This window comes from Callospermophilus lateralis, chromosome 4 (assembly GCF_048772815.1).
Source record: "Callospermophilus lateralis isolate mCalLat2 chromosome 4, mCalLat2.hap1, whole genome shotgun sequence".
Classification (NCBI taxonomy): Eukaryota; Metazoa; Chordata; class Mammalia; order Rodentia; family Sciuridae; genus Callospermophilus; species Callospermophilus lateralis.
In genome coordinates, this window is record NC_135308.1 from 44805394 (window position 1) to 44877482 (window position 72089).

Here is a 72089-nt window from a genome sequence, read left to right on the forward strand (position 1 = left end):
CTTGGGGGTAGTAAACTGTGAAAACTATAATTATTTTGCTTGTTTAGGAAACTTTTCTCGATTTCACAATTCCAGAAATATTGCCCAGCCACCATGGACGTAGGCATAAGCATGTCTTCCAGATGTGGCCCAAATCATTATAACCCATCCTCCTGACAACAATGATTGATCCAAACAGGACCTTGCCAAGGTCTGAAATTAGCACCATAGTTTCTAAACAGGAGGTTGGAATTTGGGGCTCTTGGCTACCAAGTTATTACCTGGCACATGGAGACTTGGAAGGAAGCCAAGAGACAGGCAGGTGGCAGAGAGGAAAGTTGGATACGTGCGTGAGGACTTGTGGGGAGAAAGGGCCCTGGTGGTGTAGGGTCAACCACAACTCTGCTCTCTCCTTGAACCCCATGTGGAAGCCATCAATGAGTCCTTTCATCTCCACCTTTGAAACAGAACCAGAGTCTGATGACGTGATGACATCTCACCAGCTCCACTACGACAACCTTAAGCTGACAATCAAATGGCAGAGTATCTGTCCTGCAAAATTACTGCAGTGTTTGACTTCCTCTCCTGGCTCCCTCCTTTGCCCCAACACAGTCTATTTTCAGTCTAGCAAAGATGTTATTTGATGGTTGTTTACTTGGCCGGAGCATTTTTAAACATTAGTTTCATCCTGTTACTCCGCTGGTCAAACTTCCAAAGGATTCCCACCTTACTCCGAGTAAAAGCCATTGGTCTACAACTCCCTAGCAACCTGCTGTTCACTTTCTCCTCAGAGCTCGGTGACCTCTTGGCTGTTCACTGAACAGCACATGCACATTCCCAGCTCAAAACCTTGGAGCTGGTGGTTATATCTGGACTAGGGGCAGCTTGCCCCCTCACTTCCTGCAGGGCTCTATTCCATGTTGCCTTCTTGGAGATTCCTTTCCTGACCCTGCCTTGCCCCTCAACTCCACCATCCAAATCTCTACCTTTTGACCTGGCTATATATATTTTTTTTTGCACACTCTTTGTCTCTGTTACCATTTTTAGTTGTTTTCATTGCTATATTCCACAATTGAGTGGACCCTGAAACATAGATGAGCACCGTGAATCCCAAGATGGTGGGCTGGTTCCCACATCCCAGGGCCAGCTGCTGCTTTCTGGGGCTGGTTCCTAGAGTGCTTCCTTGCATTTTTCCAGTGATGCCTCAGGCTGTCCCTCTGCCTGAGTCTACAAATTCCCTTTTTTGCTGAGGGTACTTTGAGTTGTGGTGGAGGGATGCTATTTTTTAAACCTGAAAATTTGGGGCAGAACTACTAAAGATGAAATAAATTGATTCCTCCCAGCAAGCCTCTGATAGAGGTTCGACCTAAACACTCTAAAGGTGCCAATAGTGGAACCCAAGAAAAATTTAGAGCTTATTCAAATTTGTTCATAATGTTTTTTATTCTTAAATTGTGTGCTCTCTAAATATTTTTTGCTGTTTTCTTTTTCTTTTTTTTGGTACAGGGAATTGAACCCAAGGGCACTTAACCACTGAGCCATATCCCCAGTCCTTCCTATTTTTTGTTTTGAGACAGGATCTCTCTAAATTGCTTAGGACCTCACTAAATTGCTGAGTCTGTCTTTAAACTTGCGATCCTCCTGCCACAGCTCCTTGAGCTGCCGGGATTACGGGGTGTGCGCCACCGCGCCCTGCTGAAGTGACGTTCTTTAAGCAGTGAGCAAGGCCAAAGGTTTAGCTAACTGGAAACACGAACACTCCTCACTGACCCAGAAATCCTTGTAACTCATAGCTTAAGGATATACATTGTAAACATGATCTGTGCTGCTGAACTTTGAAAATAAAAGGAACTGGGAAAGTCTGACTAACATTCATACCTGTGGTTGCCTTGCCCAGAACATCAGCAAGATCCAGCTTTCTGGCCTACGACAAAAAGAAATGCAAACAGTACAGCGAATGGATTGGGCTTGATAAGATGCACGCAGAAAACCACCTTCTTTCCTCTGGCTCTGGTGTTTTATTATCCATTCTGTAATTCTTAAAGGCTGGTTCAGTCCCCAGTGTTGGGAGAATACTCAGGTAGGCCCAAGGACATCCTCACCGTTAGTCATAAAATAAGTCCTAAGATAAGTTTCACTGCAGAAATTAAGAATTTCAAAGATGAAAATGGCCCAAATTAAGTGTTTCAGTAATGAAAATGGCCCTCCCATGTAGGCATTCAAACTGAAAACATTATCCAAAGGTCAAGTTTTTCTCCTGTTTTGGTCCTACCTGGGGCTCAAGAGCTGACACTGGGGTTTTCCTCCTCCCCCTGCCTCCTGACACTGACACTGACTTCTCTGGGGGGGAGGGAGTGGTGGGAAAGGACCAGAAGCTTTTCTGATGGGCACAGTAAAATCAGACGTTGGATCAGATACCAGGTGTGACAGATGATCCCTTCAGCGTCCCTCCCTTTGGGTCACTTTCTGATTGTGGAATATATATATATTTTTTCCTCCCCAATGGACCTTTGTTTTATTTATTTATATGTGATGCTGAGAATTGAACCCAGGGCCTCACATATGCCAGGCAAGCACTCTACCACTGACTCCATAAACCCAGCCCCAGATTGTGGACCTTTTGATGAGAGCAGTTCTGTTGGTCTGGCTGGATCCTGATGATGATTCCTGCCTCAGTCTTGGGTCCTCTTGGTGTTGGAGCACAGTGTCCTACCCCAGGCAGCCGTCTCTGTCATTTGGGTCTTGTGGCCCACTCAATACAGTCTCTCTCTCTCTCTCTCTCCCTCCCTCCCTCCCTCCCTCTCTCAATTCTTCTTGCTCTGGCCAAGGTCACAGCCTCTGCCATTGGTTTTTTGCTAGAAGGAATGAGGACTGGGTGTGTGCTCTGCACATTCTGGGGGATGCAAGCTAAGTTACAAGCTCCGTCGTCACCCTCCACTCTGTTCCTGCAGCAACTTACCGGACCTGATGGGAAAGGTCCGCTCTTCAGGAGGGGTGGGAGGAAACTGGTCCCGAAGACTCTCCGCACACTCTCCTCCTGGCCTCTTCAGCATCCGCTGCTCTGTATGTAGGTGGTGCTGGCACTGGATCTTTCTTAGACCCCTTTGAGACTTCTGAGCCTTGTGTTGACTTGGCACCGAGTGATTTCTTCTGGGCTATTGGGAGTGTGTGGGCTCTCTGTTGTCCAGCGAGGAGGTCCATGGAACAGGGTAGAGGAGAGTGTGTCTGCGGAGTCACTAATCAAGACCTCCGGAGACCAAGCAGGAAGCAGGTCTGATTTTATTGCACAGTTACCATGTATGTATACTCAGGCAGTAGCTAAGCAGATTACAGGCAGCCACCAATGCAATGTCTGCTGACTGTCCTTGCAGCGACCAATCGCAGAGTGCTGTGGAGCAAGCACAGGGAGTGAAACACATGGCCTCACGCCCTGGGCTGTGCCTATGGGGTAAGCAGTTTGCAGCTCACACGCCTTGCAGGGGTTGATTGGCCTGCCACCCAGACGCCCTTAATGTATGCCATGTATCCATGCACTTGTCCCCACATGGGAGATGTAGTTGTTCAAAACATATCCGCCATGATAAAAGGCCCTAATCCCCATAACCTAATCCCTAATGTTATCTTTTATGGCAAAAGGTGTGGTTAAATCAAGGCTCTTGAGATGACATTATCCAGGATAATGGGGGTGAGTTCACAATACAATTATATATATCTCCCTATAGGAGGATGGCGGAGGGAGGCTTGAAACACATCAGACAAGGAGGCAGTGTGATCCCAGGCTAAGGACCCTGGGCAGCCATCAGAAGCTTAAAGAGCAGGCTCTGCCCTAACCCCTTAGGAGGGCACATGGCCCTACAGGCACCTTGAGTGCAGCCCAGTATATTTCACTTGGGACTTCTGGTCTCCAGAACAGTGAGAAAATAATTTTTTTTATAGTTTTAAATCACCCAATTTGAGGTAATTTGTTACAGCAACCACAGGAAATTAATACAAGAACCCTAGCCAAATAGAAAGGCCAAATGAATTTCATTTTAGATACTGTGTTTAAAAGAAACAATTTTTCAAATTATTTCTATGTCCCTTTGAAGCACAAGTTATCTTTCTTAAGGATTATCATTGATACATTTAGCTTCTTAATGCATAGAGATCAGCTTGAGGACCAGGATTTGACTGTGGGATCTCCACATTGGTGACTTCCCCTGACAAACAGCGGGTCATCCTGACCCTAGGGGCTTAGTAACTTTTTGGCCTGTGTAATTCTTTCTTTGAAATTGTCTCTGCACACACAGCTTTCCTAAGGGTCTTATTCTCATGTGGCATTCTTAATCAGATATGCTTCAAAATATCTATTTTTTTTCCCTTAGGAAGTTTGATATTACTTTTCCTGCAGGGAGCTCCCAGAGAGATCATGGAACAACCTGCCCTGTGTACTCCCTGCAGAAAGAAAAGGATCCCTCTGCTATACATAAGAGATAAGGATGTGATTGGCAGCTTTGATGTTGAACCAGCTCTCAGTTCTGGCATCCTTTCTGTTGACTCATGGAAGCAGAGAGTTGTATTAGATCTTGAGGTTTGTTATCAGCCTCTGGAGTTTGCAGATGAAGCCTCCAAGATCTACTGAGTTCGCTGGATGGGTGCCATGCTCCGAACTGTGCCACTCTGTCATGCGCTTCTCCTCCCTGTGTTCATTTCCTCATCTCCAAAAAGGAAGGGAAGATGTGGGTGGGAACATTATCCTCTCACTCATCCAGCAGATGTTAGACAGCCACCACATGCTGGACCACCTGCAATGTGCTAGCGTTACGGACACCAACCAAACAATTCCTGACTAATGGAACACAGTCAGCTGAGCTCCATCCTTCCTGGAGCAGAAGCCTAGGGTGGTGGGTGGAGATCACGAAACTGGATGCTCCACCAACTTGGTAACTTCTACCCTCTGACACTCCCCAAGGTCTCAAGAACCCTAAGGCTCCTCAGTTTGAAAAATGTTACGTTAGAGCCCAGCGTAGTGTGGGATCTATCGATCCTGGCTCTGGGGACATTCTATTTGGTTTTTGATGTTCACACTGTTGCTTCCAAGTTTTGGGCTTTGGCACCAATTACTTCATCTCTGTATGCCTCAATATCCTCATCAATAAAATGAGACTAATTCCTAATTCTAATACTACCTAACTACTTGGTAGTTAAAAAAGATGAAATGAACTCATTCATGTAAAACACCACAGCTCCTGACACAGAGTTAAAGCACCCTAGAAATGTCAGGTGGTGTAATCTATGTGTTTGTGAATTGCCTTTCAACTCTACAATCCAACTGAGCTATCCTCATTCTTCAATCAGGGTAGAAGATGGCAATGGAACGTGCCTGAAAGTTTAGGAAAATTCCACTTGACTTCAAAGCTCTTTGATGAATGATCATGCCTGCCTTCAAATATTCAGGACTGAACTTCCACAAACTCCAGACACTGATTGAAGCAAAACCCAGTCAAGAGGAACAGAAGGGAGGCCATCCAGGGCTTCATCTCACTCTGCCAGGGATCTAACTTCTCTTTGCAAGTTAATGACCAAGGAGTTAAAGGGAAATTAGGAGAGTATCAGGAAGTTGTGGCTTTGCCACTAGAAAAGAGGTTTCCACCAGAGGCAGTGGCGCCACGGCTATAATCCCAGGGATCGGGGAGGCTGAGGCAGGAGGATAGCAAGTTCCAGGCCTGCCTCACAAACGAGGTGAGACCCTGTCTCTAAATAAATTTTAAAAAGGGGAAGCTCAGTGGTAAAGCACCTGTGGGTTCAAACGCATGAAAGAGAGAGAGAAAAGAAAAAAAAAGAACAGAAAGAGGTTTTCCTCTTTCACCAAGTCTTTTAGACAATGAATACAACAGCCTACAGGGGTTACCTGTAGGGGTAGCCTACACTCTTAACTTTTGAGAAGGGGTAGGATTTGGGGAAGAGGAGTCAGGAGGAGAAAGGGAGGGGATAACACTTAGCTTGAGCTAAGTGTTGAGGAGGGAATGGGAGGAGGTGAGAAGGCTGAGTAGGTTGATTCCTAAGGACAGCTCATCTTCCTGTAGAGTTGCTGCTCAGGGCCCTGGGGGTCTGCAAACAGATGGGGGCTGGAGAGCCTGCAGAGGGCTCTGGGGAAGACTCAGCTGGTGGCAGATGCTGCTCAGAAGGCAGTCACCACCTGTGCCTTGGCACTCACGCTTCGCACCTGGCTCATTCATGATAACATCTGCTCAGCCCCAGTGGTGGGGGTTCACGGATCAAGTTCCTAAGGAAGGCTGACATCAGACCCCAGGAAAGAGCGCTTCCTCTCAGGTCACATTCCCTGAGCAGCGGAAGCCATGAGGACCGTGAGATCCAGCTGCGCTCCTGACTCTTGCCCGGGCACCCTAGCATCTGTCTCTCCTACACCAGATGTGGGAGCCCAGCCAGTAGGAGGAGAACGAGCTAGAAAGCAATTCCACACATGTAGGGGGAGTCTCACAATTACGTCAAACAGGAGAGCATGAGAGGAGCAGTGGGGGACAGACCAAGAGGTAGGTGGGCCAACCGTGCATTGGAAGTCTACCTGCTGCAGGCATTAGATCTGGCAGTTTACTCCACTTTCCAGTTTATCCTAAGAGAAGAAGCTCCAAGGTTGTAGTTATCACCCTGGCTTCATAGCTAAAGAAACCCGGGCTCCCTGAATCTCTGTTACCTGCCCACCGCCATGCGGCTGCATTTGAATCCAGGCCCATTCCACTCCAGAAGAGGAGTTCTTTCCACTGCCTGAGTGGCTCCCAAATGCTGTTGGGAGCTGCTTAAGGGTCCAGAGCTCTAGAAAATTGGAATCAGAAATTCAGAAGTGAAGCAGGGGAATCCGCTTCAGCAAATTTTGTACCCAGCTCTCCTGATAATTTTGAGACTCAACTGGATCAGGGACCAGAATGTGACGCTGCTCTGACCCCTCCCAGCTACAACTATGACCACTGGTTAATGTAGCATTACTGCTTGTAAAAAGGTTTTTGATCTCTGAGCGTCACAGCCATCAGATTTGCCCTGATCCGTAATCATTCCCTTTATCCTTGATCCCTGCCTTCTGGAAAAAATTTGGAGGAACTTACTCTTACCTGCTTCCTACCAGGGTTCCTTGCACAGCCTCCCTACAGGGGGGACCTGGTCTCTCTCTCTCTCTCTCTCAACCTGACCAGGATTTCTTCATTTAATAAATACTTCTGCAGTCATAACTGTGGTCCTGCCAGCAATTCGTGTGCTTTAAATACACAGTCAGTTTTCTATTTGCTGTACTTGTGTTCTGGAAAGTCAGAGCAAACACGAATTAACACATTAACTAATACTGAACCGTTGTTTCTGGGGGTAATACAGGGTGGGGTTCCTTTGAGCTTCTGATCAGGACAGTTTTGTTTTGTGACCAGTATGAAACCTAGTGTTACTGTTTAAAAGTACTTTATATACTCTATTCTGTTGGCTTATTTACATTGAACTGATGGCCACACACTCTATCTTAGGCCTGAGCAAAGCTGGTCTTTTAAATACATACATTTTTCTGCACAAGGCATGCCACAGCTTCTGCACTTAGGGACACTTAGCCAGCACTTCAGCCCTGAGCTTGGAGACCAAACAGCCAAATCACCAAGAAGTACAAAAATGTGATGAAGACACACTGAACTAACTGTGAAAAAGGACATTTGGTTATAATCCAAGAACTGAAATAAGAAGGCAGAGTGGCTCCTTGTTCAACCACAGCTGGGAGCATATGTGTCTGGGATGCACATTTTTCTCTGCTCTGCACATGTCCATAAATGGCCACAAAAGTGCCAGTTATCGATTTGAAATTTACACATAAATGTTAGTAAGCAGAAAGTTTACAAATACAGAATGATGAATGATGAAGTTCAGTGATATTACTGACTCTACACCAGTGGGGCAAGACAGACACCATGAGTGCCCCCTTCTCAATGTTGATAACCTTCAGAAAAATTTATTAGCAGATTCCAAAATAGTCACTCTCCTTGTAACAGAGGGGAAAACAAAAACAACCAACTGGATTCACAGAGAAGTCAAACAACTTGTCCCAAGTCACACAACTGGTTAAACAGCCAACTCAAGGTGTAAACCTGGTATAGGTGGCTCCAGAGTTAACCATATAATTGGGTTGTTTTTTAATGATTGTGATCTTATCTCTGGACTGCCCACCAAAATAACCCTGGTAGATTTCTAAAAGAAAAAAAAAAAGTACTATCAATATCATTCCCAGCTTTAGAATCTATTGGTATAAAACAGATTTTCAGAGATTCATTATTCATTATTATCTTGAGGGCTGGGGATGTCAGTCTGTGCAAGGCCCGTGGATCAATCCCTAGCATGGACCAAAAACCAAATCAATAAAATTCAGTACTATTCTGAATAACAATTATACAATAAAAAATAACATCAATTTGTCAAATTAGTTCTTAGGCATTTTTAACTTAAGTTCAGAGTTTTTGTAATTAAAGGAAAAGTGAATGCAATAAAAATATTGAAAATTAAAATTAAAAAATTGGAATTAAAAAAAAAAAAAACAACTAACTTTAGCTGAGCGTGGTGGCACATGCCTGTAATCCCAGCGGCTCTGGTGGCTGAGTCCGGAGGATCATGAGTTCAAAGCCACTCTCAACAACACTGAGGCGCTTAGCAACTCATTGGGATCCTGTCTCTAAATAACATATGAAATAGGGCTGGGGATGTGGCTCAGTGGTTCAGTGCTCCTGAGTTCAATCCCTGGTACCAAAATAAACAAACAAACAAATAAATAAATAACTGACTTCAAGACTTCAATGATACCCAAAATTAAAGAATAACTAGCCTACCTAGAACTTTCTTCCGGAAGCATTGATTCTTATGTCTCTCAACTGATGAAAAGCTTTGGCCAAAGGAGAAGTGGGTTGTACCTTCCTGTTTATCAACTTCTCCGAGATTTGACATTTAAAAGAAAAAAAAAATTACAGATTCACTTAAAAACAAAGGAGAAACTAGGTTAGCTTGTTAATGTTACTTTTAGATATCTGAGCGCTTAAAAATAATGACAAACTGGATGATTGTTACACCGTGTATGCTTATGTCAAAACTGACTTATATGCTGGTGATTTCTGTACTGTACTGTTAATAAATTATAGCTCAATAAAAAATAACATGGAAAAGATTTTAAAAATTGATGACTGCTTTTGAATAATTCTACTCCTTAATTTCTCATTCTAGCTTATCCATAGAAGTCGGGTTCTATGGGTGCACCAACTTTCTTTCTCCCCCCGCCCCCCGATTTTGTTTGCACTTGTTTGGTCCTGTACAGAAGTTAAAGGAGTAATGGCTAGAGGCTGCCGAAATATTCCTCAGCTTAATGTTCTCTCCGGTAAGAAGGGATGGGTACTGACTTGCTATGTCTACCTCTTAAACAATGGAATGCACTATGATTGTTTCAGAGAAACAGTTATGTACCACATCAAAGGACCTAAGTATAAAACATCTACCATCCGAGGTTCCAGGCTTTGCAGTGGGAGGAACCTCAGCAAAAGACAGTATGGTTCAGTGAGATTTTCTGTCCACCAACTTCATTTTTCTCTATGACATCAGCTCCTCATTCAGGAGCTTGGCAGACAAATGGGTGAATGAACATCTTGCAATCCTAAGGATTGTAAACTGAGCCCGAGGGCTTTGAACTATGGTTGTGCATGGGGTCTGCTCTTCCACATACTTCTCCCTTTGGAGATTAAAAAATGGAACAGGTTACTTTTCAAATACATAATAATAATAATAATAATAATAATAATAATAATAATAGCCATTGCCTCTGGCTGGCTTGCTCATGGAGCAAGATACTGGATATTGGTGCTGAACTGTTCATCCTTCCTACACCAGCTACCCAGGTGAGGAAGCAGACCTAATGGGGGACTTCCAACCATGGCTCAGGGACAGGAGCAATGTGGATTTTGTAATAGGGGAACATACACTCTAACCAGCTGCTCCTGATTTAATGCTTTTTTTTTTTTTTGGTATAAGGGATTTGTTCTGTGGCGTGCTAAGTAACATTGTGTAACAAGGATTGACAGATGGTAATCATAATTTCCATTTCAAATTTATTTTAACCCATATCTCTGTCAATTTATAGGGGGCTAAGAAGCTCAGCCCTCTGATACTCATGAATATATCCAGTCTTTCAGAAACTATCACCAATCATTCTTCTTATGACTTGGATTATAAGGTGTCCTTCAAGTGTCCTGTTAATGCAGGACAAACTGGGTGGTAGGTATAGGCAACTGGGGCGGGCATGGATGGAGGAAGCGGGTCACTGGGGGTGTGCCATGGAAGGGTGTATTTTCCCTGCAGCCCCTTCCCTTTTCTCTTTCGGTCTCCTGGCTGTCCTGAGTGGAGCATCTTCCCTCTGTAGCACTTTTCCGCCATGATATTCTGCCTCACTTTGAGCCCAGAGCAATGGAGTTAACCAATCATGCATTAAACTCCTGAAACAATAAGCTCAAAATAAATTTTTCCTCCTCTAAGTTGTTCTTGTCAGGTATTTTGGTTATGGCAACAAACTGCTAACACAGCTATGAATAATTTTAGTGTTTTCGTATTCTTTATTTCCCGACACCTGGAAGGTGGCATGGGATTTCCCCCCCCCCCCCCCAAGAACTAATCACACGCTTGTTTTCGTGAGGATGGTGATCTCCTTTCCAACTCAGGTGTTCCGCACACCTGCATGATAAGTTTCAGATTCTCAGAGAAGTTGCATGATCTGATAACTTTGAGGAAATTTAAAATAAGACTCAAATTAAAGTAGATAATTAGCAATTACACTAGTAGATATCAAAATACCAGAAAGAATCTCAGTTGGCTTTGGATGTCCAAGTAGAAATCTCATGCAGATGATTTCCTTAGCACACTTGTACAATATGCACACAAGCGTGGTTGTGCATATCAGTTTTGCTTGCCACAGTTCTATAAGGTGGTTGGGGCCCTGAATGAAATTGTTAAAAAATAGGCAGTTAGGAGAAGAATGTCTTTCTGCTGACGTATGGGGTCATCCTTCGGTTTTGAGGATCATGCCAGAGAGGAGATCAAATGGCCTCTGGATTAGCTGACTGTGAGAAAGCAAACCTGCAGAGCTCACAGGCTGGGGCTCGTCTCCCCAGTGGCCTGGCACAGAATTATCTCTGGTGTAACCACTCCCTTCTGACAAATGCAGATGCCATGCAAGCCCTCCGCCTCAAGGGAAATCACCAGCACTCACGTTGAGGAAGAAGGGACAAATGCCTCAATTATCAATCCAAACTTTGGCCTATTAAATAACAAAACAGCACCACGCTAGCTGGTCTACGGGATGTATGAATGACCTGAATTTTTACCCCCTAGGAACATGGTCTAATATTTTTCATCTAAACAAGAGAAGAACATAGAGTACACTTTTTCTTCTTCTGAGATGAGGCATCCAATGCTGAGGGGGAAATTGTAGATGAAAGAGAACTGTAGTTTGGAATGTGGGAATTTGCATCCTATTATTGTGAGGATACGAAAGCTCTCTGGGTGCCAGTTTTCTACTTAAAAATTGAGGAGGATAATTACATGCCCTGTAGGTCTCCCTTTCGGCTTCTGGTACTCTGTGATTCTGCTGCCTCTGTTAACAGAATGCGGGAGACATGTAGATAAAGAACATTTATGGAGACAGTCATTGCCATGAAAGACATTCACATGAATGAGAGAAGGTTCCCTGTGGCAGAATCTTGCACTTGATGTCAGAAAAACATCTATAAGATTCCAAACCTTTAGAAACAAAATATTACAATTGTACGCTTGGTGATTTCTTTACAAGTCTTCACCAACCAGCAAAGGAATCCAGAAAAAGATGCATAAGGGGGTCTCTTGCCTTTTAATTGGGTACCGAGATTTGTCATGGGTACTTGTTTGATTGTGTCTTCTTGACCTTTGTTCCTCCACTTCAGGGATCTGCTGCAAATTTCTGAATGTTGAAAGGTCATCCACCAGCATAGCAGATGAAGCAAGAACTATCAGGGTAAAATCAAGTATTTATTGCATACCCATTACGTGTCCGTCTTACATTCCAAACTAAAGGACATGCCCTCATCTCACATTAGTAAACTAGGATACTTGTCAAGGCAAATCCCCGTTATAGAAAGTAAGGATTCCTGAAGGAAGGTATCTTCTCTCTCTACCAGAACACTACCTTGTTAAACACAGCTGGAAGTCAGGTCACACTGAAACTCTTCCCTCATGGTCTTGCAGGACTACTTTAGTCTCTTACTTTAAGAACTGGACGCTCTGGATTATATTTTGCAAGATACATAAAGCCTGGACTAACCAGCCTCCAAATAAATTTTCTTTACAGAGTCACATATTTTTTTTTTTACATATTTACAGCTGAAACTATGAATTTAAACAAAAATCATCAAATGGATTTGGTCTGGAAAATGGCACTTGGATGAGAAGGTGACCACTAAAGTCATTTCTGATCCTCAAGTTCTAGACATACTTCCACTATGTTGTTATTTAAAAAAAAAAAACTCACAATGTTTTTCATTAAACTTGTTATTTTGAGATAATTACAGATACACATGCAATTGTAAGAAATAATACAGGGAGATCTCATATACCCAGTTTCTCCCAAGTGTAACATCTTACAAATCAAATACAATATCAAAACATGGATATTGACATTGATACAATTAGGACACAGGACATTTCCATGTTCACAAGGATCCCTTAAAGTCACCCCCTTTTCCACCCACCCCACCTTCTCTTTAATACCTGACAACTGCTCACCTTTTTTTCATTTCTATATGTTTTTTCAGTTCAAGAATATTATATAAATATAAATGGAATCATGCAATAAGTAATTTTGGTCACTTTTTTTTTTCCACTTAGTATAATTTTCTGGAGATTCATCCAGGCTGTTGTGATGGAAATATTCTGATACTTAGATATCCTTAGAATTCTATTTTGATTTGTCTATCAGGTTTTGTTATGGTTTAGATCTGGAATATACCCCAAAGACTCATGTGTAGAAGCCTTGGTCCCCAATGCAGGAATATTCAGAGGTGGTAAATTATAGGAGTTCTGACCTCATCAGTGGATTAGTCCATTGGTGAGTTCATAGCTGAATGGGCTCTTAGGAGATGGGGACCAATTGGAGATTGTAGATCACTGGGGATATGTCCTTGAAGGGTATCTCTTATTCCTGGATGCCACCCCCATACCTCTTTCTCTCCATCTATCTCTGACTCCTTCCCAGCGGTCGTAAAGTGAGCAGCTGCCTTCACCACACATTTCTACTTCTCAAAGCAATGGAGTCAACCAACCTTGAACTTAAAACCTCTGAAACCATTAGCCGGGATAAGTCTTTCTTCCTTTAAGTTGTTTATCTCAGGTATTTTGTTACAGCAACGGAAAGCTGACTAACACCAGCTTGAGTACATCTCTTTGTATAGCTTTTCCACTGGTGATGTCAGCATCACACTATATGTTTACATATATTCTCATGGTCTACTGGTAGTGTTATTTTATCAGTTTGAGTGAGATATAGAAACCCTTATCTCTCTTTACATCTCTTTCCCTTCTCTTGTTTATAACTGTCTTAAATATTTGAGATAATTATAAATTTATTATACATACATTTACTTACATTTCTCTATATACATTTAGAACTACTTTAGTCAGTGTTATATAATTTATTCTTCAATCATCAAACATAATTTAGAACACTCAAGTGAAGGAAATCCTATTATATTTACCCATGTTTTAATTTACTGTATTATTTCAGTATGTTTTAAGTTTCCTTCTTTTATCAAGTCCTTTCTGTCTAGAGAATCTCCAGTAGCTATTTTAGGGAAGCCTGCTGGTAACAAATTCCATTAGTTTTCCTTAATCTGAGAATGCCATGGTGTCTCCTTTATCCCTCCAGGTTTTATTTGTTGGGTATAGGATTCTGGGTTGATAATTTTTTTTTTTTCAAGACTTGAAAAATATGGTGGTAATGTATGGTTTGGATATAATTTATTTCCAAACAATTTGTCCCTCCAAAACTCATGAATTGGAAACATGTTATCCAATGCAGAAATGTTCAGAGGTGAACTGACTAGAGAGCTATAACCTAATCACTGGATTAATCCATTTAATGAATGAACCATTTGAATAGGTTACTGGGTGGTAACTGTAGACAAGTGGGGTATGGCTGAAGGTAGTAGGTCCCTCAAGGTCTACCCTTGGGGAATATATTTGGTGCCTGGCTCCTTGCTCTCTCTCTGTTCTCCAGCTTCCTTAACTGGGCATCATGCCCTCTGACATGATGTTCTGCCTCACCTTAGGCCCGGAGCAGTGGAGCCAGCTGACCATGGACTGAGATCTCTGAAACTGTGAGCCCAAATGAACTTTTCTTCCTCTAAGTTGTTCCTGTCAGGTATTTGTTCAGAGTAAAGCAAAGCTGACTAAAGCAGTGATACTTCCTTCAGGATCTAAGATTTTGGTGAGAAATAATCTGCTGGTTTCCCCGCCACCCCCCCCCCCCGCCCTTACAGAGAAAGTCTCATTTCTCATTTGCTGATTTCAATAATTTTTTTTTAACTTTTAAGAATTTCTTTAATTTTCAAAAGTTTAATTATGATGCGTGTTTGTATGGATTCCTTTAGGTTTATTGTGTTTGAGTTTTCTTCAGTCTCTTAAATCAGTAGGTTATTTCTCTTGCCAAATTTAGAAAGTTTTTCTATTAATTCCTTAGGTCCATTTTCAGCCGGTCCTATTTCTCCTCCCCTTCTGGAACACAGAAGGCGTGAGTATTAGCTCTTCTATTACTGCCCACAGATCCCCGAGGCTCTGCTAATTTCATTTTAGTGTATTTTCCTGATCGTTTTCAGATTATCTGATTTCCATTGTTCCAGCTTTGAGTTCATGGCTCTTATTCCTCTGTCCTCTATCTGTGAGTTAAGCTCGTTCATGCATATTTCCATTTCTGATATTTTGTTTTTTTAGTTCTAAAATTTCCATTTTCATCCTTCCTTACATCTTCTATTTCTTGCTGATGCTTCCTATTTTTTTTGTCTGTTTCAAATAGGTTCTTAACTTGTCTTCAAAGCATTTCAGCGACAGCTGTTTTAAAATGTCCTATCACCTCAGTTTTGGCATCTATTACTGTATTCATTTCATTCTTTTTGAGATCTTTCTGGCTATAGGTATGGTAAGTGGGTTTTAAAATTTAAAACCTGAACTTTTTTGTGTTATGTCCTAAGACTTCAGATCTTATTGAATGCTTCTGTTTAGCTCTTTTACTTTCCTCTCTGACACTGCTTCAGTCGCTGGCAACCAGGTGGAGGTAGAAATCCAAGCTTTCTACTCATCTTTCACCAATACCCAAAGCACAGAGAGAGGAGGTCTTCTTTACTGTTAGGTGGGAGTGGGATTTCCAGCCGTGTGGTCTCCAAGTGTTCTGTTGAGGTAGGGATGACCTCATTATTGCTGGCAAATCTTAGAAGTCCTGAGTCTTCACTGGGCATCCTTTGACATCACCCCAAATAGTAAGAAGATAGGCACTTTGTTATTGTTGGTGGGGGGACAAAGGCAAGAATCCCCACATGGTTTCCACTGAAATCCTCAGAGAGTCGCATTAATAACTCTCTATTTGGCTTTCTTGGGCATTACCCCTAAAAAGAGTGCTGGAGCAGCCTCCTGTGGGTAGAATCCAAGCGTCTCTGCTTGGCTGAATTGACTTGTGTTTTAGTCCAGGTCACTAGCCTGGGTAGTTTATAACAACAGAAAACTATTTCTCACGCTCGTGGAGATTGGAAGTCTGAAATCACAGTGCCAGAATGGTTGGGTTCTTAGAGTTCTCTTCTGGCTTATAGACAGCCAGCTTCTCGCATACCCTCCTGTGGTAGAGAGCAGACAGAAGCAAGCTCTCTCAGAACTCTCAGATGTCACTAGTTTCAAGTGTGAGGGCTCCACCTTCATCACTTTATCTAATCCTAATTATCTCCCAGAGGCCCCACCTTCCAATATCTTATTGGAGGGTAGGGTTTCAACATATGAATTTGGAGAAATCATATGTATATAGTCCTTGACGGTGGGGGGCAGGCCACAGTTCTGTCTGTGGTATTTGTCTGGAGTACAGCAGTTATTGTCTGCAAGTTTTTTTTTTTTTTTCTTTCTAGGCTTTTCCCTGTCCTGGTCCTTTATCTAGAGAGAGCAGGGTTTGAGGGAGAGTTATTTATTTATTTATTTTTGTTCATGCTTGTTGGCTTTTCTGGGTGACTGATTTCTTCAACTCCTAACTTGGGATGTGTGATGCTAAAAGAAAATGCACTGTATTCTTCCTTAGGTGCTGAGGTTCCTAACTTGTTTGTCTTCCTCTTTCCACTTTCCAAAGTCCTTGCCTCTGTGGAGTTTACATTCCAGTGATGGAGACAGATGTTAAGGCAAGATTGCACCAAATAACTATTCTGATGTCATCTGGAAGAAAAAAGGCCAGTTTACCCCCGTGAATGATCATTATTGTTACCATGAAAAAGCATTTATTAAATACGTCATTGAACTTGAGGCCGTAGAAGAAAACCCTACCAAATGTTTGTTCCTTCCAACTTAAGATGCAATTTTAGCCTTGTTCAAGAAAGCTGTTGCAAAGGTGATCATTTTCTTTACACATTTAAATATAATACCAATGAAAGAAGCTGCTACCCACCTTTTATGACAAAACCAACTATGTTTAGCTAATTGGTGCTCACCACTCAGAGCATGCAGATGATTCCTACTCCCACTCGATCTACCCACTCAAATGCCAAGAATGTCTGGTCTCCTTTAGGTCTTCACCATTTCGGAAAACAGCTTGGTCATTCAAGTTCCAAATCCAAATGGGACTCCTCTCATTTCCTTGTCATTCTCCCATCTCTATCCAGAAACCAGCAGCAAGACTTTCCAGCTCCACTCCCTAAATATCCTGGATCTGATCCTTGCTTGTCGTCTCAAGGCAGCAGCCTTGGTCCAAACCATCACCTTCTCCCGTCAGGACTCCACAAGGGTCCCTAAAAGATCTTCCTGTGTCAACTCCTACCCTGCATCATTGTCCCACAACAGCAGACTTCTCTTTAAATCTGAAGCCAGGTCCCGTCACTCTCCTGCTATAAACCCTTCGAGTGCTTTCTTAGCACAGTTAGCACAAAAGTGCAGCAACCTACCCTGGATTTCCAAGTCTGCCTAGAACTGACCTTTGCCTTTCTCTTATTCAATATTCATCTGGAGTCACTGTCACCTTGGTTGATCCTAGTCATTGCCACCATCTTTCTGGTCTTCAAACGTGGCCATACAGGCTCTGCTTTAAGGCTTTCCTACTGCTTGGTCTTTCTGTCTGGAATGTTCTTTCTGCTAATCTTTGATGGGGAGCTCCTTTTCTATCTTAGATCCCAGCTTAAGTGTCATCTCCTCTTGAAGATCTTTCTTCACAATCTAATTAAGGTAACTTTTCAGTGGCCCTTTGTCTAGTCATTTACAGAAGTTTCCAACATAGAGGGTCTCTTTATATGTTCTTTTTTTTCTCTGGTTTATTCTTGGCACTCTGTTTTGTCCAGCAGAATAAAAACTCCATGAGAAAGGAGAAGCTATTCTTGTCTTTCCTGTAGGGCCTCCTGTGGGGCCTCATGGGAGATTTGCAGGTCTTTGGGGCGTGTTCTTGAGGGGCTCGTCCTTGAGGGCCTCTTGAGAGCCCTGGCCCCTTTCTCTTTCGCTCTTTGGCTTCCTGGCCATGAGGAGAGCGGTTTTCCTCTGCCAAGAGCATTCCTGCCTGATCATGGACTGGAACCTTCAAAATCGTGCTCCAAATAAACCCTTTTTTCTTTATAAGTTGATTATCCCACATATGTGTGATAGAGGTGGAAAGCTGACTAATCCATTCTTCACCATCCACAGTAGTTGCTCCACTTTAGAAAGAGATGAGCAAGAGGTCATGGGTTTTTTTCTCACTGCCATGGAATATCTGATGAAGAACAGACTTCCATGACTAAGGAAAAATATGAGAACAGGTAATAGGAAGGTTTTAGAAAAAGCAAATGTTTTGAATCAATGGAATGCAGTATTTTAGAAAAAAATGAATTCTTTTTTTTTTTTTTCTTTTCAAGGGTAAGTGCCCTTAAAAAAAGCTTTTCTTATTATGGAAATTGCTGAGTATACACAAAAGTAGCTGCATAATGACATGAGATCTCATGTACCCATCATAAAATCTCATCAATCTATAATCATCTTGTTTTATATCCCCTCACCCCTACACTTGGCTTCAATTATTTTGAAGCAATCCTAGATACTATATCATTTTCTCAGTATATTATAGACCTATTTTTTATCAAATTATTTTTCTTATTTAATATACAGAAGCCTTTTATGGAGACATTGATTTAAAACAACCTGCTTCAGTTCATATCTTGACTTTGCCATTCTCAAGTTGTAAGACCTTGGACAAATTACTTATGCTCTGTGCCTGTTCTCTCATCTGTGAAATGGGGATAACTAATAGTGTTCATCTCATGGGGCAGCTGTGTGGCTAAATATGCTCATAAGCATCTGGAATAATCATTAGGCCACAGTAAGTGCTGATGAGTGTTATTATCTTCAGAGACAGTGGAACAGACGCGATATGATTTGTCAGTTTCTTACAGTTCTACAAACTGCATGAAACTTGACATTAAATTGATTAAAGCTGGATGAAATTTTATAGCTTCACCAAAATGATGCCACCTTTGATTCCTCTTCTTCGTGGGTATAGTGAAAAAAGAGTAAAAGGATTTTGGTGGTTAGACTCAGGTCTATGCTATCACTGCATTTTATGCCTAGAGACTGTCACTTCATCTCTCTAACCCATTTCTGAGATGAGACAGCATCTATGGCCCTTCCTCTGTGAGCTTTGGAGCAAGACTGGTGCCCAGAACATGGTTGAAGTGGGTGAGCTCCCTGGAGCTGATGATCCTTTCCCTGGGTTCTAGTTGGGGTCCTAGCTCTCTCTTTGCACTTCCAAGTTCCTCATTGAAATGTGCTGTCAGGAAAACACTGGAGAAACTCACATGGAGGTGAGTGCTGGGTGGCTTCACACACATCCACTGTGTGTGACACTGACCAGTGCCCGCTGCCAAATGCATGTAGTTTGGGGAGGTAGGGGAACCTTTAACACGTGGGGGCTCATGGAAGGTCTTCAGGCCAGTGGGATGTGCCCTTGAGGGGGATTGTGGGACCTGGCCTTTTCTCTTTCTCTCTTTGGCTTCCTGGCCAGGAAGTGAGCAGTTTTGCTCTGCCATGAGCTTCCTGCCCAAAAGCAACGGAGCCAATGACACAGTGACTCATTACCAGCGTCGTTGTGTTTGAATTGTTTTACACTTTCCTTTTGGGGTGCCTCAGTCACGAATAGGCTAATATGCTTTCCGAGCACCGGCAAATCCCATGTCATGGACAGCCGTCTCCATTGTGAAAATGAATGGGGCAAAAATGCAAATGATCACTCTGGAAGGCAGGCTCTCTCTCTGATAGAACCTGCATGCCTTCTAGGAAGAGTGAGGCAGAGCCTGGTATGACAGCCACACATGCCTGCGGGAACAGATAGCCACATTGAGAAAGATGAAGTGAGCCAAGCAACATTCTGCAGGGGGTTCCTGGGTTACATTTGCAAGTATTTGCAAATGCCAGAGATTTTTAGATGTGATTGTTCAAGTCATGGGCACAATCAGCTCCCCAATAGCAGGAATGGTCAAATAATGACAATACAGAGGTTGCATAGAAAAGTCTAACATAAATGGAAAGAAAAACTAGAGCCCTATTGCAAAAGGAAATACTGTGAAAATAGAGGTAAGAGTTGGGTCTGCTCAGAGTTCAGAACCTGAGGCTGGATGACACAACCTTATCAATCTAAAGAGAATGTTTAACAGGAAAACATTTTGCAAGCACATGTTAAATATTCCACGAACAGAAAGGGAGCAGGTTATTTCCTCAGAAAGACCTATCTGCCATCATGAAATCCAGGCCCAAGAACCAATATTACCCTCAAATAGTCAATGAAGAAGGTGAATTTGGTTAGATCATGAAACCAGGATTCCTGTCTTTGGGGATCCAATATTCTCAAAAGGCACTAACTTTTCATAAGGAGGCTTTGCATCTCCAACTAAACCAAGAATTACCCCTGGGCTGAATGAAAGTTATCTCATATGCATATATTCTACTCTTTTTCAAATGTATATAGAAGATGTGATAATGAATATAAATATCCATTTAAAAATGGTTACTGAATTCAGGTGAAGTTGATGATTTATTTTCTCAATTCACAGATATTATAAGTATGTTGTTAAGGTGTACACTGTGTATGTGTAAGAGAGAGAGAGAGAGAGAGAGAGAGAGAGAGAGAGAGAGAGAAGAACAAAGGTTAGGAAACATGGGCTTAGTACTTCATGGTGCACAGAACAGCAAGAAGTCAGTGTGGTCTGAAGTAGTTAGGAAGGCTTCATGAGGGGGTGGAAGTTGAACTGTGATTTTTAATATATTAGTTGGCTGTTAGTTTATCATAAAGCATTCCCTAACTTCAGTTGGATAATGTGATTACTTTTTTTTTTTTTTTTTTTGTACTTAGGATTGAACCCCAGAGTACCATGCATGTTGGGCAAGAGCTCTACCACGGAGCTACATCCCAGTTATATAATAATCATATTATTATAGTTCTACTGAGCCCGGCTCACTTAGGCATCTGTGCTTAGCTGTGGCAGTCTAGGTGGTTGGGTTGATCTTGGCTGAGCTCCTTCCCAAATCTGGGGACTCTGTTCAGTGCCCTGGACTGGCTTGTTCTAATCATTGTCCTATCCTCCAGCAGGCTAGTGGGACATGTTCTCATGTGCCATTGTGAGGATGGGGGAGATGGAGACAGAGTGGAAGAACACAATGACCTCCAAGGTTGGAGGGGCTAGCAGTGTACATAGTCATTTCTACCTCATGTTTTTGGTCAAAGCAAGTACTTAGACCAAGTCAAGTTTAAAGGGCAATATACATATGGTATATGTCGCTGTAAAGTCACAATGTGAACAGTATAGATATTGGGAGGTATTGAAACTATTTTTGTAATCAGTCTACTACAACTATTGAAACCAAGTAGCCTACTTGGGTCCAGCAAGAATCATGAGTTTTCTTGGTTGCATTTTGCAAAAAGTGGGGTGTTGGGCTATGTAATATGAGTAAAAAGAAGACTTTCAAATCCCTCTGTTCTGCAGTGCGACTACTTCATCTGTACTTCAGATGTCTTAAAACTACAGACGAATGCCAATGTGAGGATTCTGGGAACTTGACAGGGGTCAGCCAGAAAGAGGCCTTGGTGATGGGTTAGTAGTGGCCGGGGGGAAAGAAAAGGGGAAGGGGACCTGCCATTGTATCAGGCATGTGCCACATGTTTGTCACCTCTGCCTCAGAGTACCTCTGATTGTGTGAAGTGCTATCTTCTGCTCACTCTTAAGGAAGGAGTGGGTATTTCCATGGGAAGCAAAATTCCATGGTGGTAAGAACACAAGGTCTAATCTGCTTCTAAGATTAGAACAGGACTAACAGAACAAAGATTTTTGTGTGTATGTTCTGGTCATCATCTGAAACACTCGCATACAGTGATCATATTGTTCAAAGAAAATTTCATTACCCGAAGTCCCAGCCATGAATTGCTTTTTTAGAACCCTCTTTGTTTCAGATTTGCTGAATTATTCAGACTGTTAAAAAGCCGAGTGTATGTAAGAGTGCTAAACTAAGTCATCTGTCTGGAATATTTCCTTTGAGGAATGTTCCTTTTCTTTTTTTTTAAATTCTTTTTCTTCACCAATCCCTCCCCCTCCCCCTTCTTAATGAAAAGACTTCAAAGAGTAAATTACTACATTACTTTCCCTCTAATGCTATATTGGAAAGAAGAGTCAGCCTTTTGAAATACATGTCTCTCTGTGAATGCCAGGACCAAAAAAAAAAAAAAGGCACAGTTGTTATCAGCTCCTGCCATCAAAATTCCTTAATTTAAAGAAGTATTCAGCTATCTGAATGAGGTTGCAGACTCCAGGGTTGTGTGTCTTCCTGAAATGCAACAGCATTTAAAAATGGATATGCAGCTCTGGATGGGAAAACTGCAGACAAGCAAGAATGGGGGAGATAATGATGTCCACCACATTCCACCACCCTTGCTAATCCCCTGCCCTTTCCCTTTCCCTCTCACCCCTCTGCCCTATCTAGAATTCATCTATTCCTCCCATGCTCTCCCTCCCTACCCCACTATGAGTCAGCCTCCTTATATCAGAGAAAACATTCATCATTTGTTTTTTGGGGGATTGACTAACTTCACTTAGCATTATGTTCTCCAACACCATCCATTTACCTACAAATGCCATGATTTTGTTCTTTTTTAGTGCTGAGTAAAATTCCATTGTGTATATATGCCACATTTTTTTTACAGAGATATGAAAAATTGTGGTATATATGTGTATTAAAAATTGTAATACAAAAAAACCCCAAAGTACATGTATAAAGGCATGAATTAGCATGAACATACTTTATATACAGAGATATGAAAAATTGTGCTCTACCTGTGTAATAAAAATTACAATGCATTCCACTGCTGTCATGTATTTTAAAAAAAATAAAATCAATAAAAGATTAAAAAAAAATGGGGGAGAGACTGAATTCGAAGAGAGGGCAGTGTGTATGCATTAGAGATGGTAGGTAGGTTAGGAAGCAATGGGGGAAGGAATTACCCACCAAACAGCAATTCAGTGACTCTCATTCACCTAAATTAGCAAGCCACTGCTGCTTCTCTGCATGGATTTTGCTAAAGTTGTTCAGAAGTAGAGGTGGCTTGAAACTTTCACAGTCAAGAGACTGACCTCTAGAAGAATATGAACCCATTCCACTTGGACCGTCTTTCCAACATTTCCTTTTAGCCTCATGCCTTGAAAAGGTCTTGCTCTCCTTCCACATGAGTTTTCTCAGCCTCAGCACTATTATTTTGGGCTGGATCATTCTTTGTTGTGTGTGGGGGGGGGCTATATTGTGCATTGTAGAATATTTTTTGGCCACCCATGGCCTCTCACACTCTAGCAATACCATCTCTCTTCCTCATCCCGACAACCTGAACCATCTGCAGACATTGCCTAGGGTCCTCTGGGGGTGCAGCAAAATCTTCCCTGCTGAAAACTGGTACTTTAACACATTGAATCTCAAACTGCTGAGAAAAATACAAATGGCAGAGGAAACCAAAGAGGCAGATAGCAATCATTGTTGTCATTTCTTCACCCAAGAAATCAGTGTTATTTCTATACTCACCCAAGGAAGGACAATGACCTCCAATTTCTAGCCAGAAAGAGATAATTCCTTTAATTCAAATGCAGGAATGATAGCAAGGCAGAGCCCCTCTCTTTAAGAAGTATTCTAAACTCCATGTGTGTCTCTCAGTATGAAGGAAGTAGACAAGAGTCAGTCACATCTGGGCAATTTTTAAGAAGAGACACAATTACATAAAAAAGACAGAGTAATAGCTGGAACCCACCAGCTTGACTCCCTCCCACCCCTGGAGTCAACATTACCTAGTGCTGGTGAGAATGTGGAGAAAGGAGAACCATTGTACGCCACTGGTAGGAATGTAAGCTAGCATAGTGGTTATGGCTCACAGTATGAAAGTGCCTCAGAACACTAGAAACAGGGCTATCTTGTGACTCAGGAGTCCCACTCCTGAGTGTACATCCAAAGGAAAGGAAATCAGTATGTTGAAGAAACATCTGTTCTTCCATATTTATTGTAGCACTATACACAACAGCCAAGATGTAAAATCAATGCAGGTATCCACCAAAAGATGAATGGATAAAGAGAATATTATATATATGTGTGTGTATATATATATATACATATGTATGTATACATTCCTAAATATATAAATATACATATATTTAACATTATGCATTATATATACACATACATATAGATACATACACACACACATATGCAATGGAATATTATTCAGCCCTACAAAGAATGAAATCTGGTCATTTGTGGCAACCTGGATAATCTGGAGGACATTATATTAACTGAAATGAGTCAAGAACAGAAAATACTTACATGTTAAAGCTAAAAAAAATCCAAAAAACAAAAAAACAAAAAACCCTGATCTCATAGTAGGGAGCAGAAGAGAGGTTACTAGAGGCTGGAAAGAAAGGCAGGTGGGGAATGGAGAGAGGATAAATATAGAAATGCAGTTGAGTAGGAAGGATAAATTCTACAGCACAGTTGGGTAATTGGATGATTACAATTAATTGTATATTTCAAAATAGCCCATGGAGAGAATTCTGAATATGGGTAAGTGGATGGAGTTGGAGAATATTATGCTAAGTAAAGTAAGCCAATCCCCCCAAACTAAAGGCCAAATGTTCTCTTTGATTAGTGGATGCTGATCTATGATGGGGGGTGGGCATTGGAAGAATGGAAGAACTTTGGAGGGTATAAAGAGGTTATGAGGATAGGAAAGATGGTGGAATGAGATGGATATTATTACCCTAGGTACATGTATGATTACATGAATGGTGCATCTCTACACTGTGGACAACCAGAGAACTGAAATGTTGCACTCTATTTGTGTATGATGAATTGAAATGCATTCTGCTATCATGTACAACTAAGTAGAACAAATAAAAAAATTTTTAAAAAGAAAAGAAATGGAAACACGATGGAGGAAAAGTTGAGGGATAGAGTGTCAAAAAGATTTGTATAGTCAAGTATAAAGAATACAAGTAATGATAAATGTTCATGAGATTGTGAGGAAAAAGGCACACTTATACATTGCTGGTGGGACTGCAAATTGGTGCAACCCACTATAGAAAGCAGTATGGAGATTCCTCAGAAAACTTGAAATGGAATCACCATTTGACCCAGCTATCACACTCATTGATATATACCCAAAGAACTTAAAATCAGCATACTACAGTGACACAGCCACATCAAAGTTTATAACAGCTCAATTCACAATAGTTAAGCTATGGAACAAACATAGGTGCCCTTCAACAGATGAATGGATAAAGAAAGTGTGGTGTATATACATAATGAAATATTACTCAGCCATAAAGAAGAATGAAATTATGGCATTTGCCAATAAATGGATGAATCTGGAGAGTATCATGCTAAGTGAAATAAGCCATTCCCAAAAAACCAAAGGCTGAATGTTCTCTCTGATAGGTAGATATTAAAACACAATGTGGGGAGTTAGGGATAAAAGTTCATTAGATTAGAATGAATTGGATATAACTTTCCTATGTTCATATATGAATATACCACCAGTGAAATTCCACATAATGTACAACTGCAAGAATGGGATCCTAATAAGAATAATATATAGCAATATATTGTAAACATAATAATTATTACATTTTATATTAGTATATATTACATAATTATGTTTATATTTTATATATAATTTTATAATTTTTATATACAATCAATATATGTAATTATATTATAATATATAATAATATACATACATACTCTATGTGTGTATAATCTGCCAAAACATACTTATTGTCATGTATACCTAAAAAGAACAAATTAAAAAAACAGAAATGTTTCATGCTTGAGGTTATAGATATGCTAATTATTTCATATACACATTATAAACATGTATTGAAATATCACACTGTACCCCATAAATATGTACAATTATTGTCAATTAAAATTTAAGCATACATTAAAAACATCAAATATATTCCATTTATGTGTTTGTTCTTACAATTTTGGTCAGAATGTCACTCATGAGACCAAATGGGAGATTCACCATGGACCCAGCATGAGAATTAAACTCTCTTTCACCTTTATGTAGACTAGGGTCCTCTCACCTTTGTGACCCTCTTGTGTGTGGCCTGATGTCTATCTCTGGTGTCTGAAGCACTTATGGTATCTCTATCTCCAAAGGATACCATTTCTCTACTGAAACATAATAATCTCCTTAAGCCCTAGGAATAGTTCTCACTTAATAGCGAGTGCACGAAAAGCCCTTAATAATTCATGGATTAAACCCTTACAAATTCATGATAGGAAAATGCAAATGGCCAAAGTTTCTAGCATTTTTATTAATTTTCAACGGTAAGTTAGTACTACAAAGCTGATGTTCACTAAAAACAGTTTATAAATTATAAGCACAAATAGCTTATTTTTCATAGTCTATGTATTATAAATATAAATCAAGCAAATAAAAGGACTTTCAAAACTTGTCTATGTCTACAACCCAAATCATCACATAAATACATCTACACTTGGATATGGGTGCCTCTAGTGCGCTGTGAAGATACTTTATAACTTGTGAGTGTGATTTGTGTTTGAACATTATTCATTTGTTCGCTCTAATCAATATGTTTGGGCAGGATATACGCAGGAATAATAAGGAGACAACACGATGCATAAGGAGAGGAGACATTTTTGGAGCATCAAATAAATGTTCTTTTGTAAAAATACATTTTTTACTCACATCTTACGTTTACTGACATCTCAAATAAACCCAGAGAAAGAAAGCACTAGACTCCTGGGAGATCCCTGTCACTTTGTTAGAAACCTCAGTCGAAAAGGCTCTGGCAAACCATAAATATGACAGTTAATTTCAACAGCTACTGTCAACTACTTTGCTTGTTTCATTAACACAAGAAGCTGAACTGGGAATCTGAAAGACTATAACTGAGTTAATAAGCCCGGCTTCCTTTTATGATGATAGTTCCTTTAGGGCATGCTAATAATGGGCCTCCTTGTTCTTCAGAGAGAGAATGTCAGAACAACAGTTATAATAAGACTTAGGATGTGAAATGACCTCGGCGCTTTTAAGTTCTACAGCATCTCTTTGGTTTACGTTTAAATCTGATGACTTCACTTAAACATTTAAAGAAATGCATGGTCCAAATAACCCTTGCAGCTTTCCCTCAGCCTCCCTCTTCTAGCCCTCTGAACCCCCTAGATTAAGGACACTGGGGAAAAAGTGACAAATCTACCCTCAAGAGGAAACCGTGTTTTTAAAATATTTATTTTGTAGAAGAGATTTGTCGTAAAAAAGACAATAAATATCAGTTATATATTTGACTGGACTCTCTCTTTCTCTCATGGTTTTGCACTGAACCGTGAGAGTTTCCTAATCTGAAACTGGTAAATTCATGGAGGGTGAACCAATCAAGACAGATGGGCCTCCCGCCCCACAGTGTGAAATGGAATCGAAACAGCTGCAGTTACTCATAGGCGAGAGAGGCCCCGACTCAAAATGCAACATCTACAAGAAGTGGCCCTGAAGCAGAGCCCTAGAGATGTTGTCTGATTGCATGGATGAAAGTATTATAGGAGATATTCCTGAATCATATTTTACAGAAAATTGATTACGTGAAAAATTGAGCTAACAAATCAAACACAGCCAACAAAACAAACATCCATTACAAAGGAATTAATTTTATGCTTCCTTAAGTTTTGCATTTTCCTAGGATATTTAAAATGCAATTGATTATGTATTAAAGGTTATAAGAAGAGCAGTGCAAGAAATTTTCTTCCCTTTCTATACTATATATTATTTTTTTGCCATGCTGAAGTGTGAACCCAGGACTTTATGCACGCAAGTCAAACACTCTACTACTGAGCTACGTCCCTAGATATTGTGAGTTGTTTAAAATAAAAATAGAAGTGACTTTAAGATACAGTTTAATTGATAAAAATGGGAGGTTTTACAGATCTTTTCCAAAGTTAATTTTATTTACAGAATCTTGGAGCTGGTGCCAGTCCCACATGTGGTGGCAGGGTGTGGATTGCTGTGCCTGACTCTGCACACTGTGGGAGGAGAAATCCAAGGTCTTACTGTCCATGCCTGGAACAGGTGGCCTCAGAACCTAGTATTTCTTTACTCACTTAAATGGCATGCACTTAAATGAAAGTAACAATAAGTTTGAATTCAAGGGGAGTTTGGGCAGTTTCTTATCTTGAGCGGCTATAACAAAGTGCCACAGACTAGGTGGCTTATCAATATCAAAAATTTATTTTTCACAGTTCTGGAGGCTGGACAAGTGAGATCCTGAGCATCAGCATGGTCAGGTTTTAGTGAGGGCCTGCATCTGGGTTGCAAGTGTCATCCTCCCTTTGTGTCCTCACACAGTGGAAAAAGAGCTAGTAAGCTCTTTGGCATCTGATAAAGATGTTAATTTTATTCATGTGTGTTCCATTATCCTGATATAATTATATTCCAAAGATCCCATCTCCTAATACCGTCATATAAGAAGTTAGGGTTTCAGCATATGAAATTTGGGGAGACACAAACATGCAGCCCATTACAGGCAATTAATACCAAACTACGTTATTCTAGAATGTTTCTATTGTTATCAGAAAAATTACGATACCCCTTTAGTTGTTTTGGATGTTTGAACGTTCCTATAACTACCTAACACATGCAGGGCACCAAATGGCAAATAATAGTGGTAAATAATAGTACTATCCAGCCATATCCCATTCATTAGCAGGTACTGGACTTGAATACCTGAAACAATTTTAGTTAAGTTTTTCACTTGGAAAGATTCCAACATTGTGTTCATTTTCCTGTATTGTGTATTCCAAAGCCAAGTTTGCAGCCATGTTATGTTGTACAAATCAATTCACCAACACCTCTAGCATCAGTTTTCATGCAGAAGAAAGCAATTAAGATTTAGAGCAGGTGCTGCTTTGACTATTAATTATAAACCCCGTGGAACACATTGAAATGTGCAGGACAATCCTGAGAAACATCTCACTTTAAATTGGAAAATGTTTCTTTGCCTTTTAAAGGAACAGCTAAGCCAATTCAGGCTGTAAATATTTTAATGCATGGAATAAAAATTTGAGGCTTTCTGAAACTTAGATTACGGATGGAGTCAATTCTATTAAATGCGTCTAGGAATAAAACAGGAGGATGTGAGCTATTCTGATTTTCCAAATTAAAAAAAATATTTGAAATAAAATTTAAAAGGCAGCACAAATATAGAAAGAAGACATCTGCTGCCTGTGGTGGGTGTGGCTCTGAGGTGTCCCAGGTCCATGACAGGGACAGCACAGTGGCAGGTGGACTACTTCCCTTCAGTTCAATGCAGGATGAGTGAATGTGGGCATTTCAATCCCCAGAGGCAGCTCTCAGCCAGGGTGAGTGTGGAATGCCCCCCAAAGTATACTAGTTAGTGATAAGTTGAGAATCTCTACCACAGACCTTGCCTGTGTCTCACATCACTGGGACAAGCCATGCTAAAAAGATATAGCATTTACAAACAGGCACGAGAGACACTCCTATGCAAATGTGAGCCCAATCTAAAATCACATAACCCTTTAGGTAAGCAAACCAAAGAGCCATACCCAAACTTATAAACAAAAGAACTGAAATAAAAAGGAAACAGAGTTAATAATGCAATTAGAAGGAAGCATGAAAAAATATGGTATCATGATATGGTTATAAATGATAACCTCAGAAGAAATAGGAGATCACATATCCCTGAAGCAAAAACAGGTTGAATGACTAAAAATCAGAGGAGTTGGAAATAATAATCCTGATTATTGGACTAACAATTTCAGTAGGTGAACTACTAGAACAAAAGGCTAAAAGCAATATACTGAAGAACGGAGCTAAGAAATTCTCTGAAAATTCAGTTCATAAAACAAAAAGAGGGCACACATACCATAATTCCAGGGACTCAGGAGGCTGAGGCAGGAGGATTGCAATTGCAAATCCAGCCTCAGTAATGTAGCAAGGCCCAGAACAACTTAGCAAGATTCGGTCTCAAAATAAAAAAGGGTTGAGGATGTAGCTCAGTGGTTAAGCATTCCTGGTACAAAAAAAAAAAAAAAAAGTTTTACAGAACAGCTCCAGAAAATCGTAACATCTATCTAAGTAAGCGATTGGACAGAGAGGGGTGGGGAAAATTTTAAATATCGGAGGAGACTATTTCCCTTAGCAAAATGATAAACTTTGTTTCTACTCTCAGACATTAAGTATATCAGCAATTGCAATAAAATAACTGGATTATATTCACCTGTAACATATTGTCAGGTGGGAAAAAAGCCCAAATCCACAAGATAATGCAACTACATGCTGCTTCCAAGAGATATAAAGATGACACAGAAAGGCTGAAAATGTTTACAAAACTTATACTAACACAAACCTTCAGTGTAACATTAGTATCATGCAAAATAGAACTCAAAGTAAAAATAAATAAATAAATAGATAAAGCATTAAAAGGAACAAAGAAGGTGAATCTCATTGTGAAAACAGGCAATTATCCAGAAAATTATAACATGAGACAATGTAACCAACAAATTGCCTGAGCTACAGAAAGCAAGAACTGGCACAAATACGAAGAAAAACAAATTTACAAGCCCAAAGAGAGATTTCAAAGTATTTTCCACTAAAATGGGATTCAAATAACACAATTAAGACAATCTAATATCTACATATTATTGGTTACAAAGATTTACACCCACACAAAAGTATGTAGATACAATATGTATACATGTTTTAGACATACATGGGAAATTCCTAAACTATCCATGTATTAATACAGGGAAAAATCTCTGTGAAGTCTAAATTTCCCAATCAAGCAAGAATTAAAAAGGTGCCAGTCCCTAATCATTAGGCAATAAAATTATTACTAAAGAGGTAGAAAGAAAAACTTAACATGATCTAACCAGAATTTTAAAATTCTAAATCCTTTCCATGGAAATAAAAATATTAAAATGGAAATTATTACTAGCTAATTAGATGTGAATTACAATAAGCAAGACATATCAAAGCAATGCTCAGAGGAAAATGCATTGACCAAAATGCCCATATTGGAAGATAAGGCAGGATCCTTTAGATGCAAGAGTCTGAAATGCCACTCAAACTGGCTTACCCCATGCCAAACTTATTGGTTTGTTATTAGAGTCCAGGGTAGACTTCAAACATATTTGGATCCAGATGTTTAAATAGCAATAGATTCCTCTTTCCTCTGTGCTGCTTTTGAGATATATATATATATATATAGCAGTGCCCAGGCTGTACACTCTCAGTTCAGCACCCAAAGAGAAAGAAAACCTTGCTAAGAGGCGGTGAGTACAGGACCCACACCAATGTGACCCTTCAGAATGAGGAGTGGGTCCTCTCTACTTAAAACACAAACTTTAAGCTGGGCGTGGTAGCACATGCCTGTAGTACCAGCAGCTCCGGCTGAGGCAGGAGGATTGAGAGTTCAAAGCCAGCCTCAGCAAAAGCAAGGTGCTAAGCAACTCAGTGAGCTCTGTCTCTAAATAAAATACAAAACAGGACTGGGGATGTGGCTCAGTGGTCAAGTGCCCCTGAGTTCAAACCCCAGTACCCCCAAATACAAACAAACAAATAACACAAACATTAAGTAGAGGTGGGTAGAAAAAAGAAGGCTTCTTCAAAGGAAAAGACTGGATAGAGATACACAAAATTACTTTTCAAGGAGTTAAGAGGATAGGAAAGAAAATTCTGAAGACAAAATAATTAACTAATCAGGCAAAATGTTACAAAATATGAAAAAACAGAGGGATTGGTGAACAAAATAAAAACTTCCTATTTTACAAGAGACAAATCTCTGGCAAGTCTCATCAACAAGAGAGTGTAAGCAAATGCACAAGCAAAATTAGGCTGGTTTCAGAAAGATATGGATTTTTAAAACTATGAAGGAATATTTTTGGTGACTCTGCCCTACATAAAATAGAAAATATAAATGAAGGAGATGGTTTTTGGTAATGATAAAAATCAATCAAAATTTAACTTTTAAAAGATCTGACATGTGAAAACAAACATGCACACATTCAGACAAATGTGAAGCTATAAATGCCTAGTAAGGCCACTTGGTTCAGCATTTTGCCATGTAAGTACATTCTAGTAAGCTCTCAAAAAGAGACACCACCAATATTTATGAACTGTCCCTAAGCTTGGGAAGCAGAAGATCCCTTTCAAATCTCCTTATGACAAAATTCCTCTAATGACAAAACAAAGACAGCAAGAGAAGATCATGCAAATCTCACATATGAATAATGGGGAAAAAATCCTAAATAAAATAGCTTTGATTTTGACTTCTGCAATTAAAGACATCAGCAAGATACACAGATTCAAGACTTAAAATACAAGTACAGATAACGTTATATTTACTGGTAATTAGCAATTGAAAATTTCCATAAAGGACTCCTATTCTTGGGGACATAGGTCAGTGTAGAATGTTTACCTAGCACACATGAAGTCCTGGGTTCAACTCCCAACACTGCCAACAAAACAAAAACAACAACAACAACTATAAAATCGCTACATACAAAAAAGCAAAGAGTTTCTATTCTCAATAGAAACAAAAAGTAAAATGTTTAGGAATATCCTAATACAAAATATACAAGATCCAAATGGAAAAATCTACACCATTTATAGAAAGGCATATAATAACGTCTTAGTGAACAGACATTCCAAGTTCCCATATTTAAAGAAGTTTTATCATCATCTCCCTAACCTCTGTGCTTCTTGTCTTGCCTGAACTATCTGCCTACAGGTAAGGGAGCCACCTCCTTGCTTGAGAGGGATGGTCCTTAGGTCTAAATAATTTGGGACATAGAGGGACTGTCTGCTTCCTGCGGGTTCTGCTGTAAGGTCAGTGGGGTGGGTTCTTCTGAACATATTACATCTCCATATCAACCTGCTTCATTCTCCCTCAGGAAAGTGATGATCCTTTTTACCTTTTTGCATGACAAGTCTTAAATGACCAAGTTTCCATTCTCAGAATTTCTGCTTTCCAACAATTGCATGCTCATTGTGGGGAAAGGGGATGTTTCCAAAGCCATTTTCAGGGACAATATAATTCTGCATTCTGTTCCCTGTCACTTCTCCCCTTCACCTCTCAGCTGTTTCTGACATCGGTGAAGAGTAGGATGGGGGTGAGGATTGAGGACCCTTAGTCATCACATGGGGGTTGTGTTAGAAGCTGTCCTGACCCTTCCGACCTCCCTACTTGCAGTCACTCTTTCAACAGCAGCTGGGCATGCTCAGGAGACAGGGTTATCTGGCTAGCGGCATAGATTTGTCCCCCTGACCCATGTCCCACATGTTACCCCTCAAATCCCACTCTGATTTGAGAACCCCCTGACCATTGATAAACAGGATGTCAGTGATTTCTAAAAAGTCACGGTCTGTTTCATTTCTATAAGAATTCCTCAGATACTCCTAACAGGCGGGGGTTATGCTTATAGAGTCTCTAATCCACCGAGAAAAAAGTTTGTTTATCATTGTCTCTACGCATTTGCCATTTCTTGTGACTTTTTTCCCTACTTGTAGATCTTCTCCCTTGGTTTTCAGTGTTTCATTTTTCTCATCTGCTTCTCCACTCTCTTTCTGAGTCCCTTCAACACTTGATAAGCTCACAGTCACACAGCCTTTTTTTTGGGGGGGGGTTATTTATTTTTATTTTTATTGACCCCCCCCCCAACACACACATCATGGGCAACCCAATTTATGGTTTTCTTGAATTGGGGGCCAATAAAGATGTTATCTTTGGAGCATTAGCTCCCATTTCCTCCTGGCAAGCCCTTCTTTCCAGCCCCCAGCCTCACTTCAGACAGCATTTTCTGGGGCCAAAGAGGCAAGCACAGGGAGAGAGCTGGAGAGGAGGCCCAGGGTAGCAAACTCATGTCCCACAGAGGACAGGCAGGTGATCTAAGCAAGCGAATGGGCCAGATGGCAAACTGGCAAGCGTGGGCCTCACTAAAGGGAGCAGCTGCTACACAGCTCCCCTGATCCATGCCAGGTGGGAGTGTGGACTCAGAGCTGCCAGAGAGCTCAATTTTAAAGAAGCAGCCAGAAATATCTCTGTTATCAGAAACGTCACAGGCTGCCCAAACCCTGTACAATACTTCAGTTCGACTTGGAAACCTGCAGGAGCTAATTACTGACTGTAGCTCAAACCTTTAGCTTGGTGAAGATTGCTATCGCCCACCTGGGGAATGGTACCCAAACAAAGCAGAGAGCAGATGGGAGACCAAGGTGGGAGCCAGCCCTCCCTCCCTTTTCTCCCTAAGGAAGGGCTTGGCAGGACAGCTGACATATTTCATGCAGTTATGATGTGTCAGGTGCTGCGTTAAGCACTTTACCTGTGTTATCTCACAGAATCCTCACAGTAACTGTGAAAGTCGGATCACAGATTGAGCAAATAAAAACACAGGATGCCCAGTGAAGTCTGGGCTTTTGCTTGGGATATACTTACAAAAATTCATTTGCTGTTTTTTTCTGACCTTCAAAATTCACTGGGCATGCTGTGTTTCGTGGGGTGGTGCTGCATGAGAGCTCAGGACTCTCCTAACCCCATTTACAGAAGAGGGGGTCGTTTGGCAGCACTCAAGAGTTCTCCAAGTCACTCAACTAGTAAACAGCGGTCAGGTTTCAGGAGTCAAACCCAGACCTGGTTTGATTTCTAAGTCCATAATTTGTCTCCACCTCGATTTTTCTCAAACTTTAGTCTATTGATTTTGTAGGCCCAGGATATAGGCAGTAATTGACGACTGAAGTTTTAAAAAATGTTTAGTTTTTATTCTAGTGATTATCTCAAACACTTGTTATTATATATCAACTATACAGTTAAAAAGTTGGAGCCTGATTTGAACAAACCAATTATAATAAAACATTTAATGAGCATTCTGGGAAATTTGAAAACAGACTAGATATTTGAGAACACTGAGAAATTAAGTGTGATAATAGAATTGTGTGCTAGTCTTTGTTAAAATTTGACCTTATTTTTCAGAGAAACTTGTCAAAATATTTACAAACATATGATATGACACCTGGGAGTTGCTCTGTAATAATACCGGGGTCGGGGGTCACAAGTGAAGGGTAAAAACGAATTGGCCATAAATTTATCATTTTTGAAGCTGGGTAATAGGTACACACTGCTTATATCTAAACTTGTATATGTGCGTGTGTGTATTTGCACATAAACCTTTTGTGTGACACTGAAGTTGGATCTAGAGCCTCCTGCATGCTAAGCAAATGCTCTATCTACACTGAGCTATGTCTTCAACCCTTACTTCTGTACATATTTGAAAATTTTTATAATGTAAAGAAAAGAAATGTATCCATTGTGCAATGACAATTTGCAACTAAAAGATATTTTCATGAAATAGAGTAGTTTCTTAAATCAACATTGTCATACTAAGATCTAAGTATTCTTTGAGATTCTTAAGAATCATATTTTCTTTGTAATAGGTACATATGTCTTCCAGCTTTGAGAAATGCTGTTCCTCCTTCTCCTCCTCTCTGTTCTTTTTCTCCCAGTCAGGATCTTTAGCTCCTCGCTCGCTCTCCTTTTCATTTTCCTGGTGGCTTGGAGTTCCTCTATTGTCCTCTGCCTTCCTTGCTCTTCTCTGGATGGTTTCTTCCTCATAGTCCTCTCTTGCTCCCCTGGCTTGCTTCTCACTTACTGAGGCCTTGCCTGGTGCCTGTTTGTTCTTAGTCCCAGGTTTCTTCCCAATCCTGCCCTTGTATTCTTTTTTCTTTTCTTCTTCCTCACTACGAAATATGTTCAAACACAGAAGAAATACTCCCCAAATTTTGGGGATCTTGGAAATCCATTTCTTTGAAGTTAAAAAGATACAGGGTCTTTTTAAAAGAATTGTTACATCGAAGGGTGGGGGGTGCAGAATTTCTGGACCGTGCAACCAGACAGCTGTGTACATTTCTAATATACAATGGAGGAAATTACAAGACGGCTCCCAATTTTATACAAATAACAAGCATGGCAGAACTGGGAAATCTTCTCATTACCCCCCAAAAATGTTAGGCAAGGTGACAATGACTACAGTAGGCTCCGACTGGTGCTGTAACCTCGGAGGAGGCTGTTACTGCAGAGCTTCCTAATAAGAACACGTCCTGCTCTTTGATGGGAACAGCAAGCGTTGCCACTGGCTGCCTGCCAGAGTATGCCTCATTGTCATCTGCGTGTGTGTTCCAGCCTTTAAAGGCAGGAATAACTTTGTTACTCTAAAAGCTTCCCAAACTGGGCGTAAGCAAAGGTTATGGGGACCGGAAGAAGGAAAGTAAGAGAAAGAATTACTCAGTCTGCAAAAGTGGGATAGAAACAGAGAAAGTGTTGAATGTGGTAAGTAGTGGTAGGGGGTGAGAAACTGCCCTCGGGTGGCACTTGGTGTCATTTGTGCTATAGAGAACAGTTGCTTCTTGAGAGTGTGCCCTGAGATGCCGATCCCCCTGTTTCCAGGTGACCAAGCTGGAGCTGGGTGGTGAGAAACTCATGGTTGGTCGTCTTCATGGAGAAGAGCTTTTGTTTGGGGATCTGAATTAGCTACAGTTGACCTCAGTGTGCCATACAAATGTCACCATTTTCCATGAGTCTTATGATTTGGAAAAACGTGTAAAGTTTTTATTTATATTTGCACAAAAAAATAGCCGACCAGACTAAGATGACCTTGCCATTCACTAATCATTAGTTTACATACCATGTAGGAAGAGCTTCAACTCCTATACTGCAGACCTGCATGGCTTCCTCAGGGGAAAGACTGATTACTGTGCTGAGTTGTTCCCCCCTGGGTACTAGCAATGTTGACATAACTATTAGATATGTTATGCACAAGATCTATCATGTCACTTTCCCCAGTAGATCTACTAAATCTACTCAGTGAATATAAGGAAATCATTACCCTTGCTATATCCCATAATACAGGGAAGGTTCTATCAGAGACTGGGAAATGATTTTGTATCTGTTTAAGTACTTTTAAATACTTAGGGGAAAATGTGTGATCCCTTTACACATTTGAACAATATTAAGAAACCTAATAGAGTTGTTAAGAAGAAAAAGCATTTCAATGTACAAGCATAGAATTAATACAGTGATGTCAAATACCTGATGGGAGAGGGAAAAATGACTTCAGCTCACCAGGGAAAGGAAGTTGGGCATTTGCCAGATAAATCAGATAATATGTGTCACTCTGTGTCTATAATATGCCTCTTTTTTAGTCTTTTTTTTTTTTTCTTTTGAGGTGGGAGGGTGGGCACAAGGGATTAGCAATGCCAAATAGAATAATCTTGGGTAGCAAACAGTTGGAACTTGCAGGAGGGAGCTGAGCCGGGGACTGCCTGGAAAGATACAAGATCATGAGGTTAGCAAATTTCCGGAAGGGATCAGCAGCACAGTGAGGTCAGCCTGACCACCAAGCCTCTGCCAGCTTCTCTAACATGACTGGATTTGGAGACAGGCCAGGCCTAGACATTTATTCTGCAGTATTTCAGAATGGTGGAGAGGCAGTGCCAAGGAGCCCCGAACCAAGCAGGAGAGAGACATGGGTTAAATGAACTTCCTGGGATTTAAATCAAGTGGAAAGGAATAGACTGGAGGTGGGACACTGTAACATTCCCCCCCCCCCCCATGGTTACATTAGTGCCACTGTTATAACCTGAGTATGGTTTAGCCATAGTCCACCCCTCTCCTGGCTGAGTGTAAGGGATTTAGAGTTAGCAGGTGTGCAGGGATGACACTCAGAGAAGTAAGGCTTGGTAAGAAGTCCTCTGAGTCACTGGGGCTGCCACCGGGTCAGGACAGAAAGACTGTTTCTAGCAGACCTTAAGTTAGGAAGCTCTTAGCAGGAAGTTCAGACACACAAATGTGGCCTTCATTGCGAGATTCAGAAAAAGACTCTCCTGAGAGTTGGACCAGACATGGTCTATAGCAGTACTTCTCAGATTTTAATATGTGCACAAATCATCTGGAGTTGTTGTTGAGGTTTAAAGCAGTGGTTCTGCAGCTCTGAGGTGGGCCGGAGGGCTGGCATCATTGAAACCAAAGTACCCTAACCAACATGCTGAAATCTAGAATATTCTCAGGAAAGATTTTTGAGCCAAAGGGAAGTCAAGGCAATTAGCACACTAGTTTTTCCTTGAGCCTGAGTGTGGCCAGGTTTGGATTAAATCATGAATTTTAACAGGTTAAGGATTGGTGCTAAGGATAACAAATTGTGCCCAGGTGCTTGTATTTCTTCAGCATTTGCTCTCATGGAGATTAATTTGTAAATATAGCAATAGAGCAGGTTTATGTCTACATTTGTTTCATTCAGAAAAGAGTTTAAACAATTTTTTTATTTAAAAAAAATGGTGTATAGCGACTTTGAGTAAATACATTTACTGGGTGAAAAACAAGTGAAAATCCATTGTATTTTTCAAATTAGTCATACTAATAGAAAACACTTCGGTTCACATTGAAATGCCACCATCAAAATAATCATTTGCCATGATGGTGGCTAATCTTCCCTTGCTAGAAATGCAGCCTTGCTGATGTCTTGGCTTTACTCAAGTTGACTTCCTTGGACTTGGTGAATTTTTGACACATAAGCCTGTACACATATAAATGAATATGGGTTTCATGTAGAAGTTAACCTCACAGGGGCACTGCCAGCCGGCAGTGATGATAGTAATCTTTCAGAGGTGTCTGAACCCTAAATCATAAAGAAGCAAGTTATTGGTACTGGACACGAGATATCCTATGGTAATTGGTGGTTGTCAGAAGGACCTAAACAACATCTGCCCAGCTGGAATTCAACATCTGTGCAGTTGGAATTTATTCTCAGACAGCTGATTATACTGGTGCTGAGTGCTAGGTGATTATAAGGGGTGAACTTCCTTGCTTCCTGTAATAGCTTTTCACCCTCTCTTGCAGCAGATACCCGCAAGATTTTTTCAGTGCACTGATACAAATGTTATTTTTGAGCTACTGTGATATAGTGGTAAGGTAATGTAATTCCTTCTTATTAATATGTTATAATGTGTAGGAATTTTCAAATCAGATGGAACTATTCCATGGCCAAAGATATGAAACTGAGTCTATGATTAGGCTTCTTAGTCATTTATTTTCAATGCTTAGGGTATTAATTGCTCCCAGACAGCAGTGTGTGTGTGTGTGTGTGTGTGTGTGTGTGTGTGTGTGTGTGTGTAATATGTTTGAATTAAGAGACTTTGGGAAGTAGGGCCTAAAACTGCTTCACTTAGCAACTTCCACTAAAGATATTAAGATGAGATTCTAATCCTAATTTATAACGGCTCAAATGCATACAAAGTTAATTGGATTTTACGGCTAATGTTATACTACTTGTAGCATCAGTGAAAGTTTAAACAAAGTCAAAATAGCAATGTCAGAGCAATGCAGGACAGACAATACCCTGAAAAAAAAATCTGCACTTTGGATTCAGAGGAAGGAAGAATAGTTTGCTACGGTAGACCCAAATCACTGTTCAAGTTGACCAAATAAGTAAACAAAGGGTTGGTATCCTGTATGGGTGTTGGAAAAAAGCCAGCAACCTTGCTCCCCAGGTCCTGGGCAACGAACAGGAAACAGGAAGAGAAGCGAGATGCAAAGGACTTCTGTGTTCTCTGTTGGAGATCCTGGATCTGTTTGCTTCTTGTCACCCACAAGGCCATCTAGAAACGAATGTGTCCTTACACTGTGCTGATCTTGGTCATTGTCCACTATACAACTGTGAGGATGCTTCCTGGGGGATTCAGAGGGAAAACCTGCTCCTCTTTTGCTGTTAGATGCAGAGCTTAAGAGCTGTCAGTTGTCACGTTTCCTCCATGTGAAAGAACTGGTCTGCAGTGAGCCCGGAGGATGAAGAGAGTCTGAACCGCCTTTCACTAGTCTGCCTGGCCTCCTTCCCCTCCAGTTCACATGCTCCAGTGTCTCCCGGTTCTCTCAGGAAAGTCACACCATGTCTATTTATCTTAGTCGACTCCCTTCCTTCAACCTCTCTTCTTCCCAGCGTCCTCACTCTTTTCCACATTCCAGACACACGGGATTAATCCTGCACCCCAAATACCTGTTCTAGCCCTTTCCCAGGCCTTCCCACAGAGAGAGGTTCTGTGTGGGACCTCTGTATGCTTCTTCTCCCGGGAGATCCTCTTCCCAAACTTACTAGGTTAACTTCTATTCAACATTTAGACCTAAGTTTACATGCTATTGCCTTGGACCTCAATGACCAGGCTACATACATGTCCCTCCTGGGTACTCCTGTAGCCACCAGTACTTCCCACTGTAGGTAGCTTTCATAATGCAGAGTAACAATTTGTTTATCCTACTATACTGTGAATTCCTTGAGGCCAGGCTTATCTGGCTTATCCCTTTAACTCCAAATTCCAGTGTCAAATAATAAGTGGAAACTAGCCATTATTACTTTCTCAAAATACAAAAAGTGGGACCCCTTTGATGTTAAGGCTTCAATTCCATCTTTTATGGAATTTACAATTTCCATATTTCTAAATACTCAGGCCCAAGAAATTAAATTGTATAATCAAGATATAAAATGGGGGATATGTGAATGAAACTCCTATCAAGTTTCCAAGTCTCACCAAAGGATGACTGGGCCATTGGCAGGAGGAAAATCAAGAAAAGGAAAAGGAGCAATGAAGAAATCAGTTTAATCTACTTGGAAGGGAATATTAAAACGTATTCTGCTCTGTCTCCCATCTCAAACACTAAGTAGAAGTCATTATTATTTTGTAAAAATCTGTTATACATTATTCACCATACATCCTCAAAATAGAAATGTCGTTTAAAACCTTTTATGGACAATAGGATGGTAGCGGGAAGTCAGGGTCAGGACACTGAGATCTGGAAGCAACACTCCATTAGCCATGCCACGGCCCAGAGGGATAATTCCCAAAGTCTGAGCCCTGAGCAAAGGCATTTTTATTTTACACATAAGCAAGTTTTGGGTATAGTAAGGCAAAGAAGTTGGTGCAATTCTATTGGAGGGTACATTCTACAGTCCTTATATGAGTACCATCTTCTCAACAACCTAGGGACTCTTAGCTCATACAGCTTAGGAACTTTTACTGCACTAGGCCTAAAGGGGGATTGTTTGTTTCTGTTGTTCGTCTCCTACTTCTGCTACTGCAGTTATCTGTAAGGTACCTAAGCCACTGCGAGACTCTATAGTTAAATGTCGGTAAGCAGAGCTGCTGTGTGTCAGCTTGCAAAACCACAGCCTGTCAGCTCTTAAACTGCTCAAGTTCCTATTTTGCTGTATCACAGGATCACTTTCCTGCCAGCAAAAACTCATAGGAATAGTCACAAAATAGACAGGCTTGGTGTCCACCCAGGGTGGAGATGATCACTATTGTCCAAGACATTGTCATGAGTTTTTACTTTATATGGGAGCCTGGAGCAGAGGTTATCAAGAGACACAAATAAAAAAAAGAAAGAAAACATGCATCTAACTCAACTAATCCCAGAATATCATTCTTTCAAAAGTTCCCTGATATTAGAATTACCATCTAGATGGATAAGAAATTCCCCTAAATAAGCTCTCACATATGCCCAGGACCAGTCTACAGTTTGAGGCCATTCCCAACCCAGACCTGCAGTCTTCTGTTCCAACTCCAGAAGGGAGTGTGAGGGGGCAGAGGTTCTGGAAGCTCCATACTACCAAGTGACATGCTTGGGGCCAAAGCACTGACAGCAGCTGCCCATTTATCTCCTCAGATCATGCTTCACATTCCTGTTGAATGAAAGGTCCAAGTCCAGGGCCTTCCCCTAGCCATTACCAACTCAATCTATCCACGCACTATTCCCCATTCCGAGATCGAACTCCACCCCCTTCCTCTCCACACCCTTCCACGCCTTTCCTGAATTCAGGAAAACCCCACTATATCTCTATTCATTTTGCTGGCTTGCTCTTCAGTTCATGGCCCTCTCTGAAAGAGTCTCCCCCAGGGACTCTGCACACACTGCCTCCTCTGGTGGCCAATCCAAATGAAGGCTATGGCCCCCTTCACTTTGGATGAGGGGGAAGTGATGACCTCTCTCTTGATCTCGTTGTTTCCAGACCATGGTCCACTGTATTGTCTGGTTTCTTAGCAGCCAACAACAGAAACAAGTGTCAGTGTCTACTTTTAATTCAGGGGAACCTCTTAGAAGTTATTCCGTCTTGAAGAGGATGAATATAGCTATCGAGCAGGGAAGCAAAGTGTAAGAAGAGGTTCATTGCATGTAACAGGGAAGACACTCCAATGTCCACTCCTCTGGTTCCCAGACTTCGGGCTCTGGAAGAAACAGCACTGCTGGTTTAGAGTGGCCAGATTTCTTAGCTTATGTTTCCTGTACCAGGAAATGACTAAGAGACCCCTTGCATTCTGACACTATTCTACCCTCCAACCAGTCAAACCTGGGCTCCTGACTCCCACCCTCCACCTGACCCCAGCAAACTTTTCCCCCATCGCAATGAACAGCTCCCCAAGCCCGAAACTCCAGGCTCATTCACAGCATCTCCCTCTGCCTTACTTCCCTTGCAATACCAGGAACAACCAAGTTATAGCTCCAACCAGTCACAAACCCTCTCCCTCTTACCTCCGCTGCCAACTAACCCAAGCCATCATCACTCTTCCCAGCATTAGCCCCCTTTTTAATCTCACTATTTCCACCCTTTTATTATTTGTTTTCATATCCAATTTATTTATCCCCATGCAGTTAAAGAAATCACTTGGCAAAGATGAATTGGGTCAAGTTACTTTAATGATTAAAACTCTTCCAACACTCCCCATTGCATTTTGAATAAAATACAAATTCCAACAAGATCCCGTAAGGATCTGGGCCTTTTTCCATCTCTTCCATCGCATCTCTTGCAGGATCCTCACTGCTCAAAACCTTCATCTGCAATGACCTTCATTCAGCTCCAAGATCAGAGGAAATAAGTTCTTTCTGACCTCAAGTTTTCATCTGCTTGAGTCTGGCTATTCGGGCACCATGATCCACTCCTTCAGGTGTTATTCAGCTTTATGCACCTTAGAGAAGAGCAAAGTGCTGCACTAATATTTTCTTTTACTCTACCCTTCTTTTTTCCCTTTAGAGGAATCTACACAGTTTTAAATTATATGTATTTTCTTTTATTGTTTTCGATTGCTATCTTCACATTTGAGGGAAAGTTTCACGTTAGTGGCCCTGTTTGTTTTAACATGAAACTTTCACTCAGATGTAAAGATAGCAAACAAAACCAATCTGAACCAAGCACAGAATAAACATTTGATGACTCTTTATTAAATTAATCAACAAATTTTTAATGATTTTATTAGCACTTATTAGATGTATATTGTGCATTCAAAATGTTGAAATCCATTCCAGAAATACTTATTGAACATCTACTATGTGCTAAATAATGCCAAGTACTTTACCATGTATTGAAGATGCACAAAAGTCTCATGAGAGTCCCTGCCTTCAAAGGGTTTGCTGTCTCATACAGAAGTACTAGCAAATGGTATTATGAATCTTTTTAAAGAGAAATATCAGACTGACTTTTATAGAGACCAGAAGAGTAGCCAACTCTCCTCAGGGACTTGGAAAAGGCTTCTCAAAGCAGTGACGTCCAAGCTTCCAGGCAGGGCATGATTTATAGGGCCCAGTAAAAAATGAAAATGTAAGGCCTTTATTTAAAAATTACTAAGAATTTCAAGATGATGACAGCAGACAATGAAACCCAGCATGAGACCTTTCTGAGCCTCAGGTTCTATGTGACTGCAAAGGTCACTTGTCCTTGAAGCTGGTGGGGCTGTCTGGGTCCCTAGGACATGGTAAAAGAGTGTGGATATACAGGTGTTAGGCAACCTAGCATTTTAGTGTCAAAATGAGTCTCATTTTCCAGAGAGGTAACAGATTAACTTCTCATTTTAGAGTTACATTTCTGAGGCTGAGTGAGGTGAAATTCCTAATATTAAAAAAAAAAAAATGTCAACAACACTAGGATATTAGATCCCTGCTTCCACTAAGGGCATAATATTTCTCAAGGAAAAAACCAACTGGTTGTCTTTCTTGCTTCTTACTGTGCGTATTAAGCAAGTTGGAGGAGAAACAAAACAATCCTGAAGCTGCATGAATGTTCTCTGCTGAGGCCATCCAGATAGGCAAGCACGTGCTATGGCCCCCTTCACTATGGATGTCTTCTGTACCAGGATTCAGCTTGGCAGAATTTGCTCCAACCAAATGGTTACCAGCATTTGCATGTGCTTACCTCCTCTCCACCCTCCCTTTCATTGATCCTCTCTGACCTTCACCAAAAACAATCAGGAGATTGGGGGCTGAGGCTTTTCAGGGGCTCTTTGTAGTAATGGACCTCAGGCACCTGAAGGTTGATGGCAGACACCTCTGTGGTCCAAGAAGCTTCGAATACACCCAATCACCCTACAGAGACAGCATCTTACAGCTCATACTCCTGGGTGAACCCTGTGCTGCAGTCTGAGTATTTCTCCTCTCCAAAACTCACGTTGAAACTTAGTTTTTTTTAATTTTTTTATTTGTTTTAATTAGTTACACATGACAGTAGAATGCACCTATATCCTTTGATGTATAATACATAGATGGGATATAATTTCTCACTTTTCTGAGTATACATATTGTAGAATCACATTGGTCATACACTCACATACATACATACAATAATAATGTCTGTTTCATTCTACTATCTTTCTTATCCCCACATCCCCTGCCTTCCCCTCCTTTCACTTCCCTCTACCTAATCTAAGGTAACGTTATTCTTTTTTTTGCATTACAATTCTTAATACACATATATACCACAATTTTTTTAATCTCTGTTTGTATATAAAGTATGTTGACACCCAATTCAAGTCTTTATACGTGTACTTTGTATAATGATGTCCATCACATTCCACCATCCTTGCTAATCCCTTGCCCCCTCCATTTCCCTCCCACCTCTCTTCCCTATCTAGAATTCATCTATTCCTCCCATGCTCTCCCTCCCTACCCCATTATGAGTCAACCACCTTATATAAGAGAAAACATTCAGTATTTGTTTTTTTTTGGATTGACTTCACTTAGCTTTATCTTCTCCAATGCCATCCATTTACCTGAAAATGCCATTGTGTATAAATGCCACATTTATGAGTAAAATTCCATTGTGTATAAATGCCACACTTTTTTTTTATCCATTCATCCACTGAAGGGCATCTAGGTTGGCTCCACAGTTTAGCTATTGTGAATTGTGCTGCTTTAAACATTGATGTGGTTGTGTCCCTGTAGTATGCTGTTTTTAAGTCCTTTGGGTATAGTCAGAGGAGAGGAATAGCTGGGTCAAATGGTGGTTCCATACCCAGTTTTCCAAAAAAACTCCATACTGCTTTCCAAATTGGGTGCACCAATTTTCAGTCTCACCAGCAGTACATGAGTATACCATTTTCCCCACATCCTCGCCAACACTTATTATTGTTCGTCTTCATAATAGCTGCCATTCTGACTGGAGTGAGATAATATCTTAGAGTGGTTTTGATTTGCATTTCTCTGATTGCTAGAGATGATGAGCATTTTTTCATATAGTTCTTGATTGATTGATGTCACCTGTTGATAGTATTTGGAGATGAAACTCTTAGGAGATAATAAAGATTAGATAAGATTATGAGGATGGGACCTCCTTGATTGCATTAGTGGCTTTATAAGAAGAAAAAAAGGAGAGCCAAGTTAGCGAGTTTGCTTTCCACATGCTGATCCAGCAGAAACAAACTCACCAGACACTCAACCAATGCTCTTAGACTTCTCAACCTCCAGAACCATGAGCTAAATATACCTCTATTCTTTACAAATGACCCAGTCTGTAGTATCTAGTTATAGCAACAGAAAAAAGACAACCCGCCTGTAGAAAGAGCACCAGTCTATCTCCTTAGAAGCCTTTCCTGGGACCTATGAACATGCCCTGATTGGGTCAATAAGACCAGCCGGTCAAGTCAGTACGCATCGTCAGAAAGGCAGGACAAGAGATGACTCGAGGCTGCTGAGCAATTCAGATCACCTCTTCCTCTTTGAAAACCACATAAAACTCTCGAAAGAAAAGCAGCTGTCAGCATGGTTGTTGTGACTCTGAGCAGATGCATATTTGCGCCTGGGCCCTCGGGTTTCTTTGGGGAGTCACGAGGGAGAAGTACACCTGTGGCTTTGATTTGATTTAATGGAGGTACAAGGGTTTTATGCTCCAGGCATGTCTGGGTATGTGTTTAATGTTACTATCACACCCAAAAGTGAGTGCCAGGAAGAAAACTTCACTTTTTCCCATGTCTTACAGCTTTTTTGCTTTCAGATCACTCCCAACTCTCTTCCTAGATATTTGCCAGGGAAAGCCAGCACCTACTGTCATTGTTGGTCCCCAGTAAAGACAGATGCTTGGTTCACTGATGAATGAATGAACCAATAAATGAATTAGCTGATTCAGTGCTGTTGGGCTGGGCACAACACCAGATGGAAATGGAGGAAGGTGTCATCTGTCAAAAGCAAGTTAGTTTGCTCTTGGGTAAGACCATATTGACGATGAGAAAGCTCAACTCTTCCACATGTGCTAACTAGATTGTTCCCATATTTGCATAGTAATATACTTATGTAGTCGATTATATAGGGTATACATTTAAAAGGAATGCTTTCATTAACGTATTTCTCGATTTTATTATTAATGATATAATGTGTAAAATGCCTTGGGATTCACTAGGATGAAAGCAAGCAATATAAATATAAGATATTATTATGCTTCTTATAATTACAGCCTGTATATACAGCAGTTCATTATAAACTCCCATCAGACAAAGTACCCCGTCATGCTGCTCTGACAAAGGGCCATTGTTTAAAGGGTTCAACAGGGCCACAGGATGCCATTTTGAAAGGATTTGGGTTGGCTCACTGTTTATAGGAGCACTTTGATGTGAATCAGGTGCCTCAAATTCCATTGGCTGATTCCTGCACGTTGCTTAACAAGGACTAAGAATAAAAATTGGCTTTTTCTAAATTTCTCATGAATATATTTACTGTATCTCCTGAGACAGCAAGTACCCACAGCATGAGAAAGTTCTTTGTCTTTCTTACAAGGAGCTTGAGTTATTTCAAAGGTGAGGAACAGGGTTTGGAAGATGGGCGTGGGGGCAGTTGTTCCTTTGTATTTCTTAGTTCTATGAACCCCACTCTTGCATTGACTCTTAAAGTGCATTTTAAGTGAGGCCAACATGTCCCCCAAAGGGGCAAAAATTGGTTCATGGGTGTAGTGTGTCAGTCAGCTTTCTATCACTAGCACAAATACCTGAGATGATCAATGTATAAAGAGAAAAGGTTGATTTTGGCTCACAGTTTTGGAGATTCCAGTCCATGAATGGTTGACTCTTTGCTTTGGGCCTGTGGCAAGGCAGCATATCATGGTGAGAGGGTGTTGCTAAGCAGAGTTCCTCACATTAAGTCCTTCCTCCTAAAGGCTCCCTACTTCCCACAGCGCCACGCGGAAGACCAAGGCTTTAACACACAGGCCTTTAGGGCACATTCACCGTCCAAAATGTAGCAGGAAGAAAAAAAAAATACCCTCTTCCCTTTTTTAACGTATGAAACACAGATACACATATAGTATGGCATAGAATAGCTCTTCACGTCTATGCGCGTTAAAATGTCACTGGGGAGGGCAATTAGGAAAGCAATATGTCAGACAATGTTTCTTAGAAGAGACATGCTTGAGAAGCGCTGCACTTGCTTTCTCTAAGAGAATCATTAATGGAGAATCCTTCGTCCTCCAGAGTCCGGCCCCATCACCTACCAGGGTCTCTCTGCCCTTCTCCAGGATGCTGTTCTCCTTGTCTTCACTCAAGCAGAAGAGCACCACCTGCTTGTACTCTTCACTCCCTCTGGTGACAAAGGCTTGCACACCTTCACGTCACTGAGCACTTGAGGGTCCCATCAGAGAAGCCGCACCAGGGGCCGCGTTTCCTGAAGATGGCCAGGAGAGCCAGCCCAGAGGGGAGCCGCCACAGCTCCCACCAGGATCCCACTGGCCCAAATTCCTTTTCTTACACCTAATTTTAATAGGGGCAGAAGAGAGAGGAAGGGGGGCAGGACTGAGGGAATGTGTAAAAAGGGAAGTTTGACTCAACTCAAAGTGGATCAAGGACCTGGGCGTTAGACCAGACACACGGCACCTACTGGAAGGAAAAGCAGACCCAACTCTCCATCACATTGGCTTAGGAACCCAATTCCTCAACAAGACTCCTAAAGCACAAGAAGTAAGATCAAGGATCAGTGAAAACGGGATTGTGACAAACCAAAAAGCTTCTTCACAGCAAAGGAAACAATCAAGAACATGAAGACAGAACTTACAGAATGGGAGAAAATCTTTGCACCTGCGCCTCAGAGCATTAATCCCCAGGATATATAAAGAACTAAAAAAAAAAAAAAAAAAAAAAAAAAAACCCACAAATAATAATAATAATAATAATCCAATAACAGACACCTCACACAAGAAGAAATATGATGAGTCAACAATACATGAAAAAATGTTCAGCATCTCTAGCAATTAGAGAATTGCAAATTAAAACTACACTGAAATTTCATCTCACTCCAGTCAGAATGGCAATTATCCTCTGGTGTCCTGTCCTGAGGGCCTTGGAAAACATGGGATGGTTTGGCACTGAAGGGTAGGGTGTTGGGGTGAGCCCTAGTCAGTGCCCAGGACAGCTTGCAGCGAGATAAGGAGGATTTTTAAAAGAATGTGGAAAGGAGGAAATCCAGAGGGGGAACTGGCCACTTATCTCCAGTCCTTAGGAGAGGGTCTAAACAGAGTGACCTTGGTTGTAAAGTAAAGGAATGTACTCAAAAAACATCTGAGAAAATCCAGTGCAATGGGCGTGCAGCCTATCTGATACTCCCCCAGTGCACAGGTGTGTTGCAGCCCTCTACTGCATCCCAGCCAGCCACCAGCCAGGAGTGAACAATAAAATGTCCAAAACCTAAAAAAAAAAAAAAAAAGAATACAAGTAACAATAAATGTCGGTGAGGATGTGGGGAAATAGATACACTCATACATTGCTGGTGGGACTGCAAATTAGTCCAACCACTCTGGAAAGCAGTGTGGAGATTCCTCAGAAAACTTAGAATGGAACCACCATTTGACCCAGTTATCCCACTTCTCAGTATATACCCAAAGGAGTTAAAATCAGAATACTACAATAACACAGCCACATCAATGTTTGTAATAGCTCAATTGACAATAACAAAGCTGTGGAACCAAAGTAGGTGCCCTTCAACAGATGTATGGATAAAGAAAATGTGTTATATATACACAATGGAATATTACTCAGCCACAAAGAAGAATGAAATTATAGCAATTTCCAGTAAATGGATGGAACTGGAGACTATCCTGCTAAATGAAAAAAAGACAGTCTCTAAAAAACCAAAGGTCAAATGTTCTATCTGATATGTGGATGCTAACACACCATAGGAGGGGAAAAATAGAAGTTCACTGGATTAGACAAAGGGGAATGAAGGGAAGGGGAATAGGATTAGGAAAGATAGTAAAATGAATTAGACATAGGGAAAGGGAATGGGATTAGAAAAGACAGTAGAATGAAGACATGACAAGTCAAATTGCTCATCTATATAAACGTAAGAATGGGATCCTAATTAGATAAGTTATATTCCATGCTTGTATGATATGTCAGAATACACTCTACTGTCATGTATATCTAAAAAGAACAAATTTTAAAAAGGGAGGTTTGAAAATAAGAATGCAACAGTAATTGAGCTCAGCTTATAAACACAATGATCAAGATAGACATTTATTTTCTTTTTTTTTTGAGGGGTACCATATTTATTTTCCAAAACTGTACTTTTAAGATTTCATTATTCTGAGATATCAGTGTGTGTGTGTGTGTGTGTGTGTGTGTGTGTGTGTGTGTAAGGGGGTGAGTCAGAGTCAACTCAGGATTCCCTCCATTTCCTGGAATGGGGCATGAGTTCCCCAGCAGTTGGGTGGTGCCAGGGTATGGGAGATGATGGGCCATGCCACAGCACACCATCAGTCATCAGTACCTGTCAGCTCCTGCTGACTCACCCCTGCCGTGTCCTTCAGGTTTGCTCTGTCTCCATGCTGGGACCTCAGTGATGCTCTCTGTCCCATCTGTCCACATATATCACATTCTTTTGGTCTTGCCATTTCTCGAGCCTTCTATGGAAGAGAGGTCTCCCCTACTTCCCAGTACCACAGCAAACCTATCTGGGACCCTGCCCGTCCCTGCTCAGGTTGACAGAGTCAGACACTGGGGTTACAGTATCACTCAAATTCCCATCACTTCTGCCCCAGCATTCCTCCTCCTCCCTGGAGCCCACAGGCAGTTTTCCGACTGAGGAGCTCCAGCCACACATTCCCTTCCAAATTCATTGCTTAGCCACCTCTGTCCTTTCTGGCTCCCAGGAGGCCTTGGCTGTTGCGAATCAAAAACCCCTGAATTGATTCTGGGTTTCTCTGCTCTATTGTGTCAGGCCTTCACTGAGGCAATGCCTGCAGGATGGCCAAGCTGACGACAGGGACAGACCAAGGGAAAGAAGGAAATGTTGAGAGGGCGAAAATCAGTTAATGTTTCAAAATGTTCTACTGCATTTAAAAAATAAAGGCACATTTTTGCAAGTTGAAGGTTGACCCTCTATCCAGCACTGATTCTCATTCTAGACCATATTCAGAGAAATGCCTAACATTTTGTCACATCAGTATTTCTTTCATAATGCCAACCTAGTGGAGGCGAGGTTCCTTTTTGCTCCAATGCACTACTGGAATTGTCTCACGTGTCAGCAAAGATATCAGTAAATTGTGGGTTTAGCAGCTGAGCATCAAAAATTCATGCATGGAACTAACACACAGCAATATTATTTTATTTTGATTTTATATTTTTGTAGCCCTGGAGATTGCACCCAGGACCTTGTATGTGCCAGGCAAGTGCTCTACCATGAAGCTGCACCCCAGTCCAACAATGTAAATGCCTATGAGTATTTAGGTACAAAATAATTGCTGTTGAAATAATTTATTTCCATTGGGATATGAAAAAGCTTACTTTCGATGCTGCTTTGAAGTCAAAATATGTTGAAAAATTGACAGCCTTTCTCATGGCTCAGATGTGAAGTATGCTGATCATTCTGCTACAAAGGAAGTTGCTGAGGCAGTGTGTGTGAAATGACTGAGAAATGGTAATCTGTAAAGGCAGCAGACACAAAACCAAAGGTTGCATCAGCTGAGCTATTCTGTCTTGGATTTACTGTGCATGCAGGAGCATTTGCCATTATTAGTGTCAAAAGACAAAATTACAACCCATTGAGCTATGAATCTAATTAGCTGTCACTTGCTTTTAATCGGGGGAATTCCCGGAACCAGAACCAGTCCAGAGAAGCCACAGCCTGAAATGCCATCGGATCATATTTATGGATAGAAAACCGAAATGAGGTATAGACAATGGAAGTGAGGTACAGAGACAGCTCTATTGCTGACAGCTCAGCATTTGTCTCCCTTGAATGTGGCTTGAACAGTTGGCCACCTGTGATTGACTGGCACTCAGCTGCTGTGATTGGGTCACACTCAGCTATTTGTAACAAGAACACACTCCCTAGTTAGGCTTTCAGTTAGTGTACGTCAGAAATTAGGTTACAATTCATCACATTATGACTTCAGTACAGAGGCCTTCTCTGGCCAAACTTAATTTAACCTCAGGTATCTTTATAATCATGGAATAAATATGATGTTCACATAGGATGCTCTCAAATCATTTGGTAAACTTTTTTCTAAGAAAGATCAAAGTTCAGGTGGGAAAAAAATAGCCTTCTTTTTATGTTTTTTACAATCTGTTTTTCTACAAAAGCCTGTTTTTTCAATCCACATGTGATCCTTAGAAGGAGCCCGATACTTGTTCCAACAAGTCATCTTATTCCTCCCTTTGGAAACTTTGAGGGGGACTGGAAAGAGCAATAGATGATAAGAGAGATGATGGGTGCATTTAAAGAGAAGTAAACATTTCTCTTCGATGGCCACATTATGAATCAGCAAAACTTGTCTGGTAGTGTTCCTTACCTGCTCACTCCTGAATCCCATACTCCTAATAAAATGCAGATGTGTTCTGATTCTTTGTTACCATCTTAGAGCTTTTCTGATTATCAAACAGAAAACAAAACGAAACAAAAATCCCCCAAACAACAACAGCAACCATTCACAAAGAGACGGAAAAAAGCCTGTTTACCTGACAACCAAGTGATTTTCAAAGTTTGGTTTTCAAAATATTTTTGCTAAGCCCACGGTTCTTCACCACTAAGATGCAACGACAGGGCTCTGCTTAGAAATGCTGCCAAAAACAAGTATGTCATCCCAAGTTACAAAGAAAACAAAGACACCAGAGAATCCTCACCAAGTTTTAACATGTGGAAGCAGATCCTTGGAGACTAAATCAAGGGGAACCAAGCAACACGACAGCCCGTTTCCATTTGACAAACCAGCCCTGGGAACTCAGATAAGGACTTAGCTTCATAAATACTACAAATCCATTTTCCGTTTTCCTGAAAGTCTTGGCAACCATTCAAAGTCAATTCATGAGGCAGACAGGAGGCCTGTTTCTGGCCAAAGTCGGTGACAGCAGAGGCTCTTTCTCTAGGCAATATTAACAATGAGGATCTTCGTTCTGGGTGGCGACTGAGGTTTCCCATGGTACCCGTTGCAGGTAAAATGACTCCTAGAAGCTAGCTTTAAGACAATGCCATTCAGTAAGCACATGCAGCATTTAATGAGTGCTTATTCTGTACTGAGTGCTAGCCTAGGCATTTTACAAGCTGATCTCCCTATATTTTCCATAACCTTGTGAGATGGGACTACTACTGGCCCCATTTTATGGATGAAGTAAATGAGACCCAGAGAGGTTACACAATTATGTCTACAGTTCTAGACATAAATAAATGGGGTAGCCATAGACTCCACAGTCTATGCCCTTCACCACGAAAGCACACTGCAGCTATTTTTATAGGGACCATTGTTAACGTCCTATCTGTGTATTTTGTAAGGTAGCTCAACTAAGTAGAAGAAGTGAAGTTACTAGGACACTATCTGGTAATTATTACTCATTCTTCGTTGCTAGACTGAATGTGACACACTGATACTTAATAAATGAAAAAGTAAATGTGACATATTTTTAGAACATCTTTAAATACTTCTGAATTATCACTGAAAGATTAATGTTAAAATTTGAGGGGGGAGGTGGGCAAGGTAAAGCAGTTGCCAGACTTCTGCTTGGAGAACACAACAATCTCATCAAAGTATAGTTTTCAGAGTTAAACAGCTCTACTTTCATACAACTATAAAGTGAGTTTATGCCAAAGACTTTATTCAACTCATTTACTAATGAGTGAACTGGTAAGATGTTAAACTGGGTCCAAAGGGCGTTTGGAAAGCTACATGAACGATTTAATAAATTTCTGGGTTAGATATAAAGCTGGTAAATGTCCAATTCAATTTAAACGGTAACCTTTGGGGTTATCTGTTCTGCCAGAGAGAAATTATTTGACTTTCTCCTGGGCAAAAAATTTACAGGTTGATCTCTCTCCCTACAAAGATGTAAAACAGGGCAATAAATAGAAAGTCAAGTCTAACACTGTATTGAAATACAAACAAAGAGAAAAATCTACCCACTATTGTCTTTTTGTCTGTTTTCAAATTCAGAGAAGTTTTCTGCCAGTCTTTGCTAGGTGCACCCACACAGAAAACAATTAAAAAAAATTTTAATCCCCAAAGCAAGCAGGAAGCATAACTTTTGAACTCCTTAATAAAATAGATTCTGTTCTGTAATAATAAGAAAAAAAGAAAGAGAAGAAAAGAAAGAGAGAAGAAAAGGTATATAGAAAAAAAAATCTCAGTCCTCCATTTTTGCTTTAGCATAAACAATGGTGGGTCTCACTCATTTCATAGGCGAAATAATCCAATTTAAAAATGAGAGAGGTCAAGATTATAAGTTAAAGCCTTTCTAGCACAGTCTATGTTCCTTTAAGTCTCTCAGCTCCCCCTCAAATGCCATTCTATCCCTTGATCCAATAGGGCTCTGTTTTTACTCATTTAAGAACATGAAATTAAATACGTGAATTTATCCAGAGTGGTGTAATCTGATAATATTCCAACCTCTGTTTTCCTTGACCTAGTTCTCACTTTTGTTTGTTTTGCAGTTTAGGAAGAAACTTGAGGCTCTTCAGTAAGTAATTAAATATTTACTGGTTCTGAGGGCTAACCTAAACAGACAGGCTCCTGGTCTTAATCCTGCACTGGTGCTGCTTCTCTGAATGTTCCAGAGGATTTTCGAGGTTGTCATCGCAGGATGCCAATTCCTTATTCCTGGACTCATAACTGTAGTTTATCTACATTGACCTGATCCTTATTCAAACCAATAGGTAAATATAACAGTGTTCCTTTTATTATTTTTTCAAATGAGTGAAATATCAACTCTCCCCTACTAATAATATATATTTTTAAAAAAACACCTTAGTGTGCATCAAATTCCCATTTTCATATACATTTTTAGCCTATTTTGCAATAACAACATCAAATCATCTTCATTGCATGAGGTATCTATCCTGCCCCAAATTCCATGAGACCCGGAAACTCAGCTTGGAAAAAAAATTATTTATCAGCTCAGTTTGTGCTTTGGCAGCTGGAAAACCTAAGCTAACCATGTTCATATCTGTGTGCACAGGGTATTTTAACCTTCTTTTATACTGAAATATTTCAAAAAGCTTTACAATGAACATCTGGCACTCTTAAAATGAGAAACAGAGCTTTATCACTATTTAGTCCCTATTAACTTTTTAACACAGAAAATTTCAAACATGCAAACTCAGAGTTACTATTAAAATCTTTACTCCTCAACCACATCCCCAGCCCCAGATTTCTTTTTAAGAAAATCCCAACCTTGTATCTTTTTAGCCTTATTCAGTATGCATTGCTATAAGAATTCTTTAAAAATAAATAATCATAATATTATCATCACGAATTAACAATAATTTCTTAAGATCATCATGATCCAGTCAACATTTAAATGTCCTTAATTGTTTCAAATAGCAGCTTTTTAAAGTGATTGATGAAACTTGGATTCTAATATGGATCATATATAGAATTATATTCTCTTTCAGTCTGTAGGTTTCCCTCTCCTCCCTTTCTCTTCTTGCTCTTGCTCTTTCTCTTTTTTCTTTTTCTTTTCTTCTTGCAGTTTACTGGGTGAAGAGCGTTCCCTCAGTCTGGATTTTGTTGACGGAGTTCCTGTGGTGTCACTTACCATGTGCCTCAGTTTCCTGATTCCTTTTCAATAGGTGCCAAGGTCTGAAGGTTCTTTTAGTCTCCAAGTTCTATCAGGATTTTGTTTTTGGCAGGATACTTCCTGGAAGAGCTAGTACTTTCATCAGGAGGCATAAAATATCCAACTATCTCCTTAGGTGTGATGTTAGGAGCCATTGCTTAGATCCACTAATTCCTTGGAAATTTCAGAACAGGAATATTCTAAGTCCCTTGGTCCTTCTTCCTGTATAGGCTGTCATGATCAATAGGGAGAAAGTTTTCCTAAGTAACTCTTGGTATCAAAGAGATACTAAGTTCTTACCCTTCATTACCACTTTTCAAATAATGAGTTGGTTTTCTAGCAACTTTTGAAAGATGGAATATTTATTTAGTTTTGGTACCACTATAATCTAAGAGATTTAAATATATTAGAAGTTATTTGGCCTATTGCGGTCAAAAGTTGTCTTAACTTTGACCAGTGTGACCCTCTTCCTGTAGGCTTTTGTGCCATAATTTTTTTCCCTCTTTGTTTTTTTTTTTTTTTTTTTTTTTAGTATTTATTTTTTAGTTGTAGTTGGACACAGTACCTTTACTTTTTTAAATTGATGTATATGTGGTGCTGAGGATCGAACCCACGGCCCCGTATGTGCTAGGCAAGCACTCTACCGCTGAGCCACAACCCTAGCCCCTCCCTCTTTAGTTTTGAGGATTTATTTGCTCTCTGAATGACAAGATACCTTGGGCTCATCTCACATCTCTGACATGAAATGGACCATTTTTCAGAGGAATCTGCTTTATTTTAGTGGAGGCCACAGTCTGGGCTCCAGGAGAAAGTGGTTCCCATTTCCCATGACTGAGGTCCTCCTATGCTTTCAGTGGTAACTAATCTCTCAGGCAGATGCCCTGGTGTCGCTGTCAAAGGGTGCTGCGCAGTTCATGTAGGAGCCGATTGCAGGTTGCAATGTACTTTCCCCCCCGGGATTGTCATACGTCCTGACATAGGGGGACTGGAAAGGGAGATGCAGAGAAGAGCCCTTTTCTGTATGTTTTTCTACCCTGACCTGATGGAGCAGGTGCACCGATCTCGCATTCTAAGGTGAGGCCAGGGAGATGACAGGTGAAGGCCAAAGCTGTAGCCAGTCTATTCAGGGACCCAGGCAGACAGTGGGTCTCAAGGATCATGACTGGCTATGCCTCCCATCCTCTCCAGTTTCCACATCTCCTTAGAGAAGACCCTGCTTCTTCAGGGATGACTCCCCTCACTCCCACCTCTAACCCCTAAGGGCTAAAGGATCGAAGTTAGAAAAACCCTGCTCTTTCGTTGTTGCTGTTTTGTTTCTGCTCTTCACTATGGAAAGGTGAGACTGTGTGCCTTTGCTCTAGGAGAAAGAGCCAAGTCCCCAGGTTGAGAACTGGAGTTCGGGTTGACTTTTGCCAGGAGAGAGGGCCTTGAGGTTTGTGTCCGGTCCAACTCAGCAGTTCAGAAAAACCTGGGACAAAAACCTTATCCAGGAATAAATGAAGATATTTGACTGACCATGACCTGCCTTGTATCTCTCAGGAATTTAATCCTGATTGCAAATGGGTATATTAATTACAAACCGTGCCATCTGGTACGCTCAATAACATCTGGGTCAAGTATTCGTGGGATCTCAGTGCAAGCCCACTGGAGAACTTCCAATGGTGAAGGCAAGAGTAGCGACAATTTTTCTGAACCTGTGCTATGTGGAGAGAGCAATCCTGCAGCATTTCCAGAGGATCTTGATATTGTTGTAGGTTTACTCTTAAATTGCTGATTGGGATGAGCATGGATTGCTAATGCCATGTGATGATATTGGTTACTTCAAAGCACTGCTGCTATTATTGCTGTTATTAACATTGATAACATTAACAATGACAGGCAAAATTTATCACACACTTATTACATGTTACTTCTATGAGGAAATCACTCATAAGAGCACTGGATGTGTAGAGAGACCAAGGCACCAAGTCATGAGGCAAGTTTTCCAAAGTCACGTGGCTAATAAGTATTAGAATCAGAATTTAATCCAAATTATTTTAAGTCACTAGCCTGGTTCTCAGAGAGGGATGGGTACGCTGTCAGAGGGAGCTCTTCCATTGTCTATTTTAAGAGCAAGCTGAAGTGTTAGCTTGGAACCAACAAGGATAGGAAGCAAAAATGAATTTTGAGGTTCCTGTGGTTTTTCCACAAATTCTCAAAGGTATCTGACCATGACCTTGACTTACTGAATGGCTCAGATAAGCCAATTTCTTACACTCAACCAAAAAAGTGGGAATATGCTGAGTGAACATACAAAGGCTCTATTTCCTGTGATCTCTATTGCAAGATATTCAAAGGTCTCTTCTCCCCAGGTAAGTTTTCTCTTGATCCAAGATTTTCAGTAATACCTAAATAAACCCTGAGCAAAAGGGTAAATTTTAGGAAATAAGAATAGGTATTTACTGGAGCAGGCTTGAAGCCTTTGATCAATGTATATGCATTTAAGATGGGGAAAGGTGTCTTTCTCAAATAGGGAATGAGTGTTTTCTTAGGTAGAGGTTAAAGGGAAAAAGTCAAATATTAGCAAAACTCCAAAAGCGAATGAGAAATTTAAAAATCTTTCCCATATAATCCCATGCTTCTGAAAATTAAGATTGTTCAAAGGCAGGAGATTGTGTTTTCTGTGGGTAAAACATATCCTCAGGAGATCATCTGAGCCAGAACTAGTGCTCAGGAGGTAGTTGGCTTTGGGAAGAAACCAAAATATTTGAAGAAAAAATAGTATTGAATGTAAAAATTCTTTTTTTTTTTTTTTTTTGGTACTGGGAATTGTATCCGGGGGTGCTCTACCATTGAGGTACATCTCCCATTTATTTTATTTTTTATTTTGAGACAGGGTCTCACTAAGTTGCTTAGGGCCTTGCTAAACTGAGGCTGTCCTTGAAATTGCCATCTTCCTGCCTCAGCCTCCGAAATTGCTAGGATTTCCAGGTGTGCACCACCATCCAGGGCTGAAAACACACTTTTAATTTGCAGTCAGGTCAGAAGAAGTAGAAGCATGAAAGAAACCCGTGAGGGAAGATAGACAGGCCCTGCAAAGGTCTTCAGGGAGATTGAATTTAAGGGGTGTGTGTGTGTATGTAGAGAGAGAGGCAGAGATAGCAAGTGAGCTTACTATGTGCCAGACACAATGGCAGACGCTGGGAGATGAGAGGGTTCTCAGTCTAAGAAGATGCCCAGGTTTGTAACAGCAAAGGTATTGGATTAAGACATCATCCATAGAGGTGAACAATCTTAGAGGAGTCTCCAGGAACAATTCTAGTTAGAAAAAAAAATGTGAGGGCAGTTTTTTAGCTCCAAGAATAAAGAATATTTTTATTTTTGCAGTGCTGGGGATCAAGCCCAGGGCCTTATACATGCTAGGCAGGTGCTCTACAGAATTAGGTCCCTAGCCCTGTAGTTTGTCGTAGTTGTTTTAAACAGGAAATTTTCTAAGATCTGGCAACTACCAGGCTAAGCTACCCGCTCATGCAGAAGGCAAAGAGGAGCTCAGGAGGCAGGATTGGGTCTTGGCATCCTGTCTGAACCCTGACAGTTTCTTGTGATGAAATTGAAAAAAAATTTTCTGAACCATCCTGCGGAAGTTTTCAATCACAAAATAGCAATAGCTGATTTTTGATGAGTGTGACTATCGGTGTTGACAGCAAAAGTGAGGCTGAATGTTATTCCAGTTTCAAAAATGAGAACACCAAGACATGAGCAGTCAATGATCATGGAGGTTGATGGCAGAACATGGGAAGAATCTGTGGCTGGAAACTTTGCTTCTCATCTCACAGAGACACCCTCTCAGACCACTTTGTACTGGCAGTTGTCCAACCTCCGCAGGATGCAAAATGGCAGGCAACCAAGATCATGTACACTTGCGTTACTGGGGGCTTCTACATAGTGCTGAAAATATGAGCTAGCCCCCAATTCATCAACAGAGTGAAACTTTTAAAAGTCAGATACAATTCTTGTCTATATTCCTTATCTTGATTATTAGACATTCCTCTTGTCTATTCTCTCCTTCCTTTGAAAACTTCTCATTCTTCTCCCCAGTCCTTCTATTCCTTCAATCATTCCCTCTGCCTTTTGCAGAACAAATGCTCATTTACTTCCATAGTGAATAAGCAGACATGTTAAAATATTCCCAGGGCAGCTATTTATTCCATCTGATCAGATGTAAAATGTCTGGAATCCAGATTAGCATTGCAGCTATGGAAAAGTATTTCCAGAGAACCCTGACCCAGGGTTTAAAAGCTAATGTATCTGAGCATTCCTTTCTTTGGACTATGGAAATGGAAATGACTCTGTTCCCCTGGGACCAGAGAGGATTCAGACTATTCACACAGAATCATTAAAGCCTGAGATGTACTCACAGTGACACACAGGATGCCATCCTAAGGCAATGTCGGTGGGTTTCCTGAGTGGGAGCCGAAGAATGGGATACCCTGCCTAAATCTTTCCTGGAAGCCTTTGTTTCTGTTCCTGTGAACACAGCTGCGAAGACACAGCCCGCATCCTTCCTTCTCAGCACTAATTGCTCTGGAAATGCAATTTTCAAATATTTTGATCACTTCGTATTTAAAAAAAAAAACATCGAGGACTCAAATATGTTGGTTATATTAATTGATATTTGCCATATGCAAAAACAACAAAAAAAGTCTAAGTATGGGAAGTATTTTGACACGGTTGGTGGCAGATAGGATGTTTTCAAAATTCAAGTTTTCATTTGAAAGGTTAGATTTTATCATTGGCAACAAGTAGTGTTGGTTTTACTTTTTACTTTTTTCTGTTAGAGGTTCTTGAAGTGACAAATTCACCTCTTTCGTTTTTGAGAACTCATCCACCAGATACTGAAGTCCAAATAACCACAGTTTGCCTATCGGTATTTATTTATTTTTGGCACTGGGTATTGAACCCAGAGGCATTGACTACTGGGACACATACACAGCCCTTTTTATTTTTTACTTTGAGACAGGACCTTGCTAAATTGCCAAGGCTGGCCTCAAACTTGTGATCTTCCTGCTTCAGCTTCCCAAGCTGCTAGGATATAGGCTTGGGCCACCGTGCCTGGCAAATCCTTGTTTCTTTCTTTCTTTTCTTCTTCTTCTTCGTCTTCTTTCTCTTTTTTTTTTTTTTTTTTTTAGTAAAAAAATGATATTCCATTAGGAAGCAATAAGCTTAGCTCAGAAATTGACTGTAAAAACATTTGTTCTTGAGACAACCGTCACACTTAAGAGACTGACCATAGGGTCAAGACCTTTACAATTAATATTTTTTTTTTTTTACAATTTTGTCAAAGACATTCTTAAGTGAACCTGGAATTTCATAATTGTTACTGTGAATGTTCGACTATAAAGAAAACAACTGGTACCATTTGTTGCTACTGTCTGAATTCATACCACATTGCCTGTGGTTTTACCCAGCATCGATTTTGCCAATATCACGAATGCTAATATAGAAAAATATAGAAAAAGATAATTAAGACCTTAGCACTAGAATAAAAATAGTTTTGTCTTTGTGGGCCCACTGTCATGGTCTTGGGAAGCCTGGGGCTGTCCGTGAACTGCTCTTTGGGAAAGACTAGGTGACCTCTCAGAGTGGGTCCAGGCTATCCCCTCTCCTCGGTGCTGAGAATCCAACATGACTCACTTGTTCACATGTGTCCTGGGTCATGGGACCCAGCTCAAGAACTGGGACACTGGATTCAGCAGAATTCCCATCAGGCTTGGTACTGAAACAGTTCCTTTCCCTAAATTATATATCCTTTTCTGTTTTCATGGAGCTTACTTAGGGGAGAGACAATTAACAAATTAAATAAGTAAATTGTATAGTGTTTGATAAGGTGAATGTGCAGTGGAGAAAAACAAAATAGGAAAGGGGGTGGGGTGGAGAGGAGTCTTCATATTTGAACACAGTGATTCCAGAAGGTAGTTTAACCTTAACCACTTGAGCAGTCCTACATTATTCCCGTTTAGAGACAAGGACCCAAGGTCATGACTGAATGAAGAGATTTGTTTGGTGTCTCAGCTAGGAAATGGCAGATATGGAATTCCAGCTCAATCCTGGCCCTCCCACTGACACGTGACTCTCACCTGTGTATAGCCAGTCTGGGGCAAGACAACAGCATTTGTTGTTGTTGTTGTTCTCATTAGTTACACATGACAGTAGAATGCATTTTGACACACCATACAGAAGTGGCTTTTAACTTATTCTTCTGATTGTACATGATGCAGAATTACACTGGTTCTGTAATCATTTATGCACATAGGGTCACAATGTCCGATTCATTATGTCATTCTTTCTACACCCACACCCCTTCCCCTCCCTGCACTCCCCTCTGTCTAATCCACAGTACTGCTATTCTTCCCTAGCTCCCCACCCCTTTATTGTGAATTAGCATCCTCATATCAGAGAAAACATTTGGCCTTTGGTTCTTTGGGACAAGCTTATTTCACTTAGCATGATAGTCACCAGTTCCATCCATTTACCTGCAAACACCATAATTTCATTCTTCTTTAAGGCTGAGTAATATTCCATTGTGTATATATACCACATATTTTTTATCCATTCATCTGTTAAAGGGCACCTAGGTTGCTCTCATAGTTTAGCTATCGTGAATTGAGCTGCTATAAACATTGATGTGGCTGTGTCACTGTAGTATAGACAGCAGCATTTCTAACTTAGTGACCCAACTTTAGAGTTCTAAGTCTATTTAGGGAAATGGGAAGACAAATTTTCAAATGGAAAAGAAAGAGATTCAAGAAAAAAGGCCCAGTAGTCTCAGAAGGATCCAGATGCAAGCTTCAAGGGAAATCCTATTGTGACTGTCAGGCCTTTGCATGGATCCCCTTCCTGACACTGAATTCCTCTCTTTGTTTTATTCTGCAGTTTTTAGTAAGAATTTTCTTTGTGTCATGCCCTGAGATAGGTGCTGGGAGAAGAGACAGATACTCTGCTAAAGCAGCTCCCAGTTGTAGAGGGAGGAAGAGAGAACATTCCAAAGGCAGGAAGGTCATCTCAAACCTCAACCAGCAGTATCAAGAGGTGAGTTTAATTTGGCTAAGGATTAAGCGCATGGCATGCGACCCGGGAACTTCTGCACCTCTATTAGATGAAAATTTACAAATGAACCACAGTTTCCTGCTCCATAGGACTGTGACTACAAGAATCCTATGAAATAGAGAAATTGCAAACAATAACCCCATTTAATTCTAACATCTCTGGAGGAGGATGTTATTTATATTTTGCAGATGAGGAAGTTGAGGCTTTAAAAAGGCTTTTTGCTTTGGTTCTGTTCCATTGCTTCAGGCTCTAAGCAACCGTGCAAATGTGACCGACTCCCTTAAGGAGAACGTGCCTGGTCTCAGTTCTGTTTCCTGGGCCAGGGCTTCGCACATTCTCTTTGTTCTTTACTTTCTGCCTTGCTTCTGATTCACCACTGGTCCTCTTTTTCTGGCTGAGTCTTGCATTCTCCAACACTTGCTCAACAGATTTGCTTCCTCGGTTTGAACCCTCTGCACTCTTTCTCAGCCCTTGGTGTTTACCAGCTCCATCTGTTTCTGGTTACCTGGGTTACTTCTCTTTATTCAGTTGCAAACCCTGGGTCCCCCGGAAGCAGCCTCCTTGTTCAGGGTCCTGATTGTCGATCACACTCAGGGTCATAGGAGAGGGCAGGGCGGGCTCTGAGAAGGAGGCCTCCTTAAGTTTTGCATTCTTTACCACCAAGTGGCAACACCTAAGTCCTGGCCCTGTAAAAATGGCATGCTTAATATCAGGAATTCCTAGGGCTTGTTTTTCCTTTGAGAATAATATTTCTTTGCAATTATTCACTCAGTAGTAGTAAAATAGAAAAATTTCCGGAAAGGGGGGTGGGGATATAGCTCAGTAGGTAGAGTGCTTGCCTTTCATGCACAAGGCCTTGGGTTCAATCCCCAGCACCACAAAAACAAAATAAAACAAACACAAAAAGGAAAAATTTCCAGAAAGAGTTCGCAATCAGCACAAACTTCTCTGCATCATAAGCTGGTTTTCTCATGCATTCATAGTTTATTCCTGAATTCTTTTCCCTTGTCTATTTTTCTCTCAAATAACTGTTTTTTTCCAATGAGTTTCAGTGAGTCATTTGGATAAATCATTGATTGATTCATTAAATTATCAAGCATTTATTAGCACCTTATGAGTGCTAAGGTTTCTGACAGCTTCTGTTTTCATTAAGATTCATTAAGTATGATTATAAATACAGGTTTATTATTACTTATTCCTAACATGGACTCTATGTGTTGATGGGTCCTTCCCCTGACCCTCAGTGCAGACTTGAGCTGTTTTGTGACTTTTCTGATCATTTGTAGGAGAAAGAATATCCTACCACCAATCTGAATTAGAGTCAAGGATTAGAGTGTATAGTCCAATGTTATTTTAAAACTAGAATGTTTATTTCCAAAGAATAAAATGACTCCCTCCCTACTCTGGTTACAGATTAGCTGGCTGCCATCTAGGACTCCCTCAGTATTGGAACAAAAGGAGGGAGGTGATTGTGGGGTAGACTACTAAACTTGATTATTGAAAATGTGGAACTTCACACTCACTGGTCCTGGAGGTTTGTGATGTGGACTCTCTTGTATGTGTGTGTACTACAGATTGAATCCAAGAGTGCTGAGTTACATCCCTACTCCTATTGTTTTTATTTTGAGAAAAGATCTCACTAATTTGCTGAGGCTGGCCTCAAACTTGGGATCCTCCTGCCCCAGCCTCCTGGATTGCTGGGATTACAGCCAAGCAATTTATTCCTGGGCCCTTCTCCTGGCAACTCTTTTGACCTGAGCAGGGCCTCTCTTGGATGTCAATTCTCAGTTCTCCTCAGTTTCTGCACTGAGCACTTGATCAGCAGCCCCTTTCTGTTAAGATCCTTCTCCACTTTGGGGTGGTGGGTTGGCCTCATAACACATACCCATCCCTCTGTTGGTGGATTTTTGTGGTGGTGGTCTTAAAGGTTCTAAGCCATGGTAAGTTTAACAGGCTATGAAAAAAAAAAGTTGTTGTTATATTGTAAAAATAACCCTCCAGACTTCAGGTCCAGCATTCTTTTCTACATGTCAGTGTAGATTCTCAGTTTAAAGTATTTTAATGTGAAATGAAGACTATGAACGTGTTCCTCCAATGGAAAGTTGCATTTGAACTAGAATAAGTGGCTTCGACGCTGTCACAGACGTTTCATGCCTCAGTGAGTAGGTGGGGTGTGTTCTTCCTGAAGCCCTGGATATCAGAGCTACAGAGATGCAAGAATCACCTGCTTCACAAATTATACTTTATAGGTGGTCGCTGTTTACCAGTCAAGTCTGCTAAATCTGGCATGATCATTCTGTTAGGGTCAGACTTGGCTCAATTGCTCTATTAGACAACAGAGAAAAATGCAATGTTTAATCCTAAATTCAAACCTCTGTGCTAAGAAAAAATGTTGCTACATTAAAAAAAAAAATTATTGCAAGACTCCACGTGGACTGACAAGAGATGAGAGGATTAAGGGGTTTGGCTGAGGTAAGGTTCAGGTCTTCCGGAAGCTTCCTCAAGGAGCCCTCTAGCCAGTGGGTGCTCCTTCACCTCCAGATCCACGATCCAGGACTGTAGAGAACTCCAGATCCACAGTTTCCTTTTGCTGTTGGCAGCGGGGAGGACTTAGTGCATGCCCTTGCCACAGAACTTTTTATTGAGCCAAGTGTTCATTGAATAAATGATAAGTAAATATGGGAAAAAAAAAAAACAGTACTTACCAGCAACAGCTCTGATCTGGTTGAAGAGAAAGGGAAGTAAACCACTCAGGCAAAGCAGAGCTGAACACATCAAATGAAGGTAAGAGCTACAGCTCTATTACACTTTTTACTTTAATGAGTGGTCATTTCAGAAAACTCAGATAATCGCAAAGAAGAAAATAAAACTCACCCAACATCCCCCACATCTGATAGCTACTGTTTTAATATGTGCTCTTCAGGTGTAGAATCATATTGAAATACTCTTAAATGGGTTAAGCTAAATCCACAATATGGTATCCAGTTACATGTGGAAATAACTTCTGTTGTACACATGATTTTTTATTGCAGTATAGCATTTCACTGGATAGATAGAGAGCTTTATTTAAGTAATCTCTCATTGTTGACATTTTTGGCTAATTTTCACTATCAATTCTTTATTTTAGTTCATTAATGTCTAGGAGAAAAACAACATTAAAGACATTCACATGAACTTCGATTTCTCTAACGTCAGCAAATAAGGCAGATGCATAGAAATAACCAGCTCCCTTAGGATCTCAGTCTAAACATGATTATTAAGCAGTTTTAAGTGTTCACAGTAAGCACAGAAATCAAGGTGATTCCTGTTAACAGTGCTTACTCTGTGTGTGTGTGTGTGTGTGTGTGTGTGTGTGTGTGCGCGCGCACGCGCGCAAGTATACATGTACATGAACGTGTATGTCGGGTTCTGTGTGCCATACAAATAAGAACAAGGCACTTCTCACTGGATGGCTTAGTTCACTCACTTCTTGTGCTGTTTGAAAAAGTCTCAAACTTATATAAAAGTTACAAGTACGGTGCAAAGAACTTCTTTCTCTGAACCATTTGAGAGAAAGTTGCCACTTGGAACTAAATCACCACCAAATGGTTTAGGGTCTGTTTGTGCAAAGATATTTTCCTATATAGCTAAAATATAATCACCAAATTCAGGAAATTAAGCATGATACATACCTACCATTTAATCTTCTGTTTTTACGCAGCGGTCTCTTATTATCCCAATAATGTCTTTGATAGTAAAAGGACCCAGTGCAGAAGTGCAGAACCCACTTGATAGATTATAGGTCAGGTATTGGGTAGAATCTGGTTCAGTTTGGGTTGGATATTTCCTTGTGACTAGATTCAAATTGTGCATTTGGGGCAGGAATACCACAAAAGGAATGCAATGTCCTTCTCATTTCATCTCCTCCCATCAGATGATGCACAATTTCAATTTGCTCTGCTTCCTTGGATTAACAAGATCTCTTCCAGACTTCTCCTTGATACTTATCTCTTCCACTTTGTTATTAATAAGTGTTTGGGGGGAAGCACTTTGAAACTGTGTAAGTATTCTGTTCTCCTTCAAATCCTTAATGTATTTACATTCCACTTCACCATGGACTTTTGTGTCCTGCTTTAATTTGTTGTAACCTGCTAATCATTATTTATTCTGATGCCAAATTGTCTCTGATGAGACTGGATTCAAGCTGTGTTCTTTTAATGCCTCAGCATCCTTTAAGGATTTTCTTGTTTTATGTCACAACAGCTATTTAATATTCAATTACTCTCCTCCCCTAGTCCTAGAATTATCTTGCTTTAGTAGAAAATGTATCTGGAAGCCAAAGTCTGGGTACCAGGAGTGCTCACTATTAGGGTGTGCTCTAGTTTGGATGTGGTTTGTCTCCCAGGGATTCCTACATGAGAAGTGTGGTCCTCGGTGTGGTGCTGTGAGGAGGTGGTGAACCTTTAAGAGGTGGAGCTTAGAGGGAGATCACTGGGGGTGCTGCCTTAGAAGGATTAAGATAGTTGTCCTGGACCCCTGGTTGGTTCTCATGAGAAACAACCTTGCCAGGAGAAGTCCACTATAAAAGAACCAGCCTGGCCACTCCCCTTGCCCTGGCTTCCTGTCTGGCCATGTGATCTCTCTCTCTCTCTCTCTCTCTCTCTCTCTCTCTCTCTCTCTCTCTCTCACCCCTTTCCATGCAGACAGGGTACTCTCTCTGCTTGGGTTTTGAGACCCTCAGCCTCATGATGACTCTTCTCTGGAGTCTGATGCTGAGCTGCCCATCTCCCTACCTGATCTCCCTTCTCAACCTGCTCAGTCTCCACCACCGTACCAGGTTGCCCCTCTTTCAATCTGAGCTTTGACTCTCCACTATGGGCTACTGTGGCCCCCATTCCCTCCTCATAGATACGTTTTTGTGGAGAGATAGCAGGGATTGTCCTCAGGGACACTCAACCACTGAGCCACATCCCCAGCCCTATTTTGTATTTTACTTACAGACAGGTTCTCACTGAGTTGTTTAGCACCTCGTTTTTGCTGAGGCGGGCTTTGGTGATCCTCCTACCTCAGCCTCCCAAGCCGCTGGGTTTACAGGTGTGCGCCGCCGCGCCCGGCTTCATGTGGACACTCACCTGATGCCATTAGAACTGTTTTGTTCAAGAATAGGAAAAAATAAACAAAAAGACAAAGATCTCAACTATATTTAATATTGAAAAATTATCCATTCCTTCTGATCCTTATAGAAATTTACTACACAACTCAAGAAGAAAAATAAATCCCTTCTCATTTGATAGATATTATAATAAAAGTTCTTAAAATTGCCCCCTGGGGCTCCTTGTTATTTATCTCTTTATCGCTAACATATAATATAATTTATACGGTATAATTTGTTAAATGAAGGGCAGAGGGAAAGTTGAAATTCCCATGTGCCCATATAGCAAAGGAGAGGAAATGTTTACTCTCAAAGGCATGAAAAGATGGCTAGTGAAGCAGATGCATTCCAGCTTTGAGGGCAGTAGATCGGATTTTTTCATTTGACAGTTGTATAGTCATTTAAAAAAAAAAAAAAATTATTGCGTGGTTGGAACCTTCACATTTTGGCTAAATTGTTAAAAAAAAAGAAAGAAAAAGAAAAATATATATTTTTTCTTTTCTTTCTTTTTTCTTTTTCTTTCTTTCTTTTTTTATTCTTTTTTTTTTTTTTTTTTTTTTTTTTTTTTTTTTTTTTTGCAGGCTTTCAAGGACTCCAGAGCTATTCTGAAAGAACTTTGTCACCTCGGATTCTACAGGTCACAGACTTTCAGCAGGCCTACTCCTCACTAAGGCTGCACCAGCTGGAATTTGCTTCCGGCCCTTGATAGCTCTATTATCTCACAGGCACAGTCTGGTCAGGGGAAGACATTCTTGCATATGTCAGAGTAATTAGAGATCACTCTAAGCATGTGTCACCTGATGTGTCATCCCCATCAAGGGTGGCAAGCTCGGCCACTTCCCCCACTCTCCTTCCCCAGGCATTCCTTCTCAATGCTGAGTTCAGAGGCCATGGCCAGGTCAGCATCTACAATACAGGCCCCTTTCAAATGGAGTTTGGTCAAGTTCAGGCATCCATGGCTATCAGTATGGGGAACCTAAAAATCAACCAAGCAGAGAGCACTTGAAAGACTTCCTGGAAGGTGGAAGGCACTGGAGTTTACAGAGGCAGTGGGGTGACCTCTAATGACCTCAAGAAAGCCACCAGAAATTCTCAAATTGCCAGGAATGTCATTGAACACGGGACCCTGCTATCTTGGATAGAGGCGGGCTGAACACAATGAGCATAATAGGTCTTCAGTGTTGAGAGTAGAAGGGGGTGGAAGGAGATTGCCCTTCTCGGGGTCTTCTTTCCCCTGAGGCTTTGAGGTAGGCACACTTCAGACCCTGATGTCCTCTACGGCCAATTCCGATAAGAGAGAACGTGCCAAGTACTTCATGTCTAGTCCAGAGAGGCTGCTGATTCGCAATGCTATCGCCTCGGAGAGCTTCCCTTTCACTGGCTGAGGTCAAATCCAGTACATTTAAACCACACTCCAGATTCCTCACACAATAAGTGTATGAATTCTTGGCTTTTCTCTGGGCAAAGACAGTCAAAGAGACTTAAAACTTTGAGACTCATGTTAGATTCTATGTCCTATATTTCTCCTTCCTGGCCATGGCCCTTTAGATCCAAGACTCTGAAATTCCTTTACAATGAATCCCTTACCACCAGCCCCTTCATTTCCTACCGCTTGTTTCTTAGTTCAAACGCTAATTGTCTCACTTGGGACTGCACTCAATTACCCTCATTGTTTAGTGAAATATTTTTCATTTAAGTTTGCTTACTAGAGAAATTCTATATATAGGCAACTCTGGGTCATTGCGGGTTAATTCTTTAAAAATTAGGATGAATAATTAGCATACAACTCTTTTTCAAGTGGTATGTGTGAAGTCATATGCTATTGCTGGGATGAAAATTTATACAAATTTTAAGAAAATCATTTGCATACAAATGCCAAATTTTTAAATTTCATGACTTTCTTCCTCACTTCAGCCTGTCCACTTGGATGAACTGACCCATACGAGAGCTGGGTAGCAACACAGATTTCCTGTGGTCACTGTATTTTCACATGATTTTGACCCCCCTTTTTATTTTATTTATTTTTTGGGTGGTGGTGGGTACTGGGGATTGAACTCAGGGCACTCAACCACTAAGCCACATCCCCAACCCTATTTTGTATGTTTACAGACAGGTTTCACTGAGTTGCTTAGTGCCTTGCCATTGCTGAGGCTGGCTTCGAACTCGTGATCCCTCTGCCTCAGCCTCCTGAGCCACTGGGATTACATTTGTGCATCACCTCACCTGGGCCATATCTTAATATATGTACCCATGGTTAAAGCCTGCTGTCTGTTATAGACAATGACCATACTCTTGCTTGTAGTCCAGTAATGTAAGTTATGTAACATATCATTTATATAAAAATCACACAACTTTAAAGTTATATTAAGGTCAGAAGTTTTGATTGTAAAAGAGCATCTTCCCCTGTGAAATTTGTTTTAGCTTTTCAAGCTAACTAACAGATACAGAATAATATGGAGAGAATGGACTGCCAGAGGCAAATGAGGCCACTCACAAGGAAAAACCTTCTTCTTCACATAATGCTGAGGATTTTCTGTTAAGAAATAGTTAGATGACAGAACAATAAGACATGGTAATGAAATTATTGGGTGACACAAAATAGATCATTTCTTCTTACTATTTTTACCGTGAAAAATAATAATGAATCATCATAACAATAGGAATGAGCTTGAAAATCCATGCACTTAAACTGTGTAATGGAAAGAAAAGAATCTTACTGTTTCTAACTCTGTTATTTCAAATACTTTCAGAAAAATAATTCATTTACTTTCCCATTTGAAGATTAGACATATTTGCCACTGGATATTTTTGCCAAGTTCTTTGTGACCCTTCGGGAAAAGTTCTAGTGAGATATAAAAAATTTAAATATCCTGGACTACACAAACAGAATGTTTAAACTCCTTAAACACTTTCAAACATTAAAAACAGTTTAAAAAGTAGTCATCCATGCATTCATAAACAAAAATTATAATAAACATTTTTATAAGTCACATTTTGTAAGTCACAATGGCATTTTGTTTTATAAGTCACAATGGTATTTTGTAGGCATTTAATATTAAAGAAATGTATCCTTTAAATTTTATTGGGGGACTGAGGCAGGAAGGTTGAAAGTTACAAACAAGCCTCATAAATTTATCAAGACCCTCTCAAAATAAAAAAAATACAAAAGGGCTTGGGATGTGGCTCAGTGTTAAGCACCTGGGTTCAATCCTCCATACCAAAAAAAAAAAAAAAAAAAAAAAATTACATAAGATGTAAGGAAAATTTTACATAAACTGCCTTTAAAGAAGCCTATTTGTGTTGGCAAAATGTTTTTGAAGCTTAACGGGTTGTTATTTTAAGCTTTAAAAATAAAAATTGCTTTGACCTTTTGGGATATTGTTTTGAATTTAGTTATTACAGTGGAGTTTAAGGGTATGATTTTTTTCTATTATCAAACACCTCCTTCTTGTAGTCTCATAATAAAAAATGTCACATTTTCTAGCTTAATCCCAAATAGAAAAAAAATATATATGACTATAATTTCACACAAAGAACAAGCAGCAAGGTCAGGTTTTAAAAGCCACATGGAGATTAGATTGACACAAATGAATGTATGCGTGTATTCTATTCAATTAAATAGTCAAATTATGTAGGGTATATTGTGTATGCACATTAGTGGGTACTTTACAGAAGCAGTTCTTCTAGGTGGGAATTAGCTGTGGTTGATGAGTCTGCAAAGTACAGCACGTTATTAAATGAACAATACAGTAAGACATTCCTCTTAACCCAGATTACAACTGAAATCAGTTGCAGGCTGTCCATGTCTGCGATGTGGAAGGCACTAACTGCATTTCTCTTTTTGTAAATGCTCTGATGAAAAGAGGAGATACATATGGTTACTTCCCAGTTTGTACTTTAAAATTATTCTACAGAAAGGTAAAGAAGACAAAGATGGCACAGAGAATCAAACTAACCAATGGTGCTCTGTATTATCTTAAGTCCCCAAATCATAAGAGCTGCCTCAAAGCTTCCTTTGGTTACAAAAGAGACAAGTCACTTTCTGGGGCTCTACTTCCAGCAGTTAGCAGGGTCCCTACAGAGAGAGAACTTCACTACAGCACCTCTTGTTAGTGCAGCCTGTCTGGGCTGTGGAAATACTTTGGCAGAGCCAGTTCTGCACCTGTGGGTTCATTTGCAGGACATGCATTGAAATGGGGATACTTGTAAGGGGAATGTGAATATACCAAATGGTCATATTCCTGGAGTTCTTCGTTCGCACACTTTCTTGGGAGGAGTTTGTTGAGACGGGATTCGATGAAATCAGGCTTCCTTTATGTTTGTGTGGAAAACCTTGTTAAAGAGTCAGCACCCCGAAGGCTGAAGCCAGCTATGGTGGCAGTGGGGTGGGGGGACTGGGTAACAGATGCTCACACCCAACTTTCTGATGAGTGCCTCTCTTCTTAAATCAACCTTCAGTTAAATAAGGAGTGCTGTACAAACCTAGATGTCAGAGAAGAGCAGGACAGTGCCCATCAAATCCTCATCATAGAGACGGTTAGCTCAAAGACCCAGGAGCAGAGGATCTAGGTTAATTCATTTTCAGGTCCACACCTGACCGACTGCCATTCTGATTGGACAGTGTCAGTAGTCTACGAAAAAGTCCGTTCTGATTGGCTGAAGCTCAGGCAGCCTCCATAATTTTTTTGAACATCACATCCCTCTTTGGTCCATAGCCTTTTTATAAGG